This window comes from Mobula hypostoma, chromosome 5 (assembly GCF_963921235.1).
Source record: "Mobula hypostoma chromosome 5, sMobHyp1.1, whole genome shotgun sequence".
Lineage (NCBI taxonomy): Eukaryota > Metazoa > Chordata > Chondrichthyes > Myliobatiformes > Myliobatidae > Mobula > Mobula hypostoma.
The window spans coordinates 81,790,890-81,862,978 of NC_086101.1; positions in this window are offsets into that span (position 1 = coordinate 81,790,890).

Here is a 72,089-nt window from a genome sequence, read left to right on the forward strand (position 1 = left end):
TACCATTTAACAAAGACCAGTTTAAAGATGTTTTCTGATGTGTAGAGGATTAAAATGAACTGATTAGCTATTTCCCAGTTCACTCTCACAAACAGCCACGAAGAGTGGCATAGATCTAAAATTCAATAAATTTTATTTGGCGCGTTTAGTGTTTGATTCAGATGTTTTGTTCTGCTGTTTACAGAGGAGTTGAATAAATACTGTACCAAAGAATCGGAGCAGACGGTCACATCTGCATTCCATCTAATGTAAAATAAGGGCTAGCCTTAGAAACCATGCAATAACAAAATATGTACATGGTTGGTTGTTAAGCATATGTGTTTTTATTTCTCTCGGTTGCTTAGCAACTGCATTGATTTTCCAAATAAAATTTCATTATGCCAGATTTTCTCTACATACACATGACCATAGACATTTTAGTAACAGGTTATAAACACGAGAAATTCTGCAGATGCTGGAAATAAAGAGCAACACACACAAAATGCTGAAGGAACTCAGCAGGTCAGGTAGCATCTATGGAAATGAATAAACAGTCGAAACTTTTGGCTGAGACCATTCTTCGAGACTGGAAAGTGGGTGGGGGGATGGAAGAAGATGACTGAATAAAAAGATGGCGGGGTGGGGAAGGAGACTAGCTAGAAAGTGATAGGTGAAGCCAATTGGGGGGATGGCAAGGAGGCTAGCTAGAAGGTAACAGGTTGCTTTACCTCAATACGTATTTTACCCTACTCAAGAACATTTCAAAAGAAATTGCTGCGGTTTTTTAAATATTGAAGTGAAAAGTTGTTTTTAGGGTATTCGTTCTCTGCAGAAAGAGTCCTTGCATCTATCAACCAGAAAGTGAATAAGATAAAAAAAACAAAATTGGAATGATGTGTATCAAGTAGAAGAAAAAGGTTATGTCACCTTCACCCAAGCACTACTGTCATTTGTATGCTATCAGCTCATTAAAATCACATTAGGCCGCTCCAAGGGGCTCAAAGAGCTATTAGTGCACCTAAAATGGCATGACAAAATCTCAATTCACTTTAAAAAAACATTGCAATGCGACATTTTGTATTTCATCGCTGAATTATTACAGTCTCCGATGCATTATACAGGCAAGGTAATGGAACCAGGAGTACCTCAGAGAATGCAGTCTATTTCTTTTTTTCCTGATCCCAGGGGAACTGAAGGAAACTTTTGAGAAACTAGGCCAAGAATGCAGCATTAACAATTTAACCCTAACAGCATTTTGATAGACTTTAGTGATCCCACGGCTATGAAATTCTGCGGTCACTTAATAGCAAACTGTAATCTAGTATTAATTCAATGGCTGTGGCAAGACTGGAATCCCTGCTGCTTCTTTTCCTGAAAATTTGAAGCTGATTTGCAACATATAATCTCTTGAGAAGCAAGTCGTTTGTGCGGCATACATTAGGTCTTTGAGAGTTCTCCTGCAATGAAATTATTAAATTGGCAAACATTTCTGGATAACTTTACAGCCATAAAATAAAAACCTTACACAATTTTGTTTTACATATATTCAATACACATATCATACATATGTTAAAGTTATATGTATTCATATACATCTATAAGCAGAATTGAATGACACCACATGTACCTCTTGGGTTCAAATGTCTGTAAAATCTTTTACTGTCTGTGTAACGGTCAACCACTGATCTGAATGCAGAGTTTTACTGGAGTCTTTGGTCACATAAGAATAACCAGAAAATCTAACCTAGCATTCCTTGGAAATTGTATCTTTTTATTGCATTCAGCTTAAAGAAACATTGATCCACAACATCAAATGCTTAATTGCTGGAGAATTCAACCTGTTGGAATACTCTGCCTTGTTGCGGTACTCTTAGATATGGTTTTTATTCTGGTAATCTGCTTTCTTAAATTATAAAATTGAACTTTAAAGAAATTCTATAATTCAGACTAGTTAATAACTATATTAAATTTCCATTCAAATTCTTTTATATTTTCTGATGGAAGGAATACTTAAAACAGATTTTCAAGAAGACCAAGTAAGTTCCAAGTGAATATGCAAAGTAACATTGTGCGTCCATTATGTGTTGTGGCGTATGATGTGGGCAGTTATGGTCTTTCCATGATCATAGTTAGATAGATAGATGCCTTATTGATCCCAAAGGAAATTACAGTGTCTCAGTAGCATTACAAGTGCACAGATATACAAATATAAAAATATTAGAAAAGAAGTAAGAGAGAATAAAAAATGCGTTACTTCAAGCAGTTTAACAGGAGGGGTCATCACACAGTATTGGGGGTAAAGTATTGATGTGGATAGAGAATTGGTTGGCAGACAGGAAGCAAAGAGTGGGAATAAACGAGACCTTTTCAGAATGGCAGGCAGTGACTAGTGGGGTACAGCAAGGCTCAGTGCTGGGACCCCAGTTGTTTACAATATATATTAATGACTTAGATGAGGGAATTAAATGCAGCATCTCCAAGCTTGCGGATGACACGAAGCTAGGTGGCAGTGTTAGCTGTGAGGAGGATGCTAAGAGGATGCAGGGTGACTTGGATAGGTTAGGTGAGTGGGCAAATTCATGGCAGATGCAATTTAATGTGGATAAATGTGAGGTTATCCACTTTGGTGGCAAAAACAGGAAAACAGATTATTATCAGAATGGTGGCCGATTAGGAAAAGGGGAGGTGCAACGAGACCTAGGTGTCATTATACACCAGTCATTGAAAATGGGCATGCAGGTACAGCAGGCGGTGAAAAAGGCAAATGGTATGCTGGCATTCATAGCAAGAGGATTCGAGTACAGGAGCAGGGAGGTACTACTGCAGTTGTACAAGGCCTTGGTGAGACCATACCTGGAGTATTGTGTGAAGTTTTGGTCCCCTAATCTGAGGAAAGACATCCTTGCCATAGAGGGAGTACAAAGAAGGTTCACCAGATTGATTCCTGGGATGGCAGGGCTTTCATACTAAGCTTATACTCGTTGGAATTTAGAAGATTGAGGGGGGATCTTATTGAAACATATAAAATCCTAAAAGGATTGGACAGGCTAGATGCAGGAAGATTGTTCCCGATGTTGGGGAAGTCCAGAATGAGGGGTCACAGTTTGAGGATTAAGGGGAAGCCTTTCAGGACCGAGATGAGGAAAAACTTCTTCACACAGAGAGTGGTGAATCTGTGGAATTCTCTGCCACAGGAAACAGATGAGGCCAGTTCATTGGCTATATTTAAGAGGGAGTTAGATATGACCCTTGTGGCTAAAGGGATCAGGGGGTACGGAGAGAAGGCAGGTACAGGGTTCTGAGTTGGATGATCAGCCATGATCGTACCGAATGGCGGTGCAGGCTCGAAGGGCCGAATGGCCTACTCCTGCACCTATTTTCTATGTTTCTATGTTTCTATGGAGACGAGAGTGAATTTGTAAATCTGGTGGGTGGAAAGGATATCGGGATGAGAGTGGAGTGCCACATGAGCAGAACAGTACCAGAACCAGCTGCCCATATGACCTGCTCCCTTGGCTTCATGTGACCTTGACTGGTGGGGGGGGAGGGTTGTGGTTCTAACACACCTTGCCCAAAGATGACCTGCATAACGGAGGGAAGAAGCACCTCACACCTCTTTTGGTAGAGATGTATTTCCACCCCAACACTCAAAAGTAACATAAAATCAATACAGAAACAGAAGCAACAGACACAAAATGTTGAAGGAACTGTGCAGGTCAGGCAGCATCTGTGAAAAGGAATAAACAGTCAACTTTTTAAGATGAGGCCTTTCATTTAGGACTTGGAAAACAAACTAGCAAGAAACTAAAGTGGTTTTAACCATGTCCTGTATAGTTGTGGCATCGTACAGAAACATGACTTCGTTACTCCCTAACATATGGTTTCACTATGCATGTCATGTAGCTGCATATGTGCAGTGTGTTCTAATCTTGAAATACTGCTTAAATTTCCTCACGTTCAAAGGAATTACGTTTCAGAAGTGCAGTTGTTCATGCCATTTTTTTCGGTCTTGCAGACACAACAGCAAGCAAACTTCTACGCTGACATCTCCAAGAAAGGGAAAAACAAAGAAAAAGGCAAAGGAGAGGGAGTGAATTTAGGAAATTCCCTTACAATCTCCTTGCAGCATCTAAATTAGCCTTGAGATCAGTTTTGACATCAAGTTAACTCATGGGCTTTCTTTCACCTGTGTGAGGTGATCTGTTGTACAGCTAAGAACGTTGCTGTACAGAGGGATCCTGAAGTGCAGATAGGCTGGTTGAAATGGCTGGTTTTCATTGGTTAGGTCATTGAGTATAGAAGTTGGGAAGTCATATGTGACTACATAAATCTTAGTCTGAGCCTCTTTGGGAGTATTCTGTGTTGTTCTGGTCAGGAAGGATGTGGTGGGTTTGGAGAAGGTACAGAAGAGGTTCAGCAGGGTGCTTTCAGAATTAGAGTGTATTAGTTGAAAGAACAGGTTGGACAATCTTGAACTGCTTTCTCTGGAGTGTGAGAAACTGTGTGATCAGATAGAGGATATGAGAGGCATAGATAGAATAGAAATTCAGAGTCTATTTTTCAGGGTAAAAAATGTCAAATACTAGAAGGCATAGGTTTAATGAAGAGGGTGGAAAGATTAAATGAGATATGTGAGGCAATTTTTTACACTGAGACTGGTAGGTGCCTGGAATCCACTGCCAGGAGAGGTGACAGAAGCAGAAATCACAGTGATGTTGAAGAGGCATCGAATTAGACACATGAGCAAGCAGATGGGATCAGTTTAGATTGGCATCATGGTTGCTACAGACATGGTGGGCCAATGGACTTGAAACAGTGCTGTACGGTTCCAAGTTCTATATAAAGCTCTCTCTTGAGAATATTGAGCAAACAAAGCTTTTGCTATATAACAAACAACTGATCCACTATTCTCGAAAGAAAACCATTTCTTCAATTGTGCTCTTAAGTAAATTCCAAAGGTATCCTCTGGTCCTTCTTAAACTAATGTTGAAATAATTTGCCTGCTTAGAACATTTGAGGTCTTTCTCTATCTTATGAACTGCAAATAACCTATCCTGTATTCTGTATCAAACTATCCTGTAGGCTGTAGCAAACTATATTGTATGCTGCATTGAAACTATTCAGTATGCTGTTTCAGGCTATCCTGTACACTGTATCAAACTATCTTGTATATTTATCAAACAATCCTGTATGCTGTATCAAACTTTTCTTTATGCTGTAATCAAACTATCCCATACAATGTATCAAACTATATCATATGCTGTAGCAAACTAGCCCATACACTGTATCAAACTATCCTATATTCAAAGGTTTCAAAGGTACATTTAATATCAGAGAAATGTATGCAATATACATCCTAAAATGCTTTATCTTCACAACCATCCATGAAAACAGAGGGGTGCCCCAAAGAATGAATGACAGTTAAATGTTAGAACGCCAAAGTCGCCCCCCCAGCTCCCCCTCCCACACGTAAGCAGTAGCAAAGCAACGAACCCCCCTCCCCCACCAACAAAAAAAAACATTGGCATCCCTCACTGAGCACTCAAGCATGCAGCAAAGCATCAATAAAAACACAGACTTGCAGTACCCCAAAACCTATTCGTTCACCCAGTAACTCAACTTACCACAGGCTCTCTCTTTCTCCTTAATAAGCGAAAAAGAAGTGTCTCCGTTTCACAGCGAGTGGGAAGAAATAACAGACAACTCATTGATTTACGATGTTAAAAGTTCGTTGCGTCACTTTTTCTGAGCTCTGTGTCCAAAGAACTCTGGTCTCTGGGCACACAGCCAGCAGCCAGCTTGCTGCTTTTGATCTTCCTTCTCACACGACACACCAATTTCCTGCAGAGACACCAACCTGAAATCCACTCCCCTCCAGAGCCACAAAATCCCAGCGCCCTGAAGGCGTGCTAGTCTCCTAGGCTGCGTCCTTGTTATATCGAATAGCGGGCAGTCATGAGACCCCGAGAGTGGGTCCCATTCCCACAAAGAACTGAAGCCAGTGTGCAATTCCGGGTCAAGGTCTTCAAAAGAACCCTGAAAGGGAAAAATAGAGATATTAAAGATATAAATAGAGCTGTTTCCGAAGATGCAAGCAGAGGAGTCACTGTTAGGCACCCTTAGCTCCTAAGCTCCACCCTGCATCAAACTATCCTATATTCTTTATCAATCTACCCTGTACACTATATCAAACTGTCCAATATGCTGCACTAAACAGTGCAACCAAAACTAGGTTAATGGAGATGATATTGAAATACCTTGAATAACTTTACATGCAACCTCAATGATTCATCAAATATTCCTGTTCAGGATGCCTCCAGCTGAAATCCACGGTCACAATCATCAGTACTTCAGAGAGCCACATCCTTTTGAGATGTTTAAACTATTTAACAATTTTCAAATCTAGTGACATCAGCAAGTCCCAGACTACAGACTCAGGTTGTGAGTGCAGTTCCCCTTTAAGAAAACAGAAGTGAAGAGAGCACACTGGTCTACTGGTACAATAGAAACGTAGAGGCCTTAGACCTGCCATTCCTGACTACCTTGTTCGTGAGTGTACTGTCTCTGGAAATTAAATTGAAGACCTCAGAGCAAGATTGCTGCACCAGATGGACATCAAGGACTGCTGTGTACTTTGTGTCATGGTAACATGACTATCCTTAGCCATTTTGAATGGCTGCAGCTTGATGTTATCATCATTCTCCGTGAAGACAAGAGAGCTCAGTCTTTTAAAGTTAGAGGAGGAGGAGTATGCTATATGATTAACTCATCATGGCATGAAGACATGGTGGCTCTGTCATTCCTGCTCACCCACCTGGAGTATCTAGCAGTCCAATGTCACGCACTTTATCTGCTGAGGGAGTTTTCCGCAATCATACTGATAGTGGTTACGTTCCACCCTCAGGCTAATGTCAGGCAGGCACTGGAGAAGCTGAGCACCATGATCCAGCAGTCACAAAATGGTGTACCCAGATGCCTTCCCATTGCGGGGGATTTCAACCAGGCCAGCTTTAAGAAATCTCTGAACATATCACCTGTGGAACCAGAAGAGCCAACACACATGACCACTGTATAAACCCTCTCGTAGGGTCAGCGGCTATCTAGCAAACACGTGCTGTGAAGTGCGGAAAGAGCATCCCTTGCATCGAAGCTTGGTCTGGCCATTCACTGCAACAGAACTTCCTCCAGCCATCTTGGACCCCACCATGTCGCTGGATCTGGGAGGGGATGTCAAGAGGGTGGGTCTGGACCTGTGCTACCCCCTACTCACCTAAGATCCACTCACACACACGCTGTTGCTTTCTGAGGAGTGGGGTATCCTAAACCCCACTAACTGACTGAAAGGAACCATCATCATCCTATGGGATGGATACCCAGAGAGGATATCATGAATGTCTGAGATGCTTCACTCCCAAATGAGCTCAACTCCTTTTACATTCACTTTGAAAGGGAGAATAAAACTATTCCTGTCTGAGTCCTTTCACATCTGTTGACTATGCGATCTCTGTCTCAGAGGCCAATGTCAGAACATCTATGAAGAGAGTGAATCTTTCCAAGGTGTCAGGCCCTGATGGTGTACCTTGTAGGGCATTGAAAACCTGTGCCAACCTACTTTCAGAAATGTTCAAGGAAAACTTCAATCTCTCACTGCTGCTGTCAAAGGTTCCCACCTACTACAAAGGGGTGACAACCATACCAGTGCCCAAGAAGAACAAAGTGAGTGGCCTCAATGACTATCGTCCAGTTGCAATCACATCTGCTGTGATGAAGTGTTTTGAGAGGTTGATCATGACCAGAAGGAACTCCTGCCTAAGCAAGGACCTAGACTCACCGCAATTTGACTATTGCTATGACAGGTCTACAGTGGATTTAATCTCACTGGCTCTCCACTTACCTTGAGATCACCTGGAAAATAGTAATACCTATGTCAGGCTTCCGTTTATTGATTATAACTCAATGAAATCATGCCTTCAGTTCTAATCAACAAACTCCAAATCTGGGCCTCTGTCCCTCCATCTGTAGCTGGTTCCTTGACATCCTCACCAAGACACCGTCAATGAAGATCAGGGATAACCTTTCCCCCTCACTGACAATCAACATTGGCACACCTCAAGGATGCATGCTTATTCCACTTTTTCTTTCTGCAGCCATGACAGTTCAAATGCACATCTCAAATGCCATCTATAAATTTGCCAATGACACACTTCTGTTGCCAGAATTTTGGATGGTAACGAGGAAGCATACAGGAGCAAGATAGATCAGCTGCTTGAGTGATATTTCAACAACCATGTTGCATTCAACATCAGCAAGATGAATGAATTGATTGTGGACATTAGGAAGGGTAATTCAGGGAAACACACGCCAGTCCTTATTGAGGGATCAACAGTGGAAAGAGTGAGCAGTTGCAAGTCCTTCGTGTCAAAATCTTTAAAGACCTATTCTGATGCCGAGATCTTTATTGATGCAATTACAGAGAAGGCACAACAGTGGCTATAATTCATTAGGGGATTGCGGAGATTTGGTATGTCATCAAGGACACAAAAACTTTTCTACAGATGTACCAGGGAGAGCATTCTAACAGATTGCATCACCATCTGATATGGAGGGACAATTGCACAGGATAGAAAAAAAGCTTCACAAAGTTGTAAATTCTACCAGCTCCATCATGGATACCCATCTCATCAGCATTGAGGACACTCCAAAAGACAACATCCATCATGAAGTACCCGCATCACCCAAGTCATGCATTCTTCTCATTGCTACCATCAAGGAGGAGGTACAAGAGCTTGAAGACACATACTCAATGTTTCAGGAACAGCTTCTTCTCCTCCACCATCAGATATATGAATGGACGATGAACCCCTGAAAACTACCTCACTATTTTTCCTCTCTTTTTGCGCTACCTTCTTAACTAAATTTTATATATATTTCTTAATTTATATTTTTATTATTGTGCATGACAATGTACTGCTGCCACAAAACAATGAATTTATGACCTATGTTAGTGATATTAAACCTGATTATGATTCATAACTTTCTCACATTTTTGTTTTGTAATAAGTACAGTAGGCTTATAAATCCAACAAATTTTCATTGCTGTTCATTATGAATAGTTTGAGTGTGATATTATAAAACTTCTCACCACAAAATTTAATTCTGTTCCCAGCATGGTAGACCTACAGTATTTCAATGCACAATTATACACCTAAGTTAAATGTTACTTTCCAAATACCCATTTCCCAGAGGCATCAAGATTAGTCTTGGGTAGTTTTAATATTCTCCACAATGTGAAAACATGTATTTTCCTTTTATCATGAAAGTGGTGGGTTGCTCTTCCAGCATTTGCATCTTGGGTGCTGTAATAATGCCTTTATATCAAGATGTATTAATTATATGCAGGTGGTGTTTATCATTCAAGACTTTTCTTTCATTTTGCATTGGAGTTCATCCCAGTACATCACGGGTAAAGCCCTCCCAACCATTGAGAACATCTACATGAAGCATTATCAGAGGAAAATAGTGTCCATCATCAGGAACCCTATCACCCACACATTCTGTCCTATTAGTGCTGCCAGCAGGAAAAAGGTACAAGAGCATCAGGACTCTCACTTCCAGGTTCAAGAGCAGTTATTACGCCATAACATAGTCATAGTCATAGTCATACTTTATTGATCCCGGGGAAATTGATTTTTGTTACAGTTGCACCATAAATAATGAATAGTAATAGAACCATAAATAGTTAAATAGTAGTATGTAAATTATGCCAGTAAATTATGAAATAAGTCCAGGCCAGCCTATTGGCTCAGGGTGCCTGACCCTACAAGGGAGGAGTTGTAAAGTTTGATGGCCACAGGCAGGAATGACTTCCTATGACGCTCTGTGTTGCATCTCGGTGGAATGTGTCTCTGGCTGAATGTACTCCTGTGCCCAACCAGTACATTATGTAGTGGATGGGAGACATTGTCCAAGATGGCATGCAACTTAGACAGCATCCTCTTTTCAGACACCACCGTCAGAGAGTCCAGTTCCATTCCTACAACATCACTGGCCTTACGGATGAGTTTGTTGATTCTGTTGGTGGCTGCTACCCTCAGCCTGCTGCCCCAGCACACAACAGCAAACATGATAGCACTGGCCACCACAGACTCGTAGAACATCCTCAGCATTGTCTGGCAGATGTTAAAGGACCTCATTCTCCTCAGAAAATAGAGACGGCTCTGACCCTTCTTGTAGACAGCCTCAGTGTTCTTTGACCAGTCGAGTTTATTGTCAATTCGTATCCCCAGGTATTCGCAATCCTCCACCATAGAAACATAGAAACATAGAAAATAGGTGCAGGAGTAGACCATTCGGCCCTTCGAGCCTGCACCGCCATTTATTATGATCATGGCTGATCATCCAACTCAGAACACCGCCCCAGCCTTCCCTCCATACCCTCTGATCCCTGTAGCCACAAGGGCCATATCTAACTCCCTCTTAAATATAGCCAATGAACTGGCCTCAACTGTTTCCTGTGGCAGAGAATTCCACAGATTCACCACTCTCTGTGTGAAGAAGTTTTTCCTAATCTCGGTCCTAAAAGGCTTCCCCTTTATCCTCAAACTGTGACCCCTCGTTCTGGACTTCCCCAACATCGGGAACAATCTTCCTGCATCTAGCCTGTCCAATCCCTTTAGGATTTTATACGTTTCAATCAGATCCCCCCCTCAATCTTCTAAATTCCAACGAGTACAAGCCCAGTTCATCCAGTCTTTCTTCATATGAAAGTCCTGCCATCCCAGGAATCAATCTGGTGAACCTTCTTTGTACTCCCTCTATGGCAAGGATGTCTTTCCTCAGATTTCCTCAAAACTGCACACAATACTCCAGGTGTGGTCTCACCAAGGCCCTGTACAACTGCAGTAGTACCTCCCTGCTCCTGTACTCGAATCCTCTCGCTATAAATGCCAGCATACCATTCGCCTTTTTCTCCGCCTGCTGTACCTGCATGCCCACTTTCAATGACTGGTGTATAATGACACCCAGGTCTCGTTGCACCTCCCCTTTTCCTAATCGGCCACCATTCAGATAATAATCTGTTTTCCTGTTTTTGCCACCAAAGTGGATAACTTCACATTTATCCACATTAAATTGCATCTGCCATGAACTTGCCCACTCACCCAACCTATCCAAGTCACTCTGCATCCTCTTAGCATCCTCCTCACAGCTAACACTGCCACCCAGCTTCGTGTCATCCACAAACTTGGAGATGCTGCATTTAATTCCCTCATCCAAGTCATTAATATATATTGTAAACAACTGGGGTCCCAGCACTGAGCCTTGCGGTACCCCACTAGTCACCGCCTGCCATTCTGAAAAGGTCCCGTTTATTCCCACTCTTTGCTTCCTGTCTGCTAATCAATTCTCCATCCACATCAAAACCTTACCCCCAATACCGTGTGCTTTAAGTTTGCACACTAATCTCCTGTGTGGGACCTTGTCAAAAGCCTTTTGAAAATCCAAATATACCACATCCACTGGTTCTCCCCTATCCACTCTACCAGTTACATCCTCAAAAAATTCTATGAGATTCGTCAGACATGATTTTCCTTTCACAAATCCATGCTGACTTTGTCCGATGATTTCACCGCTTTCCAAATGTGCTGTTATCACATCTTTGATAACTGACTCCAGCAGTTTCCCCACCACCGACATTAGGCTAACCGGTCTATAATTCCCCGGGTTCTCTCTCTCTCCTTTTTTAAAAAGTGGGGTTACATTAGCCACCCTCCAATCCTCAGGAACTAGTCCAGAATCTAATGAGTTTTGAAAAATTATCAATAATGCATCCACTATTTCTTGGGCTACTTCCTTAAGCACTCTAGGATGCAGACCAACTGGCCCTGGGGATCTATCTGCCTTCAATCCCTTCAATTTACCTAACACCACTTCCCTACTAACATGTATTTCGCTCAGTTCCTCCATCTCACTGGACCCTCTGTCCCCTACTATTTCTGGAAGATTATTTATGTCTTCCTTAGTGAAGACAGAACCAAAGTAATTATTCAATTGGTCTGCCATGTCCTTGCTCCCCATAATCAATTCACCTGTTTCAGTCTGTAGGGGACCTACATTTGTCTTTACCAGTCTTTTCCTTTTTGCATATCTATAAAAGCTTTTACAGTCAGTTTTTATGTTCCCTGCCAGTTTTCTCTCATAATCTTTTTTCCCCTTCCTAATTAAGCCCTTTGTCCTCCTCTGCTGAACTCTGAATTTCTCCCAGTCCTCAGGTGAGCCACTTTATCTGGCTAATTTGTATGCTTCTTCTTTGGAATTGATACTATCCCTAATTTCTCTTGTCAGCCACGGGTGCACTACCTTCCTTGATTTATTCTTTTGCCAAACTGGGATGAACAATTGTTGTAGTTCATCCATGCAACCTTTAAATGCTTGCCATTGCATATCCACCGTCAATCCTTTAAGTGTCATTTGCCAGTCTATCTTAGCTAATTCACGTCTCATACCTTCAAAGTTACCCCTCTTTAAGTTCAGAACCTTTGTTTCTGAATTATCTATGTCACTCTCCATCTTAATGAAGAATTCCACCATACTATGGTCACTCTTACCCAAGAGGCCTCTCACGACAAGATTGCTAATTAACCCTTCCTCATTGCTCAAAACCCAGTCCAGAATAGCCTGCTCTCTAGTTGGTTCCTCGACATGTTGGTTCAAAAAACCATCCCGCATACATTCCAAGAAATCCTCTTCCTCAACACCTTTACCAATTTGGTTTACCCAATCTACATGTAGATTGAAGTCACCCATTATAACTGCTGTTCCTTTATTGCACACATTTCTAATTTCCTGTTTACCATGTCCATACTGACCCCCTGGATGGAAACAGGGGTCACCGGTTCCTTAGCTCTCCTCAGGTCTACCACCAGCTCCTTAGTCTTTTTCACATTAAGCTGCAGATAATTCTGCTCACACCATGTGACAAAGTTTCCTATCGTAGCCCTGTACTCAGCCTCATCTCCCTTGCTGATGCATCCAACTATGGCAGAGTCATCAGAAAACTTCTGAAGATGACAAGACTCTGTGCAGTAGTTGAAGTCCGAGGTGTAACTGGTGAAGAGAAAGGGAGACAAGACAGTCCCCTGTGGAGCCCTCCATCAGGCTCTTGAATAAAAGGGAATAACTACTTTCAATTGACTATCCATTGGCTCCTACAACAAATGATATCGATTTAAGGACTCTTTATCTTGTTATCCCATGTTCTCGCAATTTATTGTTATTTACTTATATTTTCATTTGCACAGTTTGTTGTCTTCTGCACTCTGGTTGATCTTTAATTGATCCTGTTATAGTTACTATTTATAGATTTGCTGAGAATGCCTGCAGCAAAATGAATCTCAGGGTTGTATATATATAAATGTATATACAAACGTATTTATAAATTTACTTTGAACTTCGTCCCGGAAGATGGCATGAACTTACTTATAGATGTGTGATATGGAATTTATGAGTACATGGCTGTATATACTTTACAATTTCATTCTAGAGATCTGGCTTTCACCAGCTAAAAGGTGGACTGGAAAAAGTACTGCTGAATATTCACAAACAAGAGAAAACCTGCAAGTGCTGGAAATCTGAAGCAACACACACAAAATGCTGGATGAACTCAGCAGGCCAGGTAGCATCTATGGAAAAGAGTAAATAGTCGATGTTTCGAGTTAAGGCCCTTCATCAGAACTGAAGATGATTGCTTTTACATGAACCAGGATACTTCTCGCATAGCGCATGGCTTATTCATTTCAAATATTAATTTATTTTCCTCTTTCAGGGTTTCAGCATGTAGGTGTCATGAATCCTTCGGACCAGTGAGGGGCGCTGGATAGAGGCAGGTCTCGACACATCTGAATGTCATTTATTTGAGTTTATTAGAGTTGTTTAATGACTACTTTTATCATTAAGCTGTCACTGTGCTTTTAGTGACACCCATTATGTGAATGCGGTTTCCTTATGCTTCTTGTTCGTAAGTGATTCGTTTTCATTTCGACCTGCATGGGTTTCCTGTGTTTGATATTCTATTTAAGGTTATTCTGGACCAGTGCACATCACTGAGTCCTGGATTCCAGTTCTGTGTGAACTACCATTCTGTGTGCTCAAGTCCTGAGTAAGTGAGCTCTTAGTTTAATTATTCTCTGTATTATCCTCCAAATAAAGCGTCAACCTTCATTTCTACTATTGAGTCCTGAGTTTGCTCCACACCTGGCTCTGCTCATTCTGAAGATCATTACAGTAGTTAAGTTATATCTCAAGTCTGGTTTCAAAAGAAAGAGTTATTTCTACAAATGTGGCAACTAAAAGAAAGTTGAGGGTTTTTTATTTGAAATAGGAATATAACTTTAGATTTGAACTTCCTTTTAAAATTGGACAGTTATAAATGATAATATTTTTGTATTTGGTATGGATAGTAAATTGCTTTCATGAAGTCTAAATTCATTTAAAATAAAACAACATACAGGAAGCATCCTCTCCACATTCACTCTAACTAATTCTCTGTTTCTCTTTCTGCCTTCCACATGCTTGCCTCTGATGGAACAAAAATTACTTGATACTTTAGTCACTTTCATTTTTATTTTCATTTGGTTCTCTAGAAGTTGCGCAAAACATAGTTCAGCCTAACCCCCTGATGGAGAGTTTCAACCCGTAACATTGACAATTCCACTCCCCTTACAGATGCTGCTTGACTTGCTGAGTTCCTCCGGCTATTGTTAGTTGTCTCCCATCTAACGCTGCTCTGATCTTTTGAGGAAAACATTTTGGCAAAGTTAAATTGGGGAAGGGCATTATGTATCTTGTCTAGAGAAGGAAACTATATAGACAGGTTGATACAAATATAGCTGGGCAAACATTCTGGATTATCTTCAACTACTTGTGAAGATCACTTACTGCCCATTATGCCTCATGCATTTAGGGCAGTAATGAAGGTCTTCCATCTCTGGTGATGTCCAGGCCTTTCCTCATCATGTCAGTAGCTTCCACTCAGTTGTCAGTATTGTCAGTCATGCATGTCCTAGGTAGAGATTCAGGAATACTGTCACACTCAGATTTAGAAGGATTCTTTATTGCTGTTTCCATAACAATTTTGTTTTACCAGTCAGCATTGTTAGCCCTGAAATGAACCACAGAACCTGGAAGACTGGTGGCCCACTCTTAGGCTGGCCTCTACCCTTTGAGCTGTTTAGCATGGGTGGCCCTACCAAGAGCCAAAGCATAAAGGCCTTACTCCAGCCAACATAATTCTCTTGGTCATTGAGTCATGCAAGCCTCCAAACCACAATGTTGTGGTCCTCTTGGAGGACTTGAGAAGAGTGGAGAACATTTATGGATTTAACTAAGATTAAATATATCAATTAGAATCCACACCAGAATTACATAACATATTACTTGCAAGGTAGATCAAATGATTTTCCTTCTGTCCTCAAAGCTCAGTTTACTGAGGTACATATTTCAATGGTCCAGCTAAATTTCACTGCAGACAGAAGCTCTACACTTCAGCCTTATATTTCCTTACTTAATAGAAGAAAAGTATTTAACCACTGAATCTAAAGCAGCTCCCCAAACCCATTCTCCATCTAATTCCCCATAGTCTATTCCCTATCATATGCCCTTTTCATTGTTTGTTCCCGTAATTTCCCCATCAGCTACTTGCACTAAGCGATTAACCTACCAGCAAATGCATCTCTGGTTTGTGGGAGGAAGCTAAAGAACCTGAAGAAAACCCTTATAATCTCAGCGAGAATGTGTGAACACCACAGAGACTGCACTGGAGGTCAGAGGCTGCAAACTCTGGACAGTGGAGCTGTGAAGCTGCAGCACTCCCTGCAACAGTACTTTACCACCCTGGTCAATGGCTGAAGCATTATATTGTTTGCATGTTCAGTATTATAATATCATACCAAGCCTTTATAGGTTTATTCAGTGTTTAACTATTGTCTCTGTTTTAGTTGGAAATACTTCAGCCTCTGAGTTAAAATGTAGTGCATTTAACATTGTTGTGACTGTGAACAAAGTTACTGAGCTAATGAATAAAGAAGTGTTTTATTCAGCAAAAGTGAACAACAGGCATCATATTGAGAAGAGGCCTGCCTGACCCAATATTAGATGCCATTTTATATACTAAAGATCAAAAATAGCAACAGGACACATCGATAGTTACAATGTAACTACATGCTTCCTTTGAATTACGTATCGTTTTCATATACCTCCTTCTTCGCAACCACACTCCAGATACACAAAACGAATGTTGATCCCAACTAACTCTAGGCCACATGCATGGAAAAGCTGGCATCTGTGGTCTAATTGTTCAGAGCTGCATTTTAAATTTGATCTACAATCCACATTCAAATCTGAAGATTGGTTGCTGGTGAAATTAATATTTGCTATATACCCTAACTCCAGAATGCGCCCTGAGAAATATATTTCCGAATCTTGAACATAAAAAAAATCAAGACTGATCCCTCAGGGTAGTTCAATAACAGTGACTGTCTTTCAGCTGAGATGTTAAACCGAGGTCTTGTCAATCCTCTCAGGTGCATGTAAAAGATCTCATTAAAGGAAACCATGGAAGACATGCCCTATGATCCAGCCAATATTTATCCATATAACATGTGTTTAACTGGATCTACAATCCAATTAATTGTTCATAAATGATGAGTTTATGCAGTTAGCATTAGAGATATCAATGTTTGATGTAACTACATCTTTGAAAGATTAATATTTCAATGAATATTACTTGGCTTGACTATTCACAGGATATTAAAACCACTGTGTTTCCTGACATTCCATAATTTGAACAATTCTCTTTTTAAGGTTATAACGTAGTGAATTTGTTCTTAACATTGCATTTACATTGTGTATTGCGATGAGTGTAAAAAAAGTATAGATGAGTTAGCTTCCATTTAGGATTGAGTGAAAGAAGAAAAATCATTTGATTAGTCAGTCACACTCCAGTCAATAGTCAGGACCATTGCTGCAATGTTTTTCTTCTCAATGGGAGCTTCACTAACTTCCAGTTTATTTAGCTTTGTGACACACTTGCGGCCCATTATGTCACTGGCATTTAGGGCAACAATGAATCTCTGGCAGTGTTCGGAGCATTCTTCCTCATGTCAGTAGCTTCCTCTCAGCTTTCACTACTGTCAGTCTTGCAAATCCCGGGTGGAGACTCAGGAATACCATCACACTCAGATATAGAAGGATACTTCCCTGCTGTTTCTGTAACAGTTTTGATTTACTAGTCAAGGTTGTTAGCCCTGAGCTGAACCCCCAAACCCAGAGGACCGGTGAACCACTCTTAGTCTGGCCTTTATTCTTTGACCTATTTGGCATGGGTGACCCTACCAAGGGCCAAAGTATAAAGCCCTGGCTCCAGTCAATATGACTCTCCAAGGCACTGAGGCACACAAGCCTCCAAACCATGAATGGTCCTCTTGGATGTTAACTTTGTGAGGACTTCAGGAGTGAAAGGGAAAGGGAGCAGAGTGGTGCTATCCGGAATTAAATCTAGTAGCTTGAATGCCGAAGCATGGTGGTAGGTGTCAATAGAGCTTTTCATGGGGAGAAATTATTTGAATGTGAAAATAAACCGTGAAAAATATATGTACATGAAATAAAGCACAGCTGGAGCGGTAAAAGTTGTCCAACAGCTGATATACATAAAACTGAGAAAGGAACAAAAAATGTGGTTGGGTTCCAAAAATGATGGGCAAACGGAAATTATGCAATCAATTTTGGGTCCAACTGTTATTTCTATTGATTCTGAGAATCAAGCATGGAATTTGCAAATAAGATACTACTGTAGAAAGTCAAATGTAAATCTCAGTGTGTGCATTTCATGGTTGAAGCAACATAGAAGCTTGCTTTTAACTCTTTTATACATTACTTCTTGACTAAGCAAGCAGGCATTATACAACAGGTTCAGAATTGTGATTGATAAGAAGAATATCCAGTCATGTGTGGGAGTGAATGTCAGTCAAATTTATTGGTCCAATCCCACTCCAGTGAATTGGCAGGCCACCCGCAGGAAATTAAGTCGACTTAAAAAGTAATTGCAACTGCCCGAAAGGAGGTTCCAAAGTTAGCTTCAGAGCTAAAGCTGGTATTGATTTGGCTCCAGTTAAGATCCAGTTTGCCTGTGCCAGTAAAGCATATTTTCTGCAATTTTCTTAATTTGCAACAGTGCTGCCTACTATTCATGGTGGTAGTTCAGTGTAGAATTTATTTTGTTTGTATTAAAGATTATTATTTACATGTGCTTCACCTCCAAATCTGGGGTTAGTTTTCCACTAGTTTTTGCTGAGTTGGTTGAAACTGGATAAACCAATATTTTAACCCTATTTACATTAAACATAAATAGAGTTTTCATGAATTTTACTCTAGATTCAAACACATGATGAACACCTATGCTCAAAAATTGACCATCTCACTCCCTCACCTGCATTTCCAAATCTTGAGCAATTTTGCTTTATGGATATGTAGCTAACAAGAGAGAAATTGAAAAGAGAAGTGAATGTCAAAATGGCACTGTGCAATATACAATATATTGGTTTCTTCCCAGGCTGATAGGAAAAGCAATTTTCTTACATGTATAATGAATAGTGGTTTTTGCAGCACTACAAGTTTGGTGGTCCTGTTGAAGCAAAAGTATATTTATGAAAGAGCTGAGTACAGGAAAGGCTCATCGGATTGATTCCTGTGATTGCAGGGTATGAAGTAAAACGAGTTTATACTCCTGTGTTTCGAAGAAGATTAAAAGATTTCATTGAAATGTATAATATTCTTATGGGGTTCAAAGTGATAGGTTTAGATGTTTCTCCTATCCAGGATGACCAAAGTTCAAAGTAAATTTTATGATCAAAGTGCATATATGTCACCACATACAACCCTGAGATTCATTTTCCTGTGGGCATACTCAGTAAATCTATAAATAGCAGTATCAATGAAAGACCAACTACAGTGCAGAAGACAAGATAAAAAACTGTGCAAATACACGTATAAATAAAGTAACAATAAATAACGAGAACATGAGATAAAGAGTCCTTAAAGTGAGATCATTGGTTGTGAGAACATCTCAGTGGATGGACAAGTGAGTGTAGTTATCTTTTTTTCAGGAGCCTGATAGTTGTGGGTAGTAACTGCTCTTGAACTTAGTGATGTGAGACCTGAGGCTTCCATACCTTCCATCTGATGGCAGCAGTGAAAAGAGAGCATTGTCTGGTTGGTGGGGATCTTTGATGATGGATGCTGCTTTTTATGACAACATTTCATGTAGATGTGCTTAGTGATTGGAAGGTCTTTACTCACAATGCACTGGACCAAATCCACTACCTTCTGTAGGAGTTTTTGTAGTGATTCCATATCAGACCATGATGCAGCCAGTCAATATACACCCATAGAAGTTTGTCAAAATTTTAGATACCATGCCAAATCTCCACAGACTCCTAAGGAAGTAGAGGTGCTGCAGTGCTTTCTTTATTTGCTGGGTCTGGGACAGATCCTCTGAAATTGTAACACCCAGGAACTTAATATTGCTCAGCCTCTCCACTTCTGATCTTCCAATGAGGATTGGCTCTTAGGCCTCTGGTTTCCCTCTCCTGAAGACTACAATCATTTCCTTGATCTTGCTGACATTGTGTGAGGCGTTGTTTTTATGACAACACTCAGCCAAATTTTCAATCACCCTACTGTATGCTGATACAATGCCACCCTTGATCCTGCCCACAACAATCAAGTCATCAGCAAACTTAGCTATGGTATTGAAGCTGCGCTTCGCCACACAGTCATAAGTATAAAGTGAGTAGAACAGGAGGCTAAGCACACTGCTCTGTAGCGCACCTGCGTTGATGGAGATCGTGGAGTAGATGTTGTTGACTTTTTGAACTGAGTGGGGTTTGCAAGTGAGAAAATCAAGACTCCAAGTACACAAGGATGTATTATAACCAGAGGTTACAGTCTCATGATAGGGAGATTGATATGATTGATATGCTTCAGGATTGATATGAAAAGAAATTCCTTCTCTGAGAGAATAGTGAATCCTTGGAATTCTTTAACAAAGAGAGCTATACAGGCTTAGCTGTTGATTGAAATAAAACATAATGATTGATTTTTAGTATTAAGATACACAAGAGAGGTAGGTTTAGTATTAGAAAGTGTTGCTGAAATGAAAAAGAAGATCATCTGTAATACTACTGAGTGTTAGAGCAGGTATGAAGAGATGAATGGGTTGTTCCCTCTTCTGCTCCTGATGGGTTGGAGTCATTCAGAACGTTTGCAACAAGAACAAAAAAAAAACAGAATAATATAAATAATTGATGTGGGAGCCATTCACTATTGCTCTATTATTCACCAAGTTCATGTCTAGTATTTCACTTCGGCACAGTTTTCTAGTACTATCCTCAGATCCCTTGAACCCCTTAACGAGCAGAAATGAAGAAATTTTTGTTTCGATTCAACACAATGACTAGAGCTTCCACAGCCCTATAGGGACGAGAATTCTTAAGGTTCACTATCCTCTCAATGAAATGACTTTACCTCAGAACAATTTTGATGGATGAACAATAATGCCTGCATGAAGACCTTGGGAGCATTTGCTCTAAACAACTGAATCATAACCAAAATCAGAATCATGCTTAACATCGCTGCCATATATGAAATTTTTTTTGGCAGCAGAGTGTAAAGACATAAAATTACTCGAAATTACAAAATACTCTCAGAGGCCACTTTATTACCTACCTCCTGTCCTTAAAAGGTGGCCATTGAGTATATGTTTGTGGTCTCCTGCTGTAGCCAATCCATTTCAAGGTTCAACATGTACATTCACAGATGCTCTTCAACACATCACTGTTGTAACACATCGTTATTTGAGTTAATGTTGCCTTCCTGTCAGCTTGAACCAATCTGGCCCTTCTTCTCTGACCTCTCTCGTTAACAAGCTGCCACTCACTGGCTGTTTTTTGTTGTTGTTGTTGTTGCACCATTCTCCATAGTTTCTGAGATACTCAAACCTGGCACCAATAACCATTCCACGATCAAAGTCACTCAGATCACATTTCTTCCCCATGGTGCAGTTTGGTCTGCACGACAACTGAACCTACAACCCTCTGCAGCTTCTTGCAATACTATGCACTGGAAACACCATACCAGCTGTGAAGCAATCAGTCAGAATGCTCTCCAATGGAAATCTGTGGAAATTTGAAAGTGTCTTTGGTGATGTACCAAATTTCCTCACAATCTGAACAAAGAAGCTACTGATGTGCCTTCTTTCTTATTGCATCCTCTAAGATATTGACACAAAGGAACTCAAAGCTGCTAAACCTTTAGCACTGCTGGCCTCTCATTGAAGACTGGAGTGTGCCTTGCCCTTCCACAATCAACTCCATTGTCTTGGTGACACTGACAGTGATGTTGGTATTGTGATTCTACATGATCAGTTGATGTATCTGATTCCTGTATGTTCCTTCACTTCTATGTGAGATTTTACCAACAACAACTGGGAAGTTCATAGAGAACCATTAGATTCTGATTTGAAGGGGAGGGAGGAAAGATGGCGGCACAACGCAGCACGCGCGGCCATTCCGAATGATATCGATATGTGTTAACTAGGGGGCTGTGCACAATCCTGATTTGATGGAGACAGCCATGAGAAACATGGAGGAACACATGGAGAAACTTCTGAAATGCCCGCTTCGCTGTCGCTGCTACGGTGCGATCCAGAGCGGAAGGCCCCAAATCCTCAGCTTTGCCTATTGCCTGTTGCTGGGGCTGGGGTCGAAGTGCTCGGCAGAGATGGTGCTCGGTGCTCGGTGTCAGAGAGCTGGTTGGAGTCTCAGAGTTTTCGGACAGACTTCGAGTCGGACTGTGGTCGGATGCTTCCAGGATGCTGCATTGGCAAGTTTGCAGCGCTGGAGGTTCACAGTCTGCGTAAGATGATGGGACTTTCGAGAGACTTTGAGATTTTTTACCGTGCCCATGGATGTTCTTATCAAATTACGGTATTGCTTTGCACTGTTGTAACTATATGTTATAATTATGTGGTTTTTGTCAGTTTTTCATAGCAATCAGTTGTACATCTACATAATCCCTAAATGATGCCAGGAAAATCGCAGCAATGTTTTTGAAACCTTAAGTCATAAGTGACCATTGTTGCTCTTACCACATTGCATCACAGTATGTAGTATTCCATTTCTTTTTTTTATTCTCTGAAAAAAATGTATTCAATTTATATGCTGCTGAATTAGTCCAATGAATTCCATTATTTCCCTGGCATATAGAGTCCATGGCACTCAAGCATGTCTTTAGTCATACTGTTCTGTACTGTACTGGGCAGGATAATATCACTTATCATGACTTGCATATGCAATAATTTTCAAATCCTAAAATCATCCTTACGTCTCAATCCCTCTTGCACAAACAGAATGTTGCTAATTTGCATTAATACACCTCGTATGTGGCACAGTTGCTTAGGAGTTAGCACAACACTTAACATTACAGGTGTCCTGGTGTCAATTCCCACCACTGCCTGGAAGCAGTTTGTACATTCTCCCCATGACCACATGTGCTTCCTCTGGGTGCTCCAGTTTCCTCCCACAACCCAAAGACGTACCGGTTGGTAGGTTAAGTAGTCATTGTAAATTAATCCGTGATTCCGCTAGGATTAAATCTGGGGATTGCAGGGCGGCATGGCTCAAAGGGCATTCTGTGCTCTATCTCAGTAAATAAATAAATAGTTCATTCAGGCCTTTCAATCCCTTAGTCATTCTAATTGTTTCCTTCCATATCCTTTCAATAATCACAATTATTTTTGTCTTGCAATAAGCAGAACTGAAAAGATAATTTGATCTAAGCCATAGTAATTACCCATTGCATTTTTGCTTGACCTTGATTACTTAAGATCTACTCACTTCTGACTGCCTTTAGTAGCATTGTTACAACAGCTTCAATTTATTGGTGTAATGCCCTGGTTCATATTTTTACTGTTATGCTGTAGGTATTTCATTTGGCAGTTCTGTAAGAGCAGTCTGTTCTGTTTTCAGCTTGTTTGAGCTATTATCGAAGATGAGGGATGAGGAGAAATATGTACCATCCTATTAGGATGGTAGAATTGAGAGGAGGTTTTTCTGGTGAGGGACACTAAGGTTTGGCTTGGGCTTCTGTTTGGCGGGTGATGATGAGAGGAGATGCTGGGGGAGAACTGGTTGTAGGATATGAGCCGGTGGGAGACGCGTATGTTTGAGATGGGTTGTGAGCGACATTCGGGAGGTGGTGTGTGGTTTCACGCTGACTGAGGGCCCAGAGTATGAGCGACAGAGAAGTTCAAGATCAGCTCCAACTTGGGCACATTTGACTGTTTAATTCAAATGAGCCCTTTTCTTTTCGTTTTTCTTTATTAACCCTTTGGTTAAGAATCATAAATATAATTCCTTTAATTGTATGCAGTGTACTGTCTGTTATCTTGTGGCACTAATTTGTAACGGGGAGCAAATTACATAATATCCACACAAACCGGGGTTTGGGGTAGGAGAGCACCTCCATCTCATGGGTTTGACAGGACTATAGAGAGTCTTCCCTAGGCTTAGGCAGCCAAGGAAACCAAGGGGTTTCATTGGTAATCAACTTCCCATTTCCTTCTCCGTCCATATCCACCAAGCAATACACCCTTCCTGTATCTTCTTGTATTCATGCAAAATATTTTCTACTTCTCTGATTGAAGTTCATCTACCATTGCTCTGTCTAGTTGCCCAAATATATCAGAACCTCCCTGGCAATGCCAAATCATGACTTTAAACCATGCAATAATCAAATTTAAAAACCCAAATAAATCTCCAGATGCTGGAAATCTGAAACAACACACACAAAATGCTGGAGGAACTCAGCAGGCCAGGCAGCATCAATGGAAATGAATAAACTGTTGATGTGACCTGAAGAAAGGTCTCAGCCCGAAACATCACCTGTTTATTCATCTCCATAGATGTTGCCTGACCTGCTGAGTTCCTCCAGCATTTTGTGTGTGCTGCAATAAACAAATTTATGTTGTACAGTACATTGTAACATTCCACTGAACCCCAAATATTGATTACTTAAAGGTACATTTTAACATGAAACATTTAGGCCAACAATTACCTATATTTGTAGAGAATCTCTGACACACAGAATAATACAAAATAGAACAGTACAGCACAGTACAGGCCTTTCATCCCTCTTGGTTGTGTCGCTCCTTTATCCTCCTCCAAGGTCCCTTCCATCCCACATAGCCCTCTAATTTTCTTTCATTTATGTGCCTATCTAAGAGTCTCCTAAATGTCCTTAATGTATCTGCCTCTACTACCAGCCCTGGCAGTGCATTCCACACACTTACCGCTCACTGTGTTTTAAAAAAAAATTACCTCTGACATCACCCTTCATCAAATTGTTTTGTCACTTTTTCTAAGTCAACCATCCTAATGAGGAATGACCTTCCCCTTACAAAGCCATGCTAAATATCCCTAATCAGACATGCTTCCCCAAATGCTTATAAGTACTTTCTCTAAAAATCCTCACCAATAGTTTGCCCACCACTGATGTAAGACACATTGTTGTATTATTCACAGGATTATTCCTGTAACCTTTCTAGAACAAAGGAGTAACATTTTCTACCTGCTAATCTTCTGGTACTACTTCTGTGACCAGCAAGGGCACAAAGATGATCAACGAAGGTGCAGCAATCTCTTTCCTTGCTTCCTGTAGTAACCTGGAGTATACCCCATCTGGCCTCAGATGTTTTTCAAAAGTTCCAGCACATCCTCTTTATTAACGTTGACATGTTCCAGCATGTTTTGGGCTGTCCTCACAAACATCAAGGTCCCTCTCACTGATGAATTCTGAAGCAAAGTATCAGTAAAGATCTCTCCTACCTCCTCTGACTCCAGGCACATGTTTCTTTATTTCACCCTGATCAGTCCTACCCTGTCCCAGTATGGCCTCTCCTCTAGTCAGCCTGTCCATATATTGTATCAAGAATCTTTACTGGACACCCCTTACAAGTTCTGCCCCATCCAAACCTTTTGCTCCAAGGAGGTGCCAATCAATATTAGCGGAGATAGGTTCACCCATGACAACAACCACGCTATTTTTGCACCTTTCCAAAATTTCTTCCCCTCAGTTGGTTCCTCATTGTCTCTGTTGCTGAATCTCCTGTCTGCTCCCCCATCTATTGAATCTCCTATCATCACCACTCTCCTCTTCTCCCTGCTTCCCTTCTGAGCCACAAAGTCAAACTCAGTGCCAGAGACCTGGTCGCTGCAGCTTTCCCCAGTAGGTTGAACCCCATCCCCAACAGTATCTAAAGCGGGATACTTTTTATTGAGGCCCCAATGCTAAACACCAGAATGGTTCTCTTGTGTATAAAGTGGCCGATGAACTATATGAATCAAAACAGCTTAGTGTAACTCTAGAAAGAAGTACACAGAGGAATAAAAGGGAGATATGATCTTCTGATGAAGAGAGTCTCCTAGAGAGCACACAGATATGACTTAAACATGAAAGTGCTGGGAGTTTCATTTGAGTCAGGCTGCATTTTATCCATAGGGAACCATTCAAATATAGGCTGTATGCCATTAGCTATGGTGTATATTAAGTTAAAAATGAAGATGCTGCAGAAGAGTTTGTACAAATGAAGGTGGAACCATGGGAATTGCATGAAACATATTTGTTGGGAGCTGATGTGGTTCTTATTACTTATACTTTAATGTAAAGTGAATTAAACTTTAAAGGATTACATTCAGGTAGGCTGGACACATCTGAAGAGAAACAGCAGTTAATGCACTAAGAAACCTTTATTCCCCAGTGACAGAGAACATCATCGGGCAGCCATCCTTCTTATTTTCTACCAACACAACAAGCAATTGCATTTACTCAAAACCTGAATGACATCTAAAAATTCAAATATCTATGGTGCAAAGGGACTTGGGAGTCCCTGTGCAGGATTCCCTAAAGGCTAATTTGCCTGTTGAATCAGTGGTGACGAAGGCAAATGTGATGTTAGCATTCATTTCAAGAATACAAAAGCAAGGATGAAATGTTTACACTTTATAAGGCACTGGTGAGGTCTCACTTGGGGTGTTATGAGCAGTTTGGGCCCCTTATCTAAGAAAGGATGTGCTGACATTGAAGAGGGTTCAAAGCAAATTCACAAAAATGATTCCAAGATTGAAAGGCTTATCACATGAGGAGCATTTGATGGCTCTGGGACTGTACGCACTGGAATTCAGAAGAATAGGAGAGGGGGAGTCTCATTGAAACTTATCAAATGTTGGAAGTCCTCAACAGAGTGGAAGTAGAGAGGATGTTTCCTGTGGTGGGGGGAGACTAAGACCAGAGGACACAGCAATAGAGAGACGTCCATTTAGAACAAAGATAAGGAGGAATTTGCTTAGCCAGAGAATGGTGAATCTACAGAATTGGTTCATTGGGTATACTTAAGGCAGGGGCAGATAAATTCTTGATTAGCCAGGGCATGAAGGGATACAGGGAGAGGCGGAAGACTGGAACTGAGAGGGAAAATGGATCAGCCATAATGAAATGGTGGAGCAGACTCAATGGGCTAAATGGGCTAATTTTATTCCTATATCTTAATTCTAGATCTAGATTTTCCTTACAGGATGTTTATTTATATATCTGTCCGTTTTCCCTACAATGAATTTTCACTGTGAACTCTGGTTAGCCTTCCGAATGTAATCAAGTTCAAAAAGTTCGAAGTAAATTTATTATCAAAATACATAAATGTCACCATATACAACCCAGAAATTCATTTTCTTGTGGGCATTCACAGTAAATAAAAAGAAATGCAATAGAATCAATGAAAAACTGCACATGGCAGAGACAAACTAACAACTAATGTTCAAAAGACAACAATCTGAGAACATGCAAAAATAATGATAATAAATAAATAAGCAATTAATACAGAGAACATAAGTTTTAGACTGCTTAAAAGTGAGTCCACAGTTTGCGGAATCAGCTCAGCATCGGGGTGATTGAAGTTATCCCCTCTTGGTCAGGATCCTGATAGTGGAGAGGGTGGTGGTAATAACTTTTCCTGAACCTGGTGGAGTGAGTCCTGAGGTTCCTGTCCTCTTGACTGATGGCATCAGTGAGAAGAGAGCGTGGCCTGGATGATGGGGGTCCTTGTTGATGGATGCTGCTTTTCTGTAACAGCACTCTGTGTAGATGTGCTCAGTGGTGTGGAGGGCTGGGCTGTATCCATTACTTTTTGTAGGATTTTCTGTTCGAGGTGTTGAGGGCTTTATCTGCGATAGACTGAGCCGTATCCACTACTTTTTGTAGGATTTTCTATTCAAGGGCATTGGTGTTTCCAAACCAGACCATGACGCAACCAGTCAATGTACTCCCCATGAAACATCTATACAAGTTTGTCAAACTTTTAGATAACATTCCGAATCTGCCCTGACTTCTAAGAAAGCAGAGGTGTTGGCATGCTTTCTTTGTAATGGTAGTTGCATCCTCCACCTTGGGAAAATCCTCTGAAATGATAACATGGAGGAATTTGAAGTTCCTGACTCTTTTCACCTCTGATCTCCCGATGAGGACTGGCTCATGGATATCTGGATTCCTCCTCCTGAAGTCAATAATCAGATCTTTGTCACCACCTTTATTTGGTCCACAATACTGGTCTTGTAGCAAACTTAAATATGGCATTGGAGCTGTACTTAGACTCACAGTCATAAGTATAAAGCAAGTAGAGCAGGGGGCTAAGCACACAGTCTTGTTGTACACTATATAATTACTTAAACAATAATTGAAACAGAGAAAATAAACTGAAGGAAAAAAATATTGTTTGCAGGCTATCTTGAAGTTACTTGATATATAAATTCATTACCATGGTCACATACCCTTCAGCAAATCTTCTATCATCAACAACACGCAAGTTAAATATGAGGAGTTCATCTGCGCTGGCTATATAGATATTGTGGCAGCAAGTGTTCAGAGGTTGGGTATGTCTCTTGACTTTCCAATGTCTTTTCCATGCTTACAACACAGAAGTACATTCTCCACTAACTTAGAACAGACCAGACTTAATTTCATCCAAGCAGTTCAGTAAAAGAAAGCTATGAAGAGAATAGGTCTCCATAGTAGTAATCATGTGCATCCATGAGGAATGAGAAAGATCGTAATTGAATACTTCTCTTCTATATTTACATGGAAAAAAAGGAAACGAACAGAGCTCAGGGGAGGGAATGGTGAAATCCTGAAGCAAATCCATATTACCAAAGAGGAGGTCTTGAAGGACATTAAAGTTTAAAAATAACTGTGTCCTAAGGTGTTATGGGAAACTCAGGTGGAGATTGCTGGGGGCCAACAAATAGTTCGTATTTTTATTCCTCACAGATGAAGCAGTAGAAAACTGGAGGAAACCTAATACTTTTCCCTCATTTAAGATGGGCTTTTCATCAGTGATGAGAAAGCCATTGGAAGGGATTCTGAGAGACAGGATTTGAATATGGAAAGGCAATGAATGATTGGAATATTCAGCATGACTTTGTGCATGCAAAATCATATCTCATGAATTTGATTGACATTTTTTGAAAAAGGGCCTAAGAGGGTTAGCAAAGACAGAGAAGTATATCTTTGACAAGGTCCTGCATAGTAGAACCTTGTGAAATATCTACTTAGCAGATGGTTAGAAAACATGGAATCCTGAGTGAGCTAGCAAATTGGACACAAGATTGGCTTGGTGTAAGGAGGGAAAGGGTAGGAGTTTATGGCTGTTTTTTATTTAGAGGCCTGTGTATGGTGTGCTTGGGGATAAATCTTTAGACCACCAGTGATTGTCATGTATATTAACAATTTGGATGAAAATTTAGGTAGCATCGTCAGTAAATTTGCAAATGACATCAAAATTGGTGGAAGAGTAGACAGTGAAGAAGGTTGTCTAAGGTTGGCTGCTAAACGGGGGAAGAGCCCATGGTATTAAAGGAAAGCTACTTGCATGGATAAGATTAGCTGTCTGGCAGGGGGTAAAGACTGGGAGTAAAGGTGACCTTTTCTGGTTGGCTGCCAGCCACTAGTGATGTTCACAGGGGTCAGTGTTGGGACTGCTTCTTTACATTTTATATGTCAATGATTTGGATGATGGAATTGATGGTTTTGTGACTAGGTTTACTGATGATATGAAGATAGATGGAAAGGCAGGTAGTTTTGTCGAAGCAGGGAGGCTGGAGAAGAGCTTCAACAGATTAAGAGAATGGGCAAAAAGAAGTGGCGGATGGAATACTGTATAAGGAAGTGTATACAGTTCTGTACTTTGGTAGAAGGAATAAAGGCATGCTCTATTTTCTAAACAGGAAGAAAAATTCAAAACTTGGGAGTCCCCATGCAGGATTCTCTAAAGTTTAACTTACATTGAGTCAGTAGTAAGGAAGGCAGATACAATGTTAGCATTCATTTCCAGAAGACCAGAATATAAAAGAAAGGATGTAATGCAGAGGCTTTATAAAGCATTGTTTTGGCCCCACTTTGAGTTTTGTGAGCAGATTTGGGCCCCTTATCTAAGAAAGAATATGCTGGCATTGGAGAGGGTCCAGAGAAGGTTCACGGCAACTATTCTGGAAATGAATGGGTTAACATATGAGGAGTATTTGATGGCTCTGGGCCCGTACTCACTGGAATTTAGAAGAAAGTTTCATTGAAACCTATCAAATATTGAAAGCCCTAGATAAAGTGAATGCAGAGAGGAAGCTTCCTAGAGTAGGGGAGTCTATGACCAGAAGACACAACCTCAGAATAGAGGGATGTCCCTTTAAAAAAGAGATGAGGAGGAATTTCTTTAGCTGGAGGGTAGTGAATCTGTGGTGTTCGTTGCCACAGCTGTTAGTAGAGGCCAAGTCATTGGGTATATTTAAAGCTGAGATTAATAGGCTTTTGATTAGTAAGGGTGTCAAAGGTAGCAAAGAGAAAGCAGGAAAATAAGTTTCAGAGGGATAAAAAATAGAATTAGCCACAATGGAATGGCGGAGCAAACTCAATAGGCTAAATGGCCGAATTCTGCTCCGAAAAGTTATGGTCTTCATAGGAAGCAGCCTCCCCTCTAAAGAAACATACATCAAAGTTGCTGGTGAACGCAGCAGGCCAAGCAGCATCTATAGGAAGAGGCGCAGTCGACGTTTCAGGCCGTCTCGGCCTGAAACGTCGACTGCGCCTCTTCCTATAGATGCTGCTTGGCCTGCTGCATTCACCAGCAACTTTGATGTATGTTGCTTGAATTTCCAGCATCTGCAGAATCCCTGTTGTTTCCCCTCTAAAGAGTCTGTCTACATTTATCTCTGGCTCTGTAAAGCAGCCAATGTAATCAATGACCTCGCCCACCCTGGACATTTTCTCTTTTCCCCTCTCCCATCAGGCAGAAAGTACAAAAGCCTGAGATCATGTACCACCAGGCACAAGGCCGGCTTTTGTCCCAATTCTATCAGACTATGATAAGATGGACTCCTGGCCTCACAATCTATCTCATTATGATCTTTCACTCTATCGTTTACCTGCTGTACACTTTTTTGGTGGTAGCTTTTACAATTTATTCTGCATTATTATTCTTATACCCTATTCTAGTTCAATTCAGTGGGTAATGACTTGATCTGTATAAACAGTATGTTACCACAAGTTCTTCACTGTATATGGGACAATAATAAACCAATACCAGTACAAAAAATGATACCTGGATTGGAGAACTTGAGTTGTAAGGGTAGATTGGGTAAGCTTGCTATTTTCTCCCAGCCCACCAGTCCAACCATGCTTCCGATGCCAACATAGCATGCCCACAACTTGCTAGACTTAACCCGTACATCTTTGGAATGTGGGAGGAAACCAAAGCACCTGGAGGAAACCCACACTGTCACAGAGCAAACATACAAATCCTTTACAGACACTGGGGGGTGGGGGGGGAGGGTAAATGGATTGATCCCCGATCAGTGGTCACTAGCACTATAAAGAGATTTCACTAACTGCTATCCTACTGTGTTGCCCCACAGGAAAAGGGCAGTGAGATAGTATGTATAATCTCGGGGAAAGTCAAAGTAGGCTTGAAGTGTCAGATGACCTTCTCCTTGCTAGTGACACAAACTTTTCCTGAAATGTTATAGATGCTGGGAGGATGGAACTAGGTGAGGGAGGGGGAAGAAACATGGCACCTGGGGGCCGATGGAGGGTTTGCTAAGTATTGGTGTGTGAAAGAATCTTGGTGGTTCAGAAGGAGAGAAAGGAACACAGGGGCTGCAGGTTACCTGAAAGTGGAAAATTCCATGATTATATCATTGGGCGGCACAATAGCGTAGTGGTTAGCACGACGCTTTACAATACCAGTGACCTGGGTTCAATTACTGCCCAACCTGTAAAGAGTTTGTATGTTCTCCCCATGATCATGTGGGTTTCCTCCGGGTGCTCTGGTTTCCTCCCACAGTTCAAAGACATACCGGTTGTTAGGTTAATTAGTCACTGCAAATTGTCCCATGAATAACCTAGGATTAAATCAGGGGATTGCTGTGTGGTGTGGCATGAAGGTCTGGAAGGGCTGTAGCTCAATAAATAAATAAATAAATAATTTAGGCAGGATGTGTGATTTTGTTTTTTTGGTTTGCATTTAGCCTTGCCTTGTCAGTAAAGTAAAAATTATTCTCAGTTTCTTCTTCTTTGCCACATGTTCTTGAAACAAAGCTTTCCATTCCTTGACCTCTGAGAGGAATTCTGCATCACCTGCATGTTCAGCACTTCTACTCTCATCCTACCTTCCCCCTAGCCTCCCCCCCAGGCAGAGCAGACTTCAAGTTCAGTTTCTGCAACCAGAAAATGCAAACCAGAAGGACAGTGACCCAACTTGAACTTGAAGTTGATTAAGAACCAACAACCTCCTGTGTTCAGAAATACTTAAGTACACAGATAAGGGCTCCATGTCATGACTGGAAAAATAATGATCTGGTAATATTGTTGTACCAGGTGTTGAGAAACATATTAAAAAGTCCTTATTGAACCTGCTTCAAGCACAATGATGCCTAACCCTCTGCAAAATTCGAATAGTTCCTGCTGATTTTGGGGCCAGTCAAAGTTTTCCCCATTTAGTCACATACAACTGTACTTTGATTATTATAAATACAAACGATCATCTTTCTTTTTGGGTTTGCTATCAGCAAAGCAATATTAAGATGGTAGAGGAAAAAGAACACCATCATTGAAAAGTTCCCTCAACCTTTGGACTCACTTTCATGGTCTCTTCATCTCATGCTCTCGATAATTATTGCTTGCTTGCTTGCTTATTTATGTATTTATTTATTTATTTATTTATTTATTCATTTATTCATTTATTCATTCATTCATTCATTCATTCATTCATTCTTCTTTCTTTCTTTCTTATTTGCACAGTTTATTTTCTTTTGTATACTGGTTGATCACCCAAGTTGGTTTCATTGTTTCTATTCTGGTTATTATTTCTTTTATGGATTTATTGAGTTGATCACAGGGATGTATATGGTGATATAGATGTTTTTTTTTGTTTGTTTTTTTAACCCCTTAAGAAACATAAAATACCCTCCCAAAAATAAAACACACCAGGAGTAGTACTTCCATACCCCTAACCTAGAGTCAAAGCTATATCCAAGAGCCAACACATGGCCCGGAATAGTGAGATAACTACCCATTACTCACTAAACACGAGAGAAACACCTCTTCACAAATACACTATGAAATATAAAAATAAACAATAACAATCAGTCCTCACCCACATCTTAGAATGAGCTTATTTTTCAGTTCTTCATGCGCTGAACATAACAGTCTCCAGATGAAGCCGCTATCAATCAACGACGAATCCAGAAACCCAGTGTTAATCCGTTTTTAGGTTGATATGGTGTCTGAATGCCAATCTTTAACTTCTCGGCTCAGGAACTTCTCCGCTACGGCTGCAGTGCTGAATGTATGGGTGGTATTGTTAACTGCAACCACAAACCTCGCCGGATACTGGAATCCACACCTAATTTTCCTGGCTTTGCATTTCTTCTTAATAGAAACATAGAAAATAGGTGCAGGAGTAGGCCATTCGGCCCTTCGAGCCTGCACCGCCATTTATTATGATCATGGCTGATCATCCAACTCAGAACCCAGCCTTCCCTCCATACCCCCTGACCCCTGTAGCCACAAGGGCCATATCTAACTCCCTCTTAAACATAGCCAATGAACTGGCCTCAACAGTTTGCTGTGGCAGAGAATTCCACAGATTCACCACTCTCTGTGTGAAGACGTTTTTCCTAATCTCGGTCCTAAAAGGCTTCCCCTCTATCCTCAAACTGTGACCCCTCGTTCTGGAACTCCCCAACACTGGGAACAATCTTCCCGCATCTAGCCTGTCCAATCCCTTTAGGATCTTATACGTTTCAATCAGACCCCCCATCAATCTTCTAAATTCCAACGAGTACAAGCCCAGTTCATACAGTCTTTCTTCATATGAAAGTCCTGCCATCCCAGGAATCAATCTGGTGAACCTTCTTTGTACTCCCTCTATGGCAAAGATGTCTTTCCTCAGATTAGGGGACCAAAACTGCACACAATACTCCAGGTGTGGTCTCACCAAGGCCTTGTACAACTGCAGTAGTACCTCCCTGCTCCTGTACTCGAATCCTCTCGCTATAAATGCCAGCATACCGTTCGCCTTTTTCACCGCCTGCTGTACCTGCATGCCCACTTTCAATGACTGGTGTATAATGACACCCAGGTCTCATTGCACCTCCCCTTTTCCTAATCGGCCACCATTCAGATAATATTCTGTTTTCCTATTTTTGCCACCAAAGTGGATAACTTCACATTTATCCACATTAAATTGCATCTGCCATGAGTTTGCCCACTCACCCAACCTATCCAAGTCACCCTGCATCCTCTTAGCATCCTCCACACTGCTAACACTGCCACCCAGCTTCGTGTCATCCGCAAACTTGGAGATGCTGCATTTAATTCCCTCATCCAAGTCATTAATATATATTGTAAACAACTGGGGTCCCAGCACTGAGCCTTGCGGTACCCCACTAGTTACCGCCTGCCATTCTGAAAAGGTCCCGTTTATTCCCACTCTTTGCTTCCTGTCTGCTAACCAATTCTCCACCCACACCAATACCTTACCCCCAATACCGTGTGCTTTAAGCTTGCACACTAATCTCCTGTGTGGGACCTTGTCAAAAGCCTTTTGAAAATCCAAATATACCTCATCCACTGGTTCTCCCCTATCCACTCTACTAGTTACATCCTCAAAAAATTCTATGAGATTCGTCAGACATGATTTTCCTTTCACAAATCCATGCTGACTTTGTCCGATCATTTCACCACTTTCCAAATGTGCTGTTATCACATCCTTGATAACTGACTCCAGCAGTTTCCCCACCACCGACGTTAGGCTAACTGGCCTATAATTCCCTGGTTTCTCTCTCCCTCCTTTTTTAAAAAGTGGGGTTACATTAGCCACCCTCCAATCCTCAGGAACTAGTCCAGAATCTAACGAGTTTTGAAAAATTATCACTAATGCATCCACTATTTCTTGGGCTACTTCCTTAAGCACTCTAGGATGCAGACCATCTGGCCCTGGGGATTTATCTGCCTTCAATCCCTTCAATTTACCTAACATCACTTCCCTACTAACATGTATTTCACTCAGTTCCTCCATCTCACTGGACCCTCTGTCCCTTACTATTTCTGGAAGATTATTTATGTCCTCCTTAGTGAAGACAGAACCAAAGTAATTATTCAATTGGTCTGCCATGTCCTTGCTCCCCATAATCAATTCACCTGTTTCTGTCTGCAGGGGACCTACATTTGTCTTTACCAGTCTTTTCCTTTTTACATATCTATAAATGTAATTTATTTTACATATCTATAATGTGCTGAAAATTCTGACATTTCCTCATGGTAGCCAAGGTTAAATCCGGGTAAATGAATGCCGGACTCCCATCATATAGCAGTGGATCTCTCTCTCTGGACATCCGTAACACCAGCTCTTTAACCTGGTAGAGGGGTAGCCTCGCAATAATAGCTCTTGGCCTTCCATTTCTAGCCAGTGCTAGGCTCCAGTAGGAAGTGTTCTTCCTCCAGCAACTTCGGAAGCAACGTAGCTACAAATTCCGTCGGCTTATTGTTTTCGGCTTTCTCCTGAACCCTGATAATGCGAATGTTTTGACAGTGGGACCGAGCTTCAAGGTCATCCACCTTAGCCTGTAGCTGCGTGTTTTGGGATATTAGGCTATCAAGCCGCCTCTCCAACTCTTCGATTTGTCTCTCATACGATTTGGTGGTATCCTCCATTAAAGAAACACGCTTACTGACTTCAATTAGAGCCGCTGTTAGGTTCATGAGTGACTTATTATGCTCTGCATGTCTCCCGTCTACCAAACTGTACAACTTGTTTACCGCCACAAAGACCTCTTCAATGATAGTTGGGACCGGGGCGCTAGCATTGGTGTTAGCTTCTCCTGGGCCTACTAGCTTCGCAGAGCCCTCGCCAGAATCTTCTTCTCCTGCACCCTATTCTTGTTTCTGCTCTTTACCTGGCTTTGTCATTTCGTTCAGCCCATTACAGCTCACTTCAGTCACTTAAAAACTAAGAATTAACTGCTATTTGTGAAGGTAGGCACAGCTCCCGGGACACACATCTACTCCATACGAAGATCCCCGACATAGATGTATTTTTATAACAAATTTGCTTTGAATTTTGAACTTTGAGACATGACCTCTACTCTCTGAAATGGTCAGTGTTCATTTTACAGATATAATGTAAAGTTTGTTGTTTATATTTGAGGGAATTCCTCATCAGAACTTTGTTAGAGAAATTTGCTCAGCCAGACTACATAGTGTAAATACAGGAACATGTCATGTTTTTGGTACTGAAAGTAAAACCAATGTATTCCATAAAAATTCTTGTGACAACTTGTTTTTTTTTTGCTTGTTAATGTAGTAGATACTCATGTAATATTGTTTTTAAAGTTGTTTCTCTTCCCCCAAGGAGCTTTAACCCCAATGCAATGTTGCAGAGATGTTGCCAAGTAGCTGGTCAATCAATCTGTATTACCAGAAGAGACAGATAACTATGCAAATGTAGGAGTCATCAAACCCCCTACTACGTAAGCTTTGCTCCTGTCCAGAATAAAGTCTTGTATTCTTATGACTCCACAGCAGGCAGCCATGTCTTAATGGACTATGCACTGTTGATTCTGTCTTTAAAAAAATTAAAGAAACATTTCCCTGCAGAATATTTGCAAATGTTACAATGAAAATGAACAGACTATGTTAATAGCTTATATAGCAAGTATCTCTCCAGTAGCTTTTTACATGCAGGACCATCTGTACCTCACAGTAAGCCAGAATTTAAAAAAAATACTTGCATTGTCAAAATACAAAATTTATTTCTTTTAAAAATAAACTTCTGAAAGAAACTCCTATAGTCAGCTAATGTTAACAGCACACTGATTCTTCTCCTCTTAGACTTCGAGGTTTCTTTAAAAAAAAGTCATAACCAGATTTAAGTACTGTCTTCTCCTTTGCATTAGGAACAATTAAGAATTAAAACTTAAATAGTTCAAAATGACATAGAGAGCTGATCATGTAATGTCTTCAATTAATTCTGCAAATTTCCAATGCTGGTTTCATAACTGAAATCATATCTACAAGTTTATTATTTTGAGAATCTACTGCCTGAACATTTTCCTAAGCAGTATTCCCTCCTTTGATAAGACTACATTACAAAGATTTCAGACAATGAAATATTCTATCGTAGGAATTCTTTCCCCTCAGACCGCATCAATAATGATTCTATCATCCTACAACCTTCAGCTTCAATCAGTTCACTGTACCTTATTGTTTACCTGCATAGCACTTTGCTCTGTAGCTGTTGCACCTATTGTGCATTCTCTTATTGTTTTACCTTGTTCTGCTCCAGTGTACTGTGTAATGATTTGATCTGTATGAAAAGTATGCAAGTCAAGCTTTTCACTGTATCACAATAATAAACCAATTCCAATTCCATTTCTTCTGTTTCTCACTAAACAAGCACTGTAGCATATCAGTTAACACAACACTATTACAGTGCCAGTGAACCTGGTTCAATTCTGCTGCTGTTTCTAAGGAGTTTGCACATTCTCCCCTTGACCACACGGGCTTCCTCTGGGTGCTCAGGTTTCCTCCCACATTTCAATGATCTATGAAATAATAGGCTAATTAGTCACAATGGTGTAACTGAGCAGTGTGGGGTCATTGGACCAGAAAGGCCCATTACTGTGCTGTATCTCTAAATAAAAAGTGAAAAATGTAAAGACCACATTTTATCTCACCTCTTTGGGAGACCTCTCCCGGTCTTTAGGTGTGACTGCCAAATTTTCGATTATTTTCTTCCTGTAAAATCCAACCCATTTATCAGAAGCAGATGTTCCAACCATGAGGGTGCCAGACTTTGCAATTTGCTTTTGACACAAACATGGGTTGCTGTCATAATGCTTCCTGTTTTCCTTTTAACTTAGGCTTCTTTACTAGTATAGTCTCACTTGGTACATACTTCACTTTCTGGTTGGCAACAACCTTGCACTCAAAGAACGTCAATAAGACCAAAGAACTGATTGTGGTCCTCAGAGGGGGTAGGACAGAGGATCAGAGGTGGAGGGAGTGAGCAATTTTGGGCTGCTGGGTGTCAATATCTTTGAGGACCTAAGTTGGACCTAACATATCAATGCAGTTAAAAAAAAAAGCAATTCAGTGGCTGTATTTCATTGGGAGTTTAGAAAGATTTGATATGTCACCAGAAACACTGGCAGGTTTCTACAGATGTGCCATGGAAAGCACTTTTCACTTTGGCTGCATCATCATCTGGTGTGTGTGTGTGTGTGTGTGTGTGTGTGTGTGTGTGTGTGTGTGTGTGTGTGTGTGTGTGTGTGTGTGGGGGTGGGGGTGGTATACAGTGCAGGATCAAAGTAAGCTGTGGAGAGTTGTAAACTTAGTCAGCCCCATCATGGGCACTAGCTTCTGCAGTATCCAGAACATCTTCAAGGAGCGAATCCTCAAAAACGTGTGTCCATCATTATGGATCCCCATCACCCAGGACATGTCCTCTTCTCATTGCTGCCATCAGGAAAGAGGTACAGAAGCCTGAAGCCATACACTCAGTGATTCAGGAAAACCTTCTTCCCTTCTGCCATCTGATTTCTGAAATGACATTGAACCAATGAATACTACCTTACCACTTCCTTCATTTCTGTTTTGCACTACCTAATTAATTGAACAATTTAATATATATTCATGCTATAATTCAGTTTACTTTTCTCTTTTACTATGTATTGCATTGTACTGCTACTGCAAAGTTAACAAATGCTGATGATATTAAACCTGATTCTGATTTCTTCCTGCTGTAAAATCAGAAAAATATTTGCTTCACAGCAAGAGGATTATATAAACAATTGTTTAAAAGTGAAAAATGAATACATTTAATGTTTTTAAGATTGTTTAAGATTGTTTAATGTCAATTCCCGTACGTAAGTTTAGAAAATGAAATAATTGCTACTCCAGATCTAATTGCAGCATAAAAAACCCACAAAAGATAAAGAACACAATAATAATAAAAACACAATAAATATAAGAACATTAGACAACTTATATACATAGATGATATGTCCATTAAGTGATGTTAAGCTGTACATAAGATGACTGATGAGGAACAATAAAGTAGTGGCCATTCTAGGCAATCCCAAAGCACTTGATTGTCAGTTCAATGCTTTTAAAATTTAAGAAATGTGGTAAATTAGTAAATACAGCAGGTAAATGTCCACCAAAAGCAGGCGATAAGTTAGCATTGTTGCTTATTTACTGTTAACATTCAGACACCTGGACTATTAATCCAAAAACATTCTCAATCCTAATGCCCAAAAGGCATTCAAAATCAAGCTATCTAAAAACTTGATCACTAATTAAACTTGTGGACTGTCATAAAAAAAATCAATCCTTTTCACATTGTGACTGTCTGTGACTTCAGACACAACATTTTGGTTAATTTGATTAATTCTAATTGGTCCTCTGAAGAGACTGAGCAAGACTTTCAGTTAAGGAATTATTTAAGAATTGACATAATTCGATGTCCACATCAAGTGCCCTGGTGTCCATGTCTCTGTGGATCTGTCCTGGGACCATCATATCAATGCAGGTACAAAGAAGGCTGAACAGTGGTTATATTTCACTTGGAGATTGTGGAAATTTGTTATGTTACCAAAGACACTCGCTAATTTCTATAGATGTACCATGCAGAGCATTATAACTGGCTGCATCACCATCTGGTATGTAGGAGCTACTGCAATCGATCGAAATAAGCTCCAAAGAGTTGTAAACTCCATCATGGGCAACAGCCTCCACAGTATCCAGGACATCTTCAAGGAGTGATGCCCCAGAAAGGCAACATCCATCAAGAAGGGCCACCATCACTCCGGACATGTCCTGTTCTCATGGCTACCATCAGGAAGTACAGGAGTTTGAAGGCACACACTCAAATGATTCAGGAACAGATTCTTTCCCTCTGCCATGCAATTTCTGAATGAGCATTGAATCCACGAATGCTACCTCATTACTTTTTATTTCTATTTTGCACTACTTATTTATTTTTCTATTATTATGTATTGCATTGTACTGCTGCCTCAAAGACACCAAATTTAAACGTGATTCTAATTCTGATTCTGATTCTGAATAAATAGCTTGTTAAAAGAGTTTTATTTTAAGATATATTGGCTGAAGACTACGGAGATCTACCCTGCTCATTTCTGCATAGCTTCATGAAAGCCTTTACCTCTACCTGTTGAGGTAGCCAGGCCTGGAGAATGATATCAAATCCAAAGAAAGGGCATATCCTCAGTGCACTGAGTTAGGTGATGTGGAAATCTATAAATCTGTCTGTGCTACTACTAATTCTGGTAAATACATGTGATTTTGCTTCACTGAAACCAAAGTATTATTTTCAAAGTGAGCTCCCCCAGTTTGTGGTCTTAACACTCAACTTGAGCAAGGTAACACTTTTCTTATTTGCTAGATTTATCTTACTTCTAACTTTGTCTTCTTTGTTATAGTATCATTTTGACTGCATTCTGCCTAGTTGTCAGGCTTTATTACATTTAGACTTCACTCTTATTGTCTTGGGGTGTTTACGTTACCCGGGCAGTATCAATATATTTGTTTTCGCTTGCTGTTGTGCTGTGCTTGACAGCGAATCATATAAAACACTCGGGGAAATAGTTCTCATTCTAACTTGTTTTTAAAATGTCTCCCTAAAACAATATTATACAGATGCTCTGCTATTTAAATGAACAATATGTTACACTCAGTCAAACACAGCCACATTTCTGTGCTCTGAAGTAAACCCTGTTTTGTAGCCTGACACTATTATCTCCCATAATGGGGTTTGGGCAATATTAAACCTCCATTGCATTAGTGAGAACTAATTAAGGCATGTTCTTGATGTGATCAGTTTCTGGATGCAAAATGGTTTACATAATGTGTGCACGCTTTTCCAAGTGTATTTCCCTAAAGTACAAATAGCTGTATTTTCCCAGGTTGCTTACAGGTGAGAGGTGATTGTCAGCCTCAGCTGTCAAATTGAACAAGTGGTGTGAAGCATCTGATAGACTCTTACGCGTAAAAACAAACTTGAGCCTCTTCAGGCAAGTTACGCTGCATAAAAGAAGTATGCTTGCCAATCAGGCAGATGATGAAAGGGACTAATTCTATCAGATGGTTTGGCAAAGAGGTTGTGAGGTTGTGGCACTGAGGGCAGAGAGTACCATTTACCAGCCCAAATGTACGGTATCACTTGACTAAAGCTACAACAGATATAACTGCAAATGACAGATATTGAGATTATATACCAGCTGTTGCAGTTTCAAATGTCTCTTATCTCCCTACAGAATCATTAATAAGTTACTTATTCACTGAATATCCATGAATTGTGATTGAGTTGGAAAGAGACAATTCTGGAGCAGATTGGGATATGACAGAACACCAGCCAGTCTGAAATGAAAGAAAAGATCAACAATCAAATGAACCTTTTGTAACGTTGACAATCAGATTGCAATGTAATCATACGTATTCGTCTCAGACAGAAACAACAAAGCATCACACTTAAAGGGTTGAAAGGAAAGCCACAATGGCAACTTTAAAATCATCACATTATCATGGGCAGGTTGTTAAGTAACAAGAGGAACATTTCACAGTTATTTCAATCACCAGCTGCAAAGATAATTGGGTTGTTTATATAAATAAATCTTTCTATTGATTGCAAAATTGGTTTGGTTTGATAATTGGAGTTTTTATCTGTTGCAAGTGAAAATTAGATGTCATTATAACACTCTTGCTGGGGCCTTCATAGACCAGCTAATGTTCTAGAAGTTAAATTTCCTTTTCAGTTTTTTAGTGATAGCATATATACTGTGTGACTGTGCTACAAGGGTGTGGTAATTATCATTCTGTATGGTTTAATGAACTGTGTCTTAAAATTGCAAAATTTGGAATCCTGCGGCTTAAAAATTTATATTTATGAAAGATCCATAAATGTTTCTGAAATATAACCCATTTTATCATGAAGTCTAATGATATTAAAAGCTTTTATATCTAGATGCACAGCAATGGGTGGCGAAGTGAAGTCCAAGGATTGATTTGTACTAACTGACTCAGTGTTGAATTGGTGTATTTTGTATGAGTGGTTTGACCATCAGCCATCAAATACACACTGTACTTACACTTAGATTTGGTCATAAGATCGTCACATAGTTCATAATGCTGAGTCGTAGTGTATATGGAAAGAGCCAAAGCTGTCCTTTGCGATGATACTCCTAATTTCATTAGTGGCATTTTTATTAGCATTGACCTATTGACTAGTAGGCTCAGTCTATTGACCAGTAGGCTCAGTGGAAGCATGCCAGTGATGCCAGTAACCCTGGATATGTAAATAAAGCCTATCCCATGGCCCAGTCTTGAGCATTAGATACAACTGTTGAACAAATTTGATTTTTACATACTTCCATGAAGGTTGGGGGGAGGGGGGGAAGCACAAGAGAAAGGAAGTATGGATAAATGACCTATCAGAATGAAATATACTTCTAAAATGTCTTTATAAATTAGACTGTTAACACAAGAATGGGAGCATAAATGGAAATGATTTTAGCATTGTGAAAATATGTGGTAGATTATCCAGGTTTACAATTTTGATGCTATTAACATTTGCTGTACTCTGATTTAATACCTGTTACCTTGCCAACAGAGGGGTTTCCTGGTTCATGTTGTTGACTAGGTGTGGTGCAAGGTGGAGATGTCTGGTTAAGACCTGGGTCATCAGTCCTCCAGGAAACTGACCCTGAAAAGGACATAAGAATTTTCAGTCTCCGCTTGGATTGTGTTGTGGTTGAGAGAGAGTTAGGAGCAAATTTCAGATGCAGCTATTTTCATTGTAGGTGACTTGTGATATCCTCTTGTTCAGACAGCAAGTGGAATTCTTTATAGTTTCAGAGTCAAATATCAGAGAAGCAGGTCTTTAAACTTACCCATGTCCATGCCATCCATCAAGTACCTGTCCACAATTATCCTATTTACCAACATTTGACCTTCAGCCTTTGTGAGTCAAGTGCTTGTCCAGATATTTCTTAAATGGTGTGAGTGCTTTGGCTTTCATCATTGTCTCAAGCATTATCTTGCAGATTCCAACCATTCTTGTTGTCATGTGCCATGTTGTATGACATAGACGACCATGATTGTTCTTGGCAAATTTTTCTATAGAATTGGTTTGTCATTGCCTTCTTCTGAGCAATGTCTTTTACAAGGTGGGTGGCCCGAGCCACTTACCAATACACTTCAGAGGTTGGCTGCCTGGGATCAATGGTCATATAACCAGGACTTGTGTTAAACAACAACTACTCATATGACTATTCACCACCTGCTGCCTTGGCATCATGTGACACTGAGTGGGGGACTGAGCAGGTGCTAACCATTGCCCGAGGGTGACCTGCAGGCTAGCAGAAGGAGGAATGCCTTACACCTCCTTTAGTAGAGATGTATCTCCACCCAGCCACCCAGCAACCATGCTAGAGGTGAATAAAATACACCTCCTCAGATGCCCTCTGATCTTTTGCCTGTTACACTAGACCCATGCCCATTGTTTAGATACATACCCATTATATTAATGTGGATGGTGTTCCTCTAGTCCCTTCATCAACTACCAGATTATTGACATTGAGTTGAAATCAAAATTCATCGTATTAATCATTCTTTTTAAATTCCTCCAAAACCGTGCGACTCATAAGCAGTATTTTCCTTCCCAAAATGTTCAGCTCTTTTCCTGTTGCCTATTAATTGATGCTGACTTGTCTTCTTTACTGCCGTTTTCAATTCTCACATGCTCTGCTATCTGACCTTCCATAAAACATGTAACACAAATATGTTGCTGTGATTTTTAGGTCCACAGCCTAGTCCTTTATAATGCTCAACTCAATGATTGCAGAGACACTAGAGATTGGAAACAAATAGTGTCCTTCCCATAATTGTGAAGGAAGTGCAATGGGAATGATAATCACCTTCCCATTCACCTCCTCCTTCATCTCCATTCAGGGCTCCAGTCTTTCCATATGAGGCAACATTTACCTGTAAATCTGATGGTGTCACCTATTGTGTCTGGTGCTCCCAATGCAGTCTGCATTGGTGAGATCCGTCAGAAATTGAGGGAGTAATTCATGCCATTCAGCCCAAGTGGGACTTCCTGATGGCCAAACATTTTAATTCCGATTCCCATTCCCATTCTGACGTGTTGGTCCATGGTCTTCTCTTGATGAGGCCTCCTTCAGGGTGCAAGAGCAGCACCTTATATCCTTCTGGGAAGCCTCCAACATGATAGCATGAATATTGACTTTTCCTTCTGGGAGAGAAATCTTTCCCTTCCCTCCCCCACCCCTCCCCTCTACTTTTATTTTGCACTCTTATTTCTTCTTAAATGCCTATCACCTCCCCCATGTCCCCTCCTCCTTCCCTTTCTCCTATGGTCCACTCTCCTCTCCTATTGCATTCCTTCTGCTCCAGCCTTTGACCTTTCCCACCCACTTGGCTTCAACTATCACCTTCAAGTTAATCTCTTTCCCTTCCTCCCACCTTTCTATTCTGGCACCTTCTCCCTTCCTTCTCAGTCCCAAAGTAGTGTCTTGGCCTGAAATGTCAACTAACTATTTGTTTCCATAGATGCTGCCTGACCTGTTGAGTTCCTCTAACATTTTGTGTGTATTTCTTTGAATGATAATAAGCATCTTAGGCTCCAGATGTTTTCATCCAAACTCCATCGTCACTTTTCAGAACTTACGTTCAGGTTAAGCCAGCCTTACTGAATTGAAAATACACATGGACTAAGATGTTAACTGTCCTGTACTATCACCAGTGGGACCACCACTTGATCTGCCACTTGTCTTCAGGAGTTTCGGCCTGCTTATGATCAAGACTCCCTCGAGGTGGTGGGCCAGCAGTGCTAAAGCACCACCTCCCACTGGTGAGCTTAAAAACTTAGCATTTGCCTCTATCAGGGTTGTTGGTCGCTTCCATCCAACAGATAGTCTACTCTTCAGGTGTCTATGCAACTACTGAAGGGTTTGCAAAAGATGTATACGCTGTCTGACTATCAGCCCCTCTGGACGTACTTGGTCCACACCTATGCTGATCCTTTCTCTGCTGCCTCAGCTGCAGCCCTGCTGGTTGACTTGATCTCTTTTCTAGTGAAGCCAAGGTCACACAGCCACTTTTGGAAAGTGAACGCAATAAAGCCACAACAACCTACTTCGAATGGATAGCATGAGACCTTCTACCCTCTGTTTCTGCACTCTGATCTTAATTATGCATACTTGGTTAACTTGCGCTCATGGGCTTCATCGATGTTGTCTTCCCAGGGGACTGTGAGTTCACCAACAGCCACTTCTTTACTGGTGTCAGACCGTACGATTATATCTGAATGCAATGTGGTGAAAGCTATTTGCTCCGGGAAACTGCCTTTCCAGTCCAGGTCGGCCAGTGAAACATAATTGTTGGGAAATGGTACACTTCTGTCTGGTAACAAGTGTCCACATGCCCAGGCTTCTAAGTATGGTAACCAGTGTCGGGGTTGGTGGGGGTGGGGGGTGAAGGGAGGATGGCAGTGACTACAGAAAGAGGTGGGCAGTGTTGTTCTAAACCTAGGTCAAAGTTAAGTTGTGGATCTCTGAACAATATACAGTATTTACTTGTTGATTTAATGTTTATGGATGTTCTACTTCCTGAGATATTTGTTACCCATAGTACGTGATTTTGGCTTCCCTAATCAGACAGGACACATTGCCTGTGACTGATAGAAATAGGACAGTTAATAGAAATAAAGGAAAATAATTTTTTGTCCCCTTTTCCCAAGAAAGAACACGACAGAATTAATTTCAAGTCTGAGAAGGCTATGCCACGTGGAGAGATTGAGAATAATGAGCTATGCTCTTTGGAACTCAGAAGGCTGAGTGGTAATCATACTTAAATGTAAAAATTGAGGATTTAAGGTTTTGACAAAGTGGGTGATGAGACTGTATTTCTGACTACTGGGTATAAAATTAACATTCATTGGCTCAGGGGAGTATCTGGCTATTTTCACAAGTTAAGACAAATCTTTTCATTTTTCCTGGAGTATTGGATAACAAGGTATTGAGCATACTCAACTGGAATCAACAGATGCTTAAACACCGAAGAAAGGAGTGGAATGGTACCATAGTGGTTAGCACAAAATTGGCAGTACCACCAACTTGGCTTTAATTCCTATACCTGCCTGTCAGGAGTTTGTATGTTCTCCCCATGACCATGTGGGTTTCCTCCATGTATTCTGTTTTTTGTCCACAGTCCAATAATGTACTGGTTTGTAGGTTAACAGATCACTGCAAAATTGTCCCATGATTAGGCTAGGGTTAACTTGGGGGTTGTGGGTATCATGCTTTGAAGGATTGGAAAGACCTACTCTGTACTGTATCTCAATAAAATAAAACAAAAAATAGACATATTGTGTTAGGAAAGTGGAATTGAAATAGAGCAACACACATCAAAGTTGCTGGTGAACGCAACAGGCCAGGCAGCATCTCTAGGAAGAGGTACAGTCGACGTTTCAGGCCGAGACCCTTCGTCAGGGGTTCTATCATGATCTTATTAAATGGTGGCTTTAGCTAGAGAAGCCATATCACATCCTTTTCCAACTTTCCTGAATAAGGGGAACTCCTTTATCCCTTTGTGAACTTAGTAGAACTAGCAAGCATTCAGTAAGACAAGCATTAAGTTCAATTTGAACAATAATTAATTATTTAAGTTATTTCAATATGTCTGGCAATGTGTAGACTATAACAGGCAAAATGACAAAAGGAGATGTTGGATTAACCAATATCATCACACAAAGGCAGATCTATACTTCTTCAGAGAAGCTATTTGAATCCTTACTGCTTTTATTTTTGCAAGATCTTTGATATTTCCATCAGCTACTAGTGATACCCGGAAGGCGGCAATGCCAACCCACTTCTATAGAAAACTTTGCCAAGAACGATCATGGTCATGGAAAGGCCATGATCGCCCATGTCATATGACATGGCACGTAACGGACGATCAAACTAGTGATGTGCATCTGCTTGATTGAATGAATACTTGTTGCTTTCAATCACCTTCTCCCATTGGAAGAGGAAGAGTTCTATCAACAAAAACCAAAAACAGAAAGTCCGGTGAATTCCTAGCAGGTCAGGCAGCATCTGCATAGACAGAAGCAGTTAATGTTTCAGTCAATAAACTTACATTAACATAGAAGAAAGGTAGAATTCAAAATCTTTTGTCACAGTGGAGAAAGAGGATATGAAATTCAAAGTGAATGTCTATGCAAAGGCAGAGACAGAGAGAGATTAATTGTTTGGCCTGTGCTGCAAATCTCAACAAATTACTTTAATATTAAATTCCGTTGTAGTGACTTACCAAGGCAATCAGTTTTGACAGCATTCACATGAATGGGCAATTAATACTTCTCTATTGTTCCCAATAGAACAAGTGAAAAGATATTCCCATGTTCAATGTCTTTCACACAATATAATCTCACATTTAACTGCTGAGAGGATGCGATAGTTAATCTGTCTAAAGGAGAAATAAATCAAATGAGATAAATGAAGACAGAGAAGAGAAAAAACAACGCTGGAAAATGTTATTTTTCATTTTCTTCTTCTTAGGCAGTCCCTTGGTACTAAGGTGTGAAATGTTCTCCTCAGAACAGCTACATAAATGTTAGAGAAACTGGGAGGATGGATTGGAGTCCTTACAGGAAGCTGGGTATGAGGACAGATAGTGAAAGAGCTGGCTATAGGCTTGTAATGGATAATGATCAATAACTCATTTCATACAAGAGAAGCTGAGAAAGGGAAGAGCAAGATTTTACTTACATAGTTATCAATTCATTGAGAGCAAGGGCCTCTTTTGGTTTCCTTTCTAGTAAGATGCAGCATGCATAGTCGTAGGCAGCCACTTCGGGTCCAACCGAAAGTGCAATTGTTTGTCCTTCACATCTTTATACAATTGCAAGACACTGCTGGTTATCAAGAAGATCAGGTACTGTAGGTGTGCCCTATCAGTGAGGTGCTTGGTAGCAATGGAGCTGGACTTGGTGCGGATTGTGTTGCCACCTGCTACGGAGAAGCATCGGAGTCCGAGCATGAGATGTTGTGTATTCTACCAAATGGGGCAAATGATTGTCTTGGACATTTTTATTGTGACCCTGTTGGATATTGGTAATGTAGAATACTGCAAGTCTGGTTCACTGGTTCATGGGCGAAACTGATGGCTACGGAAGGTGCGTGGTCTAGGTTGTAGTATGGACCAGGCCTCGAGCTGTAGGGTCTCCTGATGCAGTTGCCTGGGGGAGAGAGGCTGAAGGTAGTGTGGGAAAGACCAGAGATACAGTGGATAAGCTGAAGTCCAGGTTGGTTGGGGGAGGTGGGGTGGGCGGAGGGGGGTGGTGTTGGTCCTTAGCATCAGTGCTGCCCTCCAGTATTTGCTCTGTGGAAGACAAGCTGGATTGTGTTGGTCTGCAGACTGCTACAGGCTGGTTCCTGAAAACAACATCCAGGCAACAACCATCTACAGAGTTTGATACTCAGGGACTTGGGTCATATTATATTTTTTAGTATAGCTGCATGTTTACTGCTATTTTGTATGTGCTGTATGCGCCTTGTGCTATGTATGACTGTTGGTACTGTGTTCTGCTCCTTGGCAGTGGAGGAACCCTGTTTAGTTTGGCTGTATCCATGGGTATTCATGTATGGTTGAATGACAATTAAATTTGAATTTAAATTTGATGGAAATAAGGGCTGCATCACTCAGTCACCAAGAAATAGGTACAGTTTGAACCCACACAAGTGACAGTAGATGCTCTCTTGATTTGGAATAATTGATTGAAGTTAAAGGAGAAGTTATGTGGTGTAAGAATAACTTCCGGGAGGCAGAGGAGTACGGTATAGGAAAGAAGCTGGCTGTGCTTCTGCCCACAGAAGTGAAGGATCCTCAAGTCAGTCTTCTACAAGATGCCCTGGGGTGTTTTTTGCTTTTTCCTTGAACATGAAGTGGGAACCCAACTGAAGAGACTGGGGAAGAGGAGGTTGGGTCACAAATAGAGAAAGCTTGTAGACAGTGCGAGAGGGAGAATATGCAGGTGATAGAGAAGGGACGCGCTCAGACCGAAGGTTTGAGATGCGTCTATTTTAACGCAATGAGTGTTATGAACAAAGTAGATGAGCCTAGAGCATAGATCAGTACTTGGAGATACGATGTGGTGGCTATTACAGAGACCTGGATGGCTCAGGGACAGGAATGGTTACTTCAAGAGCAGGGTTTTAGATGTTTCAGAAGGGACAGGGAGGGAGACAAAAGAGGTGGGGGGTGTGGCACTGTTGATCAGAGATAGTGTCACGGCTGCAGAAAAGGTGGAGGGATTGTCTACGGAAAGGGAAGGGGTCGATAACTTTACTGGGTGTTTTTTATAGGCCACCCAATAGTAACAGGGGTATCAAGGAGCAGATAGGGAAACAGATCCTGGAAAGGTGTAATAATAGCAAAGTTGTCGTGATGGGAGATTTTAATTTCCCAAATATCAATTGGCATCTCCCTAGAGCAAGGGGTTTAGATGGGGTGGAGTTTGTTAGGTGTGTTCAGGAAGGTTTTTTGACACAATATGTAGATAAGTCTACAAGAGGAGAGGCTGTACTTGATTTGGTATTGGGAAATGAACCTGGTCATGTGTCAGATCTCTCAGTGGGAGAGCATTTTGGAGATAGTGATCATAATTCTATTTCCTTTACAATGTCATTGGAGAGAGATAGGAACAGACAAGTTAGTAAAGCGTTTAATTGGAGTAAGGGGAATTATGAAGCTATCAGGCAGGAAATTGGAAGCAAAAATTGGGAACAGATGTGCTCAGGGAAAAGCATGGCAGAAATATGGCAAACGTTCAGGGGATATTTGTGTGGAGTTCTGCATAGGTACGTTCCAATGAGACAGGGAAGTTATGGTAGGATACAGGAACCGTGGTGTACAAAGGTTGTAATAAATCTAATCAAGAAGAAAAGAAAAGCTTACAAAAGGTTCAGAGAGCTAGATAATGTTAGAGATCTAGAAGATTATAAAGCTAATAGGAAGGAACTTAAGAAGGAAGTTAGGAGAGCCAGAAGGGGCCATGAGAAGGCCTTGGCAGGCAGGATTAAGGAAAACCCCAAGGCATTCTACAAGGATGTGAAGAGCAAGAGGATAAGACGGGAAAGTATAGGACCTATCAAGTGTGACACTGAGAAAGTGTGTATGGAACCGGAGGAAATAGCAGAGGTACTTAATGAATACTTTACTTCAGTATTCACTGTGGAAAAGGATCTTGGTGATTGTAGTGATGACCTGCAGCAGACTGAAAAGCTTGAGCATGTAGATATTAAGAAAGAGGATGTGCTAGAGCTTTTGGAAAACATCAAGTTGGATAAGTCACCGGGACTGGAGGAGATGTACCCCGGTCTACTGTGGGAGGCAATGGAGGAAACTGCTGAGCCTCTGGTGATGATCTTTGCATCATCAATGGGGACGGGAGAGGTTCCAGAGGATTGGAGGGTTGCGGATGTTGTTCCCTTATTCAAGAAAGGGAGTAGACATAGCCCAGGAAATTATAGACCAGTGAGTCTTACCTCAGTGGTTGGTAAGTTGATGTAGAAGATCCTGAGAGGCTGGATTTATGAACATTTGGAAAGGTATAATATGATTAGGAATAGTCAGCATGGCTTTGTCAAGGGCAGGTCATGCCTTACGAGCCTGATTGAATTTTTTTGAGGATGTGACTAAACACATTGATGAAGGAAGAGCAGTAGATGTAGTGTATATGGATTTCAGCAAGAAATTTGATAAGGTACACCATCCAAGGCTTATTGATAAAGTAAGGAGGAAGGGGATCCAAGGGGTCATTGCTTTGTGGATCCAGAACTGGCTTGCCCACAGAAGGCAAAGAGTGGTTGTAGATGGGTCATATTCTGCATGGAGGTCGGTCACCAGCGGAGTGCCTCAGGGATTTGTTCTGGGACCCTTACACTTCGTGATTTTTATAAGTGACCAAGATGAGGAAGTGGAGGGATGGGTTAGTAAGTTTGCTGGTGTTGCAAAGATTGGAGGTGTTGTGGATAGTGTGGAGGGCTCTCAAAGGTTACAGCGGGACATTGATAGGATGCAAAACTGGGCTGAGATGTCGCAGATGGAGTTCAACCCAGATAAGTGTGAGGTTGTTCATTTTGGTAGGTCAAATATGATGGCAGAATATAGTATTAATGGTAAGACTCTTGGCAGTGTGGAGGATCAGCGGGATCTTGGGGTCCGAGTCCATAGGACGCCCAAAGCAGCTGCACAGGTTGACTCTGTGATCAGGAAGGCATACGGTGTATTGGCCTTCATCAATCGTGAGATTGAATTTAGAAGCCGCGAGGTAATGTTGCAGCTGTATGGGACCCTGGTCAGACCCTACTTGGACTACTGTGCTCAGTTCTGGTCGCCTCACTACAGGAAGGATGTGGAAGCCATAGACATAGGTGAAGAGGAGATTTACAAGAATGTTGCCTGGATTGGGGCGCATGCCTTATGAGAGTAGGTTGAGTGAACTCGGCCTTTCCTCCTTGGAGCAACGGAGGATGAGAGGTGACCTGATAGAGGTATATAAGATGATCAGAGGCATTGATCATGTGGATAGTCAGAGGCTTTTTCCCAGGGCTGAAATGGCTGCCACAAGAGGACACAGGTTTAAGGTGCTGGGGAAAGGTACAGAGGAGATGTCAGGGGAAAGATTTTTAATCAGAGAGTGGTGATTCATGGAATGGACTGCCGGCAATGGTGGTGTAGGAAGATAAGATAGGGTCTTTTAGGAGACTTTTGGATAGGTACATGGAGCTTAGAAAAATAGAGGGCTATGGGTAAGCCTGGTAATTTCTAAGGTAGGGACATGTTTGGCACAACTTTGTGGGCCAAAGGTCCTGTATTGTGCTGTAGGTTTTCTATGTTTCTATGTTCCTATGGTTAATTATATACGAGGGGTGATTGATAAGTTTGTGGCCTAAGGTAGAAGAAGATGAGTTATTAACTTCAAACTTTCTGCATAATCACTCAAAGCATTGAACTGCATGTGCATGTAATGAGAGCTGTATAACTCATATCCTTCTACCTTAGGCCACAAACTTATCAATCACCCCTGCTGTGGACACTTTCTGGAGGTCCAAGATCCGTATGCTCCACCACCACTGGACTAAGTGTGTAAATGTAGCAGGGAACTACGTTGAAAATTAAATACGCTAGGTTTTCTAAAACTGACTCCTTCTACCTTAGGCCACAAACTTATCAATCACCCCTTGTACATTCCTTAATACTGATTATAGTGGACAACAAATGTTTTCGAAAGTGTTGCTCCCTCAAAATTTTTTATTTATGATTGACTGCTTGAAACTGAACACGAATGTTATTTCAGAATACTTGAATCAGGTAGCAATTAGGAGAAACAATAAATTAATTTTTATTGAATATAATGCATTTAATTACATAATGGTGTTGACGCTTTATAATAGTTCAATGAATCTAAAAATATTTTATTGATGATTTTTGTTTGTACTTCATCCTTGCATAAGTGACAACAATAATCAGCCAGCAATGATGAGTTTCATTTGCTCTGATACTCTTCCTCCATGACCACAATGTCCTCGTGAAACCTTCCTCCGTGCTCATCCTTGACAGCACCAAGATTTGCAGGAAAAAAGTCTAAATGGGAATTCAGATAATGAATCTCTAGTGACATGTTGTGCTTCATGGTTTTGTATGCTTAAAGCATGTTGTCAATCAGTTGGTACTCTGTAGTTGCCAAGAAAATTTTCAACATCATCCTTGAATGCCTTCCATGTGATTTTCTCCAGTCCCACAAGAAGTTCTTCAAACTGCCTGTCCTTGATGGCCTGCTTGATTTGTGGACAAACAAAAATGCCTTCCTTAATCTTGGCATCAGTTATCCTGACTTGAATTATGAATTGAAGTAACAACTATAGGTGATTTTCAAAAAATGGTGCATGATAGGGAAATTTCATGATGATTTTTCATGATGAGCAGCCCAAAAATCATCAGATACACCCAAAAGCAAAATCTTTGCTGTCCAGTGTTATCAACCTGAAGCATTTTCCTGTTCCTTTTTCCACAATCACTGGCTGATCATTTCCAACACTTTATCTGGCACTTTTATTTCTGATTTCCAGCATCTACAATGTGTTGCTTTCCATTTGCAAAAACTAAGTGGGTCATGAGAATAATTTTCTCTGATGGTCTGGCTGCTGGCATCACTTGGTATTAGAAAGCTAACATTCCTGCTTGGTTTGGCCTGTGCTCCAGTTCTCAACCGATTGCTTTAATATTAAAATCCACTGTAGTGACTTACCAAGACAATCAGTTATGAAAGCATTCACAAGGACATCTAATGATGGGCAATTAATGCTTTTCTATTGCTCTCAATAGAACAAGTGAACGATATTCCCATGTTGAACGTCTTTCACAAAAATAATCCTGCATTTAACTGCTGAGGTTAAATAGCATAAAGAGGATAAATTGGTTTGTGAAACAGGTTTTTATCCTTTTCACCATCTTACTAAATAAAATGTTTAAATTTTGTCACTTTATCTATTGAATTGATTTTTTTTATTACAGTTCTGCAACATAAATTATTTCATTGCAGACCCATGGAGAAAAGTTTGCACTGGAGCAGATGGACTAATTTCATGATAGTGAATGCTTATCAGTTCCCTTGTGTGGATCAATGTGGCCTGTGATATACTCTATGCCAGGTTGTTTCAGAAACCAAGTTTACTGCACCTGCCAAGTGCCATTTATTAAAAATGCCAACTACTCATTTCATTTAAAGCTCTGACCTGTTTATGAATTGTTAAAAATGAAAGCAGCTGGTTTAGAATTTCATCTTCTGCTGATTATTTATATCCTTATAAAATGCTTACAGTCTCAAAATGAATGTATTTATATTGCCTTCCATTCACATCACTTCATCCAATCACAAACTTCACTTTTTCTAGTTCACATGTCAGAAATATGTGAAATTTATCACATTTATTTATTTTTACTGACTGGAACTGCACACTATCTTTTCTAGGAATTTAGAATGGAACTTTTTTCTTTGTAATATCCAGCCCCAGCACAACACCTCCTACAGTAGACTCTGTGGAATCCATGAACAGTTAAAGTAACAAAAAGAGTCTTCAAACAATTAGACTGAAGAATTCTAACTTGACAGAATTTTTGTCCAAATTTTGTGCTTCTAAAGCGTTACTGTTTTGAAATCATCAGTGGTAGAAACTTATTTATATAATTGGGAAGGAAATATGCAATCCTGCAATATAACTCCAGATCCACTAATCTTATTGGTCCATTGAAATGGTGAGGCAGTCTAGACTCCGAAGCTCCTTGCTCATTGTTCAGAAACAACTCATTTCCTTCTAAACTCAGACTATTCTGAATGGTTCATGAACCCATCATACTATCTCATTGTTCCTTTTCACTTTCCAACATTTATTTTTTTTTTATAATTCATTAATTTTATGTCTTTGCATTGTACTGCTGCGACAAAAACAACAAATATCACATCATCTAAGCCTGTGATATTGAATTCTGATTCTTATTCATAATTATACCTAGGCAATGAAGGTTGTGTACACATATATAAAACATCACAAGTTTAAATGCAGATAGTGTCTTAACCAGGAACTTCAAGGTGCGATCAATGCATTATTTTTAAATCACGTACAAAATGCATAGATTCAGATAAAAGACAGGTCAGAAGGAAATAAAAAGGAAAGCACACCGGCCAGGTCTCTGGCATTTAGTCTGGCTCTGTGACATACAAGGGAAGGGGAGCGAAGAGTTGGGCTGTAGTGATTGCAGATTCAATGCTTACAGGCAGAGACAGGAGATACTGTTGATGAAAACAATGGTACGTGTCTCCCTGGTGCCAGGGTTAGGGGCATCTGGGATTGAATTTTTTAGCATTCTTATTCGGGAGGATGAGCAGCCAGAGGTCATGGTTCACATTGGTACCAATGGCATCGGTTGGAAGTATGATGAGGTCCTGCAGAGTGAATTCATGGAATTGGGTGCCAGGTTAATGAATAGGACCTTCAGGGCTGTAATCTCAGGATTATTATCCATAGAGGCCAGAAATAGGAAGATAAAACAGTTTAACACGTGGCTAAGGAGGTGGTGCAGGAGGGAGGGCTTCAGATTTTTGGATCATTGAGCTCTCTCCTAGGGTAAGTGGAACCTGTACAGGCAGGATAGTTTGCATCTGAACTGCAGAGGGACTAATAGCCCTATGGGAAGATTTGCTTGTGATGTACGGGAGGGGGTTTATATTAGATGCAGGGGGATGGGAGCGAAAGCACCAGAATAGGTAGTGGAGTGGTTGTGGAGAAAGATGTTATTAAACCTACATACAAAGTCAGGAATCAAACGGTTGAGTATAGCGGGACTAAGGTTGTGAATTGAGTATATTTCAGTACAAGGAGTACAAGTAGGCAGGAACAAATGAAACAATTGAGGAGTACAAAGGAATGCAAAGACCAATTCAGGAGGATATCTGAAGGTTTAAAAGAAGGCATGAGGTTGCTCTAGCAGACAAGTTGAGGGAGAAAACCAAGTGCTTCTATAGATATACTAAGTGCAAAAGGATAACACGGGACAAAATTGGTCGTCTTGAAGATCAGAGTGTTCATCTGTGCATGAATCCAAAAGAGATGGGGCAGATCTTAACTGGGTTTCTTGCACCTGTATTTAATTAAAAGATGGGCCCAGAGTTGATGGAAGTGAGGCAGAGCAGCAGTGAGGTCATGGGCCCTGTACAATTCACTGAGGAGGATGTGCTTGTTGTCTTGAAGCAAATTAGGGTGGATAAATTCCAAGGGCCTGATCAGGTATTTCCTCCAACCTTGTGGGAGGCTGGTGGAAAAATTGCAGTCAGAGATTTTTAAAATGTCCTTAGCTACAGGAAAGTGCCAGAGGGTTGAAGGATAGATAATCTTGTTCCGTTATTTAAGAAAGCCAAGATATTATAGGCCAGTGAGCCTGACATCAGTAGTATTCTAAGAGAACCTGTCATTTGTATAGACAGGGACTAATTAGGGGTAGTCAACATGGCTTTGTGTATGGTACAATAAGTCGTGTCTAACCAATCTTATAGAGTTTCTTAAGGACGTTAGCAGGAAAGTTGATGAAGGCAAGACAGTGGATGTTGTCTCCATGACATTTAGCAAGGCCGATGACAAGGTCCAGCATGGGTGGTTGCTCAAGGATATTCAGTTTACTTGGCATTCAGCATGACATAGTAAATAGGATTAGACATGGACTTCATGGAAGAAGCCAAAGAGTAGTGGAGATAGTTGCTTCCCTGACTGGAGGTCTGTGACTAGTGGTGTGCCACAGGGATCAATGCTGAGTCCATTGTTGTTTGCCATCTATAGCAATGATCTGGATGAAAATGTGGTTAACTGCATCGGTGAATTTGTGGACGACTCCAAGATTGGGAGTGTAGTGAACAGCAAGGATGGCTGTCACAGTTTGCAGAGGGTTCTGAACCAGCTGGAAAAACAGGCTGAAAAATGGCAGATGGAATTAAATGCAGACACTTGGGAAGACCAACCAAGTTAGGACATACACAGTGAGTGGTAGGGCACTGAGGAGTGTGATTGAACAAAGGGATCTGCAAGTACGGATCCATAATTCCTTTGAAAGTGGTGTCACAAGTAGATACGGTCATGAAGAGAGCGGTTGTTGACTTTCATAAATCAAAAGATTGAGTACAGGAGTTGGGATGTTACGTTGAAATTGTATAAGACATTCTTGAGGCCTAACTTGGAGTATTGTGTTCAGTTCTGGTCACCTACCCACAGGAAAGATATCAAAAAGAGTGAACGAATGCATAGAAAATTTACATGCATGTTGTTACAGGCTGTGTGCTTAGCCCATTGCTGTTTACACTGCTAACACATGACTGTGCAGCCAGATTCAAGGAGAACCTGATCATTAAACAGTGGTGGAGCTCATCGGCAAAAATGATGAAACAGTGTACAGGGAGGAGGTCAAACACCTAGAGAGCTGGTGCAGGGATAACAACTTGATGCTTAATGTCAGCAAAACCAAGGAGATGATCGTCGATTTCAGACGGTCTCAGCCTGAGCACACACCCCTCAGCATCAGCAGCTCCACAGTGGAGAGAGTGGAAAACATCAAGTTCCTTGGGGTGCAGATCTCGGACAATTTCACCTGGTTCAGGAACACCACTGGGATTGTGAAACGTGCCCAGCAGAGATTGCACTTTCTGAGGAAGCTTAAACAAGCATCACTCCCCATAAACATCTTAACTACATTCTACAGAGGCGTAGTTGAGAGTGTGCTGACCTTTTGCATCACAACTTGGTACTCCAGCTGCAGTGCTGTCAACAAAAAAGCCTTGCAGATGGTGGTTAGGGGAGCAGAGAAGATTATTGGGGTCTCCCTACCTTCTGCCCAAGACCTCCTTCAGATTCAATGCCTCCAGAAGGCACGGTACATCATTAAAGACTACTCGCACCCTCTCCATGAACTATTTGTTCTTCTGCCATCAGGCAAATGTTACAGGAGCATCAAAACTAAAACCACAGGGCTACTAAACAGCTTCCTCCCACAGACAGTCAGACTGCTAAATAGCTGCTCGACCTGACTCTGCTTTGGACACTTTTAACTTGCACTGGACACTTATAACTTGATTTTATCTGACATGTGGCTGTTGTGTTTTACTATTGATTGCTATGTTTATTATTTAGTGTTGCATTGTTATGTTATGATTGCACTGCTCCTGAGAAACGCTGTCTCATTTTGCCCTGCAGAGCTGATGTACGGTTAGAATGAGAATAAAGTGTTTTTCAATCTTTTGAATCTTTAGAATCTAAGGCTTGAGGATCTGAGTAATCGGGAAAGGTTGAAGAGGTTAGGACATTATTCCTAGAGTGTAGGAGAATGAGGGGAGAACTGATAGAAATTTACAAAATTATGAGAGGTATAGATATGGTAAATGCAAGCAACCATTTTCCACTGAGGTTGAATAGGATTAGAACTAGAAGTCATGGGTGAAAAGTGAAATATTTAAGGGGAACGTGAGGGGGAATCTCTTCACTCAGAGTGTGGAATGAGCGGCCAGCTGAAGTGATGGATTTGGGTTCAACATTAATATTTAAGAGAAATTTAGATAGGTACATGGATGGGAGGGGCATGGAGTGTTATGGTCAAGACCCATGTCGATGGGACTAGACCAGGGGTTCCCAACTTTTTTGATGCCATGGACTGAGGGGTCCATGGACTTCAGTTTGGGAATCCCTGGACTGGACAGATTAATAGCTTGGCATGGACTAGATCGCCCGATGGGCCTGTTTCTACGATGTAGTGTTCTATGACTCTAGGAACAGTTGTTCAGCAAAAACTTATCAAGCAATGTTAAATATTCAATTACATTTCAATGCATCATCCTAGCTTTTACTAATATCTTTAATAAAGAAATACAGTGAGCTCCCAGAATTGTGTTGTTTCAAATGTTACATCCGCTAGCCAGGATTGTTATGCCAGACTCCATGGAGAACAAAGATATTACTCACAGTAAGTATCAGTCTTAATGTACACCAGTGGGGACAAGAATTTATTATATTTCCAGGGTCTAGATTAGAAATATCAACCATTATTTTACCTGCACTCATACTGCTTAACATGCTGAGTTTCTCCTACACTGACAGATTTACTTATTAGTCACTTTGTGTGGGGCATGACTATCTTCAGGAACTATCATGTTCATATGACTCTGCACATTAAACACAATTAAGTTCAAATTTCAAAGTATTTACTCAAAAACTAATTCACTCTCTCTCTTTTCTGCTAGATTGTGCCTGAATTGCCACCATTTCTACCATTTTCAGTTTTTATTGAAAATTTCCAGAGTCTGTATTTTTTTTTTGTTCACTGTATACTGTACTCATTTAGATTGACCTAATATATTTATACTGGCTGCCTCCCCTTTACGCTCTCATTCCTTATGCAGGGTCTCAACCGTAAATATTGACTATCCCTTTGTCTCCATAGACGCTGTTTGATCCATTGTGTTCCTTCAGCAATTTGTTTTTTTTTAGTCAGTATTCCTACTACATGTAACCCAAGTAATCTTGATTTATATATGAAGAAAATTGTAGTTTTCAACTTGTGACCGCACATTAGTTGCAGAATTTTCTCAGAGGGTCATTAGTTATCAGATTTCTCTTCCACAAGGCAGAGATTTCACTGGCTAGAATGTAACCACAGGCATCTGTGGAGGCCAAGTCTTTGTGAATATTTAAGGCAGAGATTAATAGATTCTTGTTTGATCAAGCATGAAGGAATACAGGGAGAAGGCAGGAGATGGGGGCTGAGAGGAATAGTGGATCAGCCATGATGAAAGGGCGGCACAGACTGGATGGGCCAAGTGGCCTAATCCTAGGAAAACCCCGCCCAATTATCATCAGCATATAACCTGTAGCTTCAGAGTTCCCAACACACTAGACCGCTGTTATACTAAGATAAGGAATGTCTTCCATTCTATACCTAGACCACATTTTAGTGAATCGGATCACTTGGCTGTCCTACTCCTACCTGTCTATAGGCAGAGGCTAAAAGCAAAGCTCCAGAGTTTAGGACAACAAAAGGGTGGTCGCAGGAAGCAGAGGTGCTTTTACGGGGTTGCTCAAATCGGTGCTCAGGGTTGTGTTCAAGAACTCATCTGTGGATCTGAATGAATACATCATGGTTGTCATGAACTTTATTAATATAGTTGTTAAATATTGTGTTCCACAAAATCACTCAGAGTTTTCCCGAACCAGAAGCCCTGGATGAACCATGAGATCTACAATCGGCTGAGGATCAGGTCAGAGGCATTCAAGTTTGGTGATCAAGAAAGTTACAAAAAATCCAGGTGTGATCACCAGAAAGCCATCTCACGGGCGAAGTGGAAATTCCAGACTAAACTCGAATCCGCGAAGGATCCTCGACAGTTGTGGCAGGGCTTGAATACTCCAACCTCTTACAAAGTTAAATCCCAGTGACAAAGGCGACGGCAGAGCTGTGATTCTAGATGAGCTCAGTGTCTTCTATGCTGGCTTTCACCATCAAAATATGAAGGGACATCATGGAGGAACCACAGACCCTGACAATCCTGTGATTTTCCGTCGACACCTGCTTCAAACAGGCTTCAATTATTATTATTATTATTATTATTATTATTATTATTATTTAAATAGTGCAAGATTGCAGCAGGCTGTTGTGCAGAGGGACTTGGAAGCACTTGTGTGTGAATCACAAAAAGTTGGCTTGCAGGTGCAGCGGGTTATTAAGACGGCAAACGGAATGCTGGTCTTTGTTGCTAGAGGGATTGAATTCAAGATCAGGGAGGTCATGCTGCAACTATACAGGGTACTGGTGAGGCCGCACCTGGAGTACTGTGTGTAGTTCTGCTCTCCATACTTGAGGAAGGGTATACTGATTTTGGAGGCAGTTTCAGAGGAGGTTCATCAGATTGATTCCAGAGATGAAGTGGTTGACTTATGAGGAGAGTGTGAATCACCTGGGACTATACTCTCTGGAATTCAGAAGAATGAGAGGGGAGCTTAAAGAAACATACAACATTTTGAAAGGGATAGATAAGATAGAAGTAGGAAAGTTGTTTCCATTGGTAGGTGAGACTAGAGCTAGGGGATATTGCTTCAAGATTCAGGGGAGAATATTTAGTAGGGAGATGAGGAGAAACTGTTTTTCCCAGCAAGTGGTGAATCTGTGGAATGCTCTGCCGAGGGAAGCAGTTAATATTTCTTCACTAAATATATTTAAGATACAGTCAGATAGATTTTTACATAGTAGGGGAATTAAGGGTTATGGGGAAAAGACAGGTAGATGGAGCTGAGTTTACAGACAGATCAGCCATGATCTTAGTGAATGGCGGTGCAGGCTCGATGGGCCGGATGGCCTACTCCTGCTCCTATTTCTTATGTTTTTATGTTCAATTATAGCAGTGCCGATGAAGAATGTGCCAACCTGCCTCAATAACTATCATCCAGGAGCACTTACGTTCACGGTGATGAAGTGCTTCAAGAGGTTAGTGATGAAATATATCTGCTTCTGCCTGAGAAGTGACTTGCATCCATTCGAATTTGTCTACTGTCACAACAGTTCCATAGCAGGTGCCATTTCATTGTTTTTTTGCTCGAAACTGGATCACCTGGACAGCAAAGATGCATAATTCAGGATGTTCTTTATCGACTACAGCTTGGCATTCAATACTATCATCCCCTCAAACCTAATCAATAAGCTTCAAGACCTTGTCCTCAATACCTCCTTGTTCAATTGGATCTGCAATTTCCTCACTTGCTGACTCCAGTCAGTTTGGATTGGCAACATCTCCTCCACAATCTCCATCAGCACAGGTGCACCACAAGGCTGTGTGCTCAGCACCCCCCCCCCCAATCTACTTGCTTTACACTTCTGACTGTGAGGCTAAGCTTAGCTCTAAAGGCATATTTAAGTTTGCTGATAACAGTACTGTCATTAGCTGAAATGAAGGTGCTGATGAATCAGCATTTAGGAGGAGATTAAGAATTGGCAAGACCAAGGAGCTGATTTTTGACTTCAGGAGGAGGAGGTATTTGGAGATCCATGATCAATGGTAGACTTTAAATTCCTCAGTGATATCAGTTCAGAGACCCTGTCTGGGGCCAGCATGTAAGTGCAATTACAAAGAAAGCATGGAAGCATCTCTACTTCCTTAGAAGTTTGCGAAGATTCAGCATGACATCTGAAACTTTGAAACACTTCTATAGCTGTGTGGTGGAGACTATACAGACTAGTTCTATCACAGCCTGGTAAGGAAATGCCAATGCCCTTGAATGGAAAATCCTACAAAAAGCAGTAGATAAGCCCTTCACAGATATAGCACTCCCCACCATTGAACACATCTGTATGGAGCACTGTCACAGGAAAGCAGCAACTATCACCATAGACCACCACCACCCAGAGCATGCTTTCTTCCTGCTGCTGCCATCAGGAAGAATATACAGGAGCCTCAAAATTCATACCACTAGGTTCTGGAACAGTTACTACCACTCAACTGTCAGGCTCCTGAACCAGAGGGGATAACTTCACTCAGCTTCACTCGCCCCTTCACTGAACTGTTTTCACAACCTATGGACTCGCTTTCAAGGACTCTTCATCTCATGTTCTGTATATTTATTGTTTATTTATTTATTTTTGTCTTTTTTTTTCTCTTTTGTATCTGCGTAGCTTGTTGTCTTTTACAGATTAGTTGTTTGTCCATCCTGTTGGGTGTTGTCTTTCATTGAATCTATTGTGTTTCTTGGATTTACTAAGTATGCCCACAAGAAAACAAATCTCAGGGTTGTGTATGGTGACATATATGTACATTGATCATAAATTTACTTTGAACTTAGAGTTTATGAATAATTTTAAGGCAGATGTAGGTAGGTACCTGATAAACAAGGCTATGAATGATTGCCCTAGGTATGTACAAATACCTAGCTGTGGTTACAATTATGGTGGAATGCTTAAATGGTGGGGAGACCTATTCCTACGCTGAATTCAAATACTTTCATGTTCATGTGCTTGTAATCCAGCTGCATTGTATCTATATCCAATGTCAGGTCAATATAATGTTTCTAAACCTTGTTTTATGATTATGCAAACTAAGGCACAACCAATATCTTAAGACTGAGAATAGATAATTCTGTAAAAATACATATTAAAGTTAAATATCATTCAAAATCTTATCACTATTAAACCCCATTACTAAATCACGAAGAGGATGATTAGCCATATTTTTTCATTTAAATCCACATGCCTGCTGCGTTCACCAGCAACTTTGATGTATGTTGTTTCTGTATTTCAATTAAGTTATCAATTGTATCTGTAAATAACATACTTGTCCAATTAATCCTTGTAACTTCTTTATTAATAATGTTACCTTTTTTTTTCTGCACAAGTTTACCTACAAGACAAAACAGCAATATAATTGGATCCACTGTACTTGTTTGCACAGAATCACATCTTGCAGGCGCCAGTTGGCGCCCTTATCACTGTGGGAGCAGTAAAATTCCAGCAGACCTCAACACGAGAAAGCATTAGGGAACACAAGAAGTATTTTATATGCCTAGTAAAGTTGTGTATGCAGCTGGAACAGGAAGGCTCTTTTAGCCTTTATACTCTTCACTGCTTACTGTTGGTGATACAAGCCTAAATAATTCTGGGACCACGAGTTTGCAATGATTCTCTGCTTTGACTGCAATAAAATGAGATTTCTATGAGTTTTCTTTGTCGAACAAAATTCTGTGTTATTAACTGAATGTCACTTTACAAAATTTGGAAGGAAAATTTTTATTAGTGACTTATTTAGAGATCATTGTCCAAATGAATATTCATTAGATGCTTATTAAATTGCATATAGTTAGTACTTAAACTGTGCTGGTTGAATAGATGAATAACATAATATTTTGAATCTTTTCTTCAAGTGCCTTTCAAAAAATCTTACAATAGCTATTGGTTTAACTATAAAGCTAAACTTCTAGTAGTACATTTATCAATATATACCACAAGAAAGAATTTGTCATTTATTTTAGAATAAATGACAAATATATAAAAGAGCCACATGCTATTTCCCTTTCTGTGCCCTTGTTGTGCTTTTTAATTTGATGCAAAATGCTATCATAGATTCACAGTGGCGTTATTTCTGGTTGATTGGGCTAAGTAATGTATAAAATAATGGATATTGGAGTCAAGGCTCTAATATAATCAAAAGGATCTAACAGTGCAGTAAGCTATAAGAGCAGAGAGATTTTAGAAACTGCCAACTACTTGTAAGGGAAATAGCTCTCATGCTTGATGCAGCTCCAGAACTGACTTGGAAGTTTTTCCATTTGTCTAACTATTTCTGAAACTACATGGTTTAATTGTTGAATGCAACAAAATGATGAGTTCATTCCTTGTTGCATGCAAACATATCAGTTAAGTTCTTCCACCAATTTATGTTGAATTGACAATCGTTTTGCACATCTCCCTAACTACACCTGCACACTTACTGACAGTTGCAATTAACACCCACAGTAATTTCTTGCGAACTTTAATTTATTTGGTGCTCATTTGTGTTTTTGCCAGTCTACTGGATGTGAGGAAATACAATTCTGTCTCTTGTCGTCCTCTGAATGATTCTGACCCCAAAATCAAATAGATGTGCTCAATCCTGAATGCACAAAGCTTTACAACTGTCCACAAAATCAAAGTCAGCAATTTGATAGGTTATTCTACACAACTCTAATGATATTCATCCAGGGGGAAAAAAAGTTGTAATGGGCCTCCTGAGTTGCTCCTGATCTCTGAGATACTATCTACAAGACAAAACGCACTTCAAACAAGGGATGGTACTTTTTTAACGAAGAAGTGCGGAAAACATAATTACTGATGCTTATATCATACTTACACAGAATGATAGATGATATCAGGACATTCTTTTTCCAATTATTTACACATTATACATAAATACAACACTGTTTTCCCTCTTTAAAAGTGGGAACTCTATTCACATATACACATTCATTGCAGATCCATTGTATCAACTGTCCTCCTCGATAAGTACATCATTTTCTTCTATGTATTTATCTCTGACACCATGTTAGTTCCTTGACTGAAAGATTGCAACCTGTTGGCTTAACTCGCAGATGACTCTTCAACAGATGTTCTTTCTATTGAAAACATTAGGATTAAACTCACCATCACTCATCACTTCAGCATCTTCATGTCTGTTTCTTGCTGTAGTCATCTGATCAATGTGGACAGTTCTGACTTTTTTTTCAATATGCCCCTTTTCAGACTTCAGGTCTTTCCTTTTGTGGACAATATGCCTACCAACAGTCATGAAATCAGAACTTGCAGTGCTGATATTTCACTTCTTATTACAGAAGTCTAACAGTGATGACAGTCTTCTCGAACAGGGATTTCCAACCTTTTTATGCCATGGACCAATATCACTAAGCAAGTGGACCCCAGGCTGGGAATCCCTGATCTAGAAGGAAACATGTTTTAATACTTAAAAATTAAATTAGGAATGATTTCTGTCTTCATTTAATTGTTTACTCAAAATATCTCTGTGTTGCTTAGTAGTATTTTGGGCAATTATATAGGCTTGTGATGTTTACAAAATACACTTACTATCATCCCTCCATCACTCAAGCCAGAAGTCTCAGATTGTCAGATTCAGCTAGAACCCTTCACTACTCAGATGTCCAATTCTACCAAAAGATGTTCGTGGTGTTGAACTGCTGAGGGACAGAGGCATAGGATCACATAAAAGAGAGGAAATACAACCTCCAAAGGACATTGACAGAGCATTCTGAAAATAGTTAGCTTGATCCCATCCCATTGATCTGGTCACCTTCAGATCCAGAGCAAAGGGAAATACTGCCAATTGGATGATTTACTCCACTGAATGTTCCAAGGCAAGACCCTAACTCTGTGATGTTCTCTCAAAGATTATCTGTAACGGGTTTCTTCCCATTAGCACTTATTTTCAGTACAAGGTTCATCACCATGGCTATACAAATTTCAAGCTCACGTTGTGATGGAGAAGAAGTTTAGGACCTCTTCCATCATTTGTGCTCAGCATATTGAAAATAAAGTTACTTTGCCTACACAGACAATTGCCTCTGCCCTACAAAAAATGTTAATTTGATTTAAAATCACAATTTATCGAAGGAATAGAATTCCTACTGTAAGTTACTATGTACTGTAGATACCACAAAATCTGCCTTAGGTATAACTATTATTAGGATTTCCAAAAGATAGAAGTTGTTTTGATCAGGACATGATTTCTTTCTAATGTTTGCAGACTCTTCTATTTGGCCCCTTATGGAGCCATATAATGATTTTGATTTGCAATGGACTGGTTTGACTAGATATTTAATTTGTTTACATGCACTCTATTTGATGATTCCTGTGCACGTGCTTTAGAAACCATTAATTTAACATTACTGGCAAAAATCAAAACTTTAGTCTAGACAAAGAGACCACCCTTTTGCTCAATGATTTGACCACAGGTGGCTCAACTCTTCATTTTATTTGTAATGGCAGCCATTCCTCATGCATCTGATTTTTCAGTAAATTAATGTGCTTCTCATCCCAAAAAAAATAGTATAGAAAGAAGCAGAGCCTGTAAAAATAACCCAGAACATAAAGTGGGAACACAGAGAGGAATTTTCTTTTCTATAAGATCCCATGAAGACCCAACCCATGCAGCCTTAAAGCTACAATAAGACAGGGCAGAATTTAATCAGTAGGGCTGTTATCATTAGCAATCCTCAGGTGATTTTGAGATTGTTAAGATCATATACCTGACTGCAGCAGGTGATGTGACACAATTTAGATTATACATAATAAACAATGTCCAATCACCTTTCCTTATAGACATGGTCAGATTCTTAACCTACTTATGGGGATTTTTGAAGATATTAGAACAGATACGAAGTGACTGGAGGACACACTATTCCCCAGGACAAAAGGCTTTGCATGGCAGAAATCGCAATCATGTTTAGAACGGACAGCAGGATTTTCAACCTCATCTGGTTCAAGGCCAAAATCCAGTCAGCACTACCACTATCATGAACTGTTAGTTTGCAGATGACAATGCCATTGGAGCACACGCCGTCGAAGACCTCCAATGTATCTTAAGTGCCTTTGCCAAGTTAATTGGGGCCCTGGGTCTTGAATACAAAAAAAACAACACAGGTCCTGTATCAGTCACCACTCAACCAGCCATTTATCCAGTCTTCCACAAAAGTTTGTAAAGTCACCCTTGAAAATGTAGAACACTTTCTCTACCTTAGGAGCATTCTCTCCTCAAAAGCAGACATTGACTCAGATAACACACATAAAAGTTGCTGGTGAACGCAGCAGGCCAGGCAGCATCTCTAGGAAACGTTGACTGCACCTCTTCCTAGAGATGCTGCCTGGCCTGCTGTGTTCACCAGCAATTTTTATGTGTGTTACTTGAATTTCCAGCATCTGCAGAATTCCTGTTGTTTGTGTTTTTAAATTGACTCAGATATCAGCCATTGCCTGCATAGTGCAAGTGGAGTCTGTGCAAGATAAAGAAAATGAAGCTTTGAAGATCACAACCTACAGGTCCAATCAAAACTTTATGTTTATAGAACAGTCATCCTTTCTACATTACTGTATGGAGCTAAATCTCAGACCGCCTACAGGATGCATCTGAAAGCCCTTGAACAATACCACCAGAGACCCTTACAAAAGATTTTGAGGACCATTTGGTAGGACAGACACACCAACATCAGCATTCTGCAGGAGGCCAACATGACCAGCATTTCCACCATGAAAAGAAACACCAATGGATTTGTCAATAACTCCCATGGATAGGCCATCTCACTTAGATGCCTAACACATGCCCCCCTCCCCCAAACAAATCCTTCACTCCCAGTTGAAGGAAGGTCCGCGAGCCCTGCTGGGCAAAGAAAGTATTTCAAAGATATCATCAAAATCATCTTGAAGAAATTCAACATTACATCTAAAAACCAGGAGTACATTGCACTCAATAGGTAGACAGCAAGTAGTAGCTGCAAAATGAGAGCTTAAAAACCAAAAGACCCGACTGCTACTACTACCACTACTACGTTGACTCAGGCCTAGGGGGCCGGCGTCGGGCACGATGACGGACTCTCCACTTCTCCCTCTCCCTCATCCTCGTCAGTGTGTTCAATTCATCTACATTAGCCGCGCCACTGTCTGCTCAGAGCGTGTTGACCATAGTCTTGGGAGGATACCCAGGGTACATCCTCCCATGCTTGGGCTCCCATACGATGACTAGGCTGCAGGTAGCTTGGGGTGGCATAGACATTGCCCCACTAGTTGCAGTCTTCTCGCCTCGATTTTAGTGAGCATCGCTAGGGTGTCATAGAGCTCGACGTTCGTCATGTGCTGTTGCCAACTCACGTCAAGAGCCATCCGGAGCATTCGTGTATAGGAACCATCTAGAGACTTTCGCATAGTCTTGGTGAGTGTCCACGTCTCGCACCCGTACGTGAGAATGGACTCTATGACTGCTATGAAAATCCTCATTTTAAGCCCTCTGGTCAGGTTCGACTTCCAGATTTCCTTCATGTCATTGATAGCCCTCCACGTCAGCACCTTCCGTATCTTCTGTACCACAGCCACCAGTTACTCTTGCCCAGACAGCACTACAATATGTAGATCCTGGATCAGACTCTACAGCTACATAAGGACCCACCAGTAGACAAGTCTGTGGGAGAACATCATAATTGCCTCAAATAACCAGGCCCTACCCACCTACAGCACAGAAACCCAACCTCCCCAACCATGATTGCACATCATCATCATTATGTGTCGTGTCGTATGATGTGGGTGATCATGGTCTGTGACCATAATTGTCCTTGGCAATTTTTTTTCAGGGAAGTGGGTTGCTATTGCCTTCTTTGGACAGTGTATTTTCAAGATAGGTAAGCCCAGCCATTATCAATACTCTTCAGAGTTTGCCTGTCTGGCGTCAGTGGTTGCATAACCACAACTTGTGATATGCACCAGCTGCTCATACGACCATCCACCACATGCTTGCATGGCTACACGTGACCTTGAACAAGTGCTACACCTTGCACAAGGGTGACCTGCAGGCTAGCCGAAGGAAGAAGCACCTTACATCTTTGGTGGAGGCTTATCTCTACCCCTCCACCTATAATGCTTATCCGTGCTAAATTCCTTTTCTTATGTTTCCCCTTATCACTCCACTCTTATCCCATCCAAGTATCATTCTAATTGTCTTTTAAATGTCACCATTGTATTTGCCTTTTCTACTTGCTCTGGCTGCCTGCTTCATATAACCACCACCCGCCATATGAAAAATATGTTTCTCAGCTTTTCTTTAAATTTCTCCCTTCACATCCTGATCCAGTGACCTTTAGATTTAGACTCCTCCACCCCAGGAAAAGACTCTGACTCTCTGCGCTATCTATGATCTCATAATTTTATAAGCCTCGTATAATGTCACCACTCAAACTCCTACACTATTAACCAAGCTAATCCAATCCCTAAGCTGTTCATTCCATGCAATATCCTGCTCTCTTTCTAATGCTACTGCATCGTTACTGTGCTAACACATCCTTGATTGAAAGTTTTCAAACACAACTGGAAAGAAGTATTTAGAATCAGAATCAGGTTTAATATCACTGGCAGATGTCGTGAAATTTGTTGCTTTCTGGCAGCAGAACATTGCAAAGCATAGTAATAAAAACTACAAATTACAATAAGTATATATTGAAAAATATTAAATATATTGCAAAAAGAGACAGGAAAAATACTGGGGAGCTGTTCATAGGTTCAGAATCCATTCAGAAATCTGATAGTGGAGGGGAAGAAGCTGTTCTTGAAATGTTCAGCATGTGTCTTTAGGCTCCTGCACCTCCTCTTTGATGGTAGCAATGAGAAGAGGGCATTTCCTGCTTGATCGCTTTCTCAATGATGGATGCTACCTTTTTGAGGCATCACCTTTTGAAGGTGTCCTGGATGCTGGGGAGGCTGGTGCCCATGATGGAGCTGGCTGAGTTTACATCTTCCTGTAGTTTAATTTCTTCAGGAACACTCCGAAATCTATGTCCAGGACCAGAGGACAAAGCCTCAGAGTAAAGGGACATCCATTCAGAATGAAGATGAGGATGAATTTCTTTAGCCAGAGTGCGTTGAATCTGTGGAATTCATTGCCATAGGCAGCTGTGGAGGCCAAGTCATTGGGTATATTTAAGGCAGAGGTTGATAGATGCTTGATTCGTCGGGGCATGAAGGGTTACAGGGAGAAGGCAGGAAATTGGGGCTGAGAGGGAAATGGATCAGCCATGATGAAATGATGGAACAGACTCGATGGGCCAAATTGCCCAGTTCTACTCCGATATTTTATGGTTTTATGGTCTAAAATCACATTTACAAAATATTGGTCAGAAAAAAAAATGAAATCTTGAACAGGTGAAAGTCTTTACACTACAATTATTGGTATGTACGTCAAAAAGATCTACTCAGTTCTACTCTTCTTCTCTCCAGATGTGAGGAGACATCGTTATATCTAGTAACAGGCAGTTAACGGATCGTTTAGGAATCAAAACACACTGCTGCAAAGAATGGCATTCATCTTCTTAACTATACTGTTCTCTGCTACGATTCCATTCTTTCTTACTCCCCATCTTCAATGCCCCCTCTACTATAGTGCCATGGTCAGTTTGTACGTCTTCCCTGTGTTCTCTGGTCTTGCCTACACAGGCAAGCTTTTCAACCATAAAATATTGTTTTATTCCAAAGCTGTGTGTGCTTTTAGCTGTTGTTTCCTTCATTACAACAGTGACCACACTTCAAAAGTACTTCATATCTTTTGGAGCATTCAGAAACAATGATAGGTATTATAGCAACGCAAAACTTTCTTTCAGTATTCTACACTACTGCGAGTAATTTAATTTATCAATTTATATTAGGACTTAATGACCTCCACACTACAAGAGTACATAGGGAATATATCTGTTAACTTTCAACAACATACTTACTGTGAAATATATGCAATTAATACATTTCAGGGTATAAGGGAACCACTAGTGGCAGCCAACTCAAATCCCTCAGGGGTCCTAAGTATTGTTTTATTTGGTTAATGTGCTGATGGGGCATACTTGCAGAAGGACCATTTGTCAGGGTTGAATCATTTTGGTTGTAAAAATTGAACTGATGCTAGGTCAGAGAAGCCAAGGAATATTGTTGTCTAAACATTTTTTGTGATGAATATGTTTGAATGTCTGTGTTAGGAGACTCTGTTGATTTACTTTGGATTTACTAATTATACAGAAGAATGACCACATTCACACGCTCTTGAACTTTTCAATGATTTCAAGTTCCTTCGCCCTGATCATCTTATTTTCACTGTAGATGTCCAGTCCCTATACACCTCCATGCCCCACCAGAAAGGCTTCAAAGCTCTCTGTTTCTTTCTGGACACCAGACCCAAACACTTCCTCTCCACCACCACTCTCCTCCATCTCGCGGGACTTGTCTTCGCTCTTAATAATTTCTCCTTTAGCTCCACCTACTTCCTTCAAACTAAAGGTGTGGTTATGGGCACTGGCATGGGTCCCAGCTATGACTGCCTTTTTGTCCATGTTCCAAGCCTACACTGGTATCACTCTCCAACTTTTCCTAAACTACATTGACGACTGCATCAGTGCTGCTTCCTACACCCATGCAGAGCTTGTTGACTTCATCAAATTTGCTTTCAACTTCTACCCTGCCCTTAACTTTACCTGATCTATATCTGAGACCTCCCTCCCCTTCCTCAATCTCTCTGTCTCTGTCTCTGGAGAAAGCGTACCTACTGATGTCTATTACAAACCCACAAACTCTCACAGCTACCTGGACAATACCTCTTCCTACACTATTACTTTTAAAAACACCATACCCTTCTCTCAATTTTTCCATCTCCGCCACATCTGCTCTCAGAATGAGGCCTTTCATTCCAGAGCTAAGGAGATGTCTTCCTTCTTCAAGGGAAGGGGCTTCCCTTCCTCCACCATCAACGCTGCCCTGCATCACATCTCTTCCACCTTGTGCACCTCTGCTGTCATCTCATCCTCTTGCCACCCCACCAGGGATAGGGGTCCAGCTGTCCTCACCTACCACCCCACCAGCCTCCAAATCCAGCACATAATTCTCTGTAACTTCTGCCATCTCCAGCGAGATCCCATCACCAAGCACATCTTTCTCTTCCCCCCCCCCCCCACTTTCGGCTTTCCACAGGGTTTGCTCCCTACTGAACTCCCTTGTCTATTTGTCCCTCCACACTGATTTCCTTCCTGGAACTTATCCTTGCAAGCGGAACAAGTGCTATATCTGCCCCTACACCTCCTCCCCCACAACCATTCAGGACACCAAACAGTCCTTCCAAGTGAGGTGACACGTCACCTTTGAGTCTGTTGGGGTCACCTACTGTATCCGGTGCTCCTGGTATGGTCTCCTGTATGTCGGTGAGACCCGATGCAGATTGGGAAACTACTTTGTTAAGCACCTACGTTTTCTAGAAAAATTAGGATCTCCCAGTGGCCACCCATTTTAGTTCCACTTCCCGTTCCCAATTCGACATGTCAGTCTATGGCTTCTTCTACTGTCGCGATAAGGCCACACTCAGGTTGGAAGATTAACACGTTATGTTCCATTTGGGTAACCTCAACCAAATATTTCCTATGTTAAATTTAAAAATTGAATAAAATAAGATAGTCTCAGGGCTTTCAATACTTTGTAAAAATATTTTGTTTTCCTCTTCATGATTTGCTTTA